The sequence below is a fragment of the Dermacentor andersoni genome, chromosome 3 (genome assembly GCF_023375885.2).
Source record: "Dermacentor andersoni chromosome 3, qqDerAnde1_hic_scaffold, whole genome shotgun sequence".
NCBI lineage: Eukaryota > Metazoa > Arthropoda > Arachnida > Ixodida > Ixodidae > Dermacentor > Dermacentor andersoni.
In genome coordinates this window covers 92556442-92628530 of record NC_092816.1, presented here as the reverse complement: position 1 = coordinate 92628530, position 72089 = coordinate 92556442, and positions in this window count along the sequence as shown.

Below are 72089 nucleotides of genomic sequence, written 5' to 3'. Positions count from 1 at the left end.
CCGCCACGATCAACAACAACATGCAAAGCGCTACCGTGGTCAACGAAACGACCGCAGAAGCCGGATGGGAGCGCGTTCTTTCCCTGAAGGAAAAGAAAAATCTCGCTCAGCAGCGCCGCTCCGCGCAAGAAAGCGCACTCCCATCAGGTCCGACTACCAACTCGTCCAAACCCATGCCGCATCGCGGGCACCCACGACTCAAGCGTCTTCCGCCGCTACCGAAGAGTGACCTGAAGGTGGTCATCAGGCCACACCAAGGGCTACCACTCAAGAATGTTACCAGTCAGGCACTGGCAAGAGCCGTCATGGAGGCGTGCGAGGACAGAACCACTGACAACAATTTTATTCTAAGAATCAAGTCAGGTTCGAACATTGCAGTGATATCCACCCCGAATCGCGATACGGCCAAGGTCATGCAAGCCATTAAATCCTTGAACATCAACGGACGACAACACCCGGTCAATGCGTACGTTACGGCAGGAGAAGACACGACGCGGGGAGTAATCCACGGGATAGAAGCACACACCCCTTCTGACGTGCTGCGATCGAACCTACGTATCCGATCGCAGGGACTGGAGTTGATCGACGCAAGAATGATGGGCGACTCACAAAGTGCCTTGCTCACCTTCTACGGCAGCCGAGTGCCAAGGTGTGTTTATTACTTCGGGGGAGAGAAACTCTGCACACCCTACCGAAATGCGGTTCAATTCTGCCGTACCTGTGGCACCGTGGGACACCGCACCGACGTATGTCCACAGCCCGACGTACAGGTGTGCCGCTCGTGCGGGGTGCGGGAGCCTGCCGATGGACACACGTGCACACCCAAATGCGCCATTTGTGGGAGTGATCATGCAACGGGTGACTGCCGATGTCCCAAAAGACTAAAGCCAGTCAGGCAGGTATCAAGACCACGGCCAAAGAAACCAACGAAGACCCAGCTACGGTGGTTCGCCACTGAAGACGAGGACTCCGAGCTGGAGTTTCTTCCGGCCATGGATCGTCGCAGCCGCTCCAGAACCCGCTCGCCGTCGCGGAGCCGATCTTGTTCCGGGCAGCCGGGCCAGAGGAGACGGTCGGCATCCCGACCCAAGGTGCCTCAGCAACAAGATCACACAAAAAAGAAGGAGGCCCCAAGAAGCAAGTCACCAGGAATCCTACTGGCATGCAGCACCCCACAAAATAATCAGGTGAGCTGGGCGCAAGTCGCATCTCCCACTGCCAATGCTAAGAATACACCTACACCAATCACACAAAACCCAGAGTACAAGAAAATAGTAGAAGAAAACAAAATACTTCGAAACAGTTTAGCCGAGCTACGAGCCGAGTTTGAAGCTTTTAAGCGCACGGCAAACAACAGCACATCACAACAACCCATACAAATTGCGGACCACACTTCCAAATCACCACCACAAACATCACTGCAACAAAGTACCGCCTCCAGCACTCATTCGTTAACGCTGCAACAGTTAGCACAAAACATGCAACTAATGTTCGCAGAGCTACACAAACTCAAACGAATGGTAGAGGATGTGCAAACAAACGCCGCAGCTGTCCCCCGAAAGAGGGTCAGTCAAAGTCCGGGAGCTCCTACCAGGACACCGAAAGCTATAGAGCACACTGATAGCGACAGTAATATCCATGGATAATATGGCAAACAACACAAAGAGCGGACACATTGAAATCTGGCAATGGAATTGCTGCACGCTACGCACTAAATTGGCTAATTTCACGCACTACATAGAATCGGCCCCAATCCATCCCGACGTTATCTGTATTCAGGAAATAGGGAAACAAAATCAAAAACTCAAAGGCTACGAGCTTTATGCTCACCCTGACTACCCTCAAGTAGCCACCTTTGCCAAAAAGGATGTCGCGATTAGCGTAAATTATCTTTTCCGGGGACCTATTCAGCACCAGATAACCACGATTTGGCCGCAGAAAAGGGGCAAACCTAAAACAATTATTGTCAACGTTTATAGTTCTCCCCAAGAAAAACAGGCGGATTTTGAAAACGTGGTGGCCACCGCGGTGCGACTCGCTCAAGGTAGGGACAAATTAGTATTGTTAGGCGACTTTAACGCTCAACACTCAAACTGGGGCTACAGTAGAGTCAATCCCAAGGGCATATTATTAGCAGACGTTGTAGAGCGCTACGGACTTTTCCAGCTAACTCAACCGGATCTCCCAACGCGAATCGGGAACAGCGTGTCCCAGGACACTTCCCCCGACCTCACGTTCACCAACAACAAAAGTGAGACGCGATGGACGAACCTAGGTGAAAACCTAGGAAGTGATCACTATATCTTAAGCATATCGGTTAATGCAGCCAGGATTCGAAGAGCTATTGGCAAGGCAAGGCTATCCGACTGGACCAAATTTCGTGAAAAACAGAAAACAATCGGCAGCATAACAGACGTAGGAGAATGGGCCGAGCAGATCCGAGTTATTCACTCTAGGGTCACCAAAACAATTGAAACGACAACGGAGGCTCCAGCCGTGGATCGTCACCTGTTGCATCTCTGGGAAGCCCGGAGAGGCCTCACAAAAAGGTGGAAAAGGCAGAAGCTTAATCGTAAACTCAGGATACGGATAGCTCAGCTAGCGCAGGAAGCTAACGAATACGCACAAAAGTTAAGCGACAGCAATTGGCGTCAGTTCAGCGACTCGCTTCGGGGCACGTTGACTACAAAGAAAACATGGCGCATTCTTCGAAGTATGATTGACCCGGGAGGAACAAAAACAGTCGCGAATCGCACACTTAAGCTGCTTGAAAACGAGTTTGAAGGTCGGGAAGCTGACATGATAGACAAAATTAAAGAGATATACGTAGGAACTGTACCGACCGGGCAATCCACCAAACCCGTTTACGAAGGTCAGGACCTACCGGAACTGGACGCCCCCATAACCTTTGAAGAGGTTTACGCAGCGGCACACTCCTTCAAGAAAAACACGACCCCAGGGGTAGATCAGGTCACGAACGCAATGATTCGCAATCTAAGTGACGACACGCTAAAGAGCTTGACCAAATTCTTTAACGACACGGTCTGGACAGAGGACGGCGTCCTTCCAAAAGAATGGAAGGAAGCAAAAATTATTCTTATTCCAAAACCAAGTGAGCCTCGTAACATCAACAACCTTCGACCCATCTCCCTAACGTCGTGCGCGGGGAAACTCTTTGAAAAGGTTGTGCAGGTCCGGCTCTCGAACCACATAGAGCTAAACAACATGTTCCCCTCCAACATGTTCGGTTTCCGACCCCACGTGTCAGCGCAGGACATTTTTCTACTACTAAAGCACGAGTTCCTGCACCGCAACAGAGGGTCGGAAGATAAATTTGTACTGGCATTGGACATCGAAAAGGCCTTCGACAGCATCTCCCACCACGCTATTCTGGAGGGACTGGAAGCGGTGAACTGCCGATCGCGAATTTATAACTACGTGCGCTCGTTCCTCAGCCACCGCACGGCCACAATCGGATTAGGCTCCACGAGGTCCGACACCTTCAACTGTCCCGACAGAGGTACCCCTCAGGGAGCTATACTCTCTCCACTGCTATTCAATGTAGGGATGAGAAAGCTAGCCCTGGAGCTAGATAAGCACCCGAAACTCGGTTGTGCGATATATGCCGACGATATCACGTTCTGGGCTCACCAGGGGTCCTACGGGGACAAGCAAGAAACCCTTCAAAAGGCCATAGACGCAGTCGTGGAATACGCGAGGGCGGCGGACATGGCATGCGCACCCGAAAAATCGGAATTCATTCGGGTGCGTGCGAAGTACGCAAGAAAGGACTGGGTGCCGCTCACTTTGACTCTCGACGGGGTGCCAATTCGTGAAGTGGAGACACTCAGAATATTGGGGATGTGGATACAGCAGAATGCTGGAACATCTCACACCCTACAAAAACTAAAGGCGGTCACAGGAAACGTGGCCAGAATGATAAGGAGAGTGGCAAGAAGCAGAGACGGCCTAACTGAGGGAGAGACCATCAGCCTGGTTCACGCATTCGTAATTAGCCGACTCACATACGCCCTTCCGTATCAGGCCTTGACACCAAGAGATTAAACAGGCAAACGCAATAATAAGAAAAGCCTTCAAAGCCGCCCTTGGTCTTCCCGAATGCACTAGCACAGAGAGATTCGAGGGACTGGGCCTGCACAATACTTTTGACGAGTACGCAGTCGCGACGTTATATGCCCAGAAAGAAAGACTTTGTTCTTCAACTCAGGGCAGGGAAGTATTGGCGAGGTTAGGCTTTCCCCTGAGACCCCAGTATTGCGGAGAGGAAACGGCACAGATAGACCGCAATGTTCGATCGCACATCGCGGTGGCCCCAATTACCAAAAACATGCACCCCAAGTACCATCCCGGACGACGCAGAGCAAGGGCAAAGACCCTTCACAAACGTTTCGGCATGGGACCGGGGGTGTATTATACGGATGCCAGTCGAGCCAGCTCAGACACTTTCAGCATAGTCTCTACATGCAACAACAACATAACAACGGCATCCTTCAAAACCTCCTCGGCATGCGTGGCAGAGGCTGCAGCCATCGCCTTGGCCATTCAGGACGCCGAGCGTCAAACCAATTCGGCTGTCATATTAACCGACTCACAAGCGGCCTGCCGCCTGTTTTTACAAGGAACGGCACCCAAATCAATAATCAAAATTTTAGGCACTCAACTAGAGGGGCACCACACTATCGTCTGGTGTCCGGCACACGAGCGACTGGCAGGAAACGCTAGGGCAGACCGTATTGCTCGAGGTTTGAACGTCCGAGCAACGGCATGGCCTAGCGACGTCCTTCCACCGAATTCTTGTGACATCCTCCTACAGCAAAGGCAGGAGCGGAGACGTTTTGGACATCCTCACTCCGATTTAAACAGCGAACAGGAGAGGGACTGGCGTCGTATTCAGACGAATACATACCCCAACCTGCACCACCTACACAGAATACACCCCACGAGGTTCACTGACGAGTGCCCGTGGTGCAAAGACACACCCACACTAAAACACATCACATGGGAGTGCCCCAGGAGGCCGCCGCACATAGACAGTCCCATATAACACCAACATCCACTAATGAGGAATAGGCAGTGGGAGGCATGGCTTGCGGACGAGGGTCGGGAGAGCCAGTTGGCTCTTCTGGACCAAGCCCAGCGAGCCGCTCGTGCCAGTGGGGCCCTGGAATAGGGGCTCCAACCATCGTGCCTTATTTTATTTAGATTGAATAAAGTTTTACTCTCTCTCTCTCTCTCTAACTTTAGGTTACAATTCACCAGGACGGGTGCAACTACATTAGTTCTAGCTTTTACTGCTTCCGCTTTAATATCGTCAGTTCCAGTAGAAGAATAATGTTTTAGTTGAGACACGTACTTCTATATCTCATATAGCGTCGTCTGCTCGAGATAGCTGCCGAACAATTAAGCAGATAGTGAGCAGGGTCTGGACCGGTAGAGGTAACATTGTTATTATCACATACAGTTAGAAAATAATTATTAAATTTATTTGACAAAGAGGCACCGCTATAAACCGTGCCGTCGATCTTAATCTTGTTTGGTATTGATGGATTAGTTTTCAAACGCAATTTATTGAAAACTTTCCATATTTGCTCCGGGGTATGTTTCTCAAAAAACATCTTGGTATAATATTCTTTCTTAGCTTTCTTCAAGTCAGAACTTAGTTTATTTCTCTTATTTTAAAAGTACCAAGTAAGTTTAAATTTCTACTTTGTAAAAACTTGGCGGAAAGTTTGTTTTTATGAACAATTCTATTGTAGACTTCTATATTTATCCAGGGCTTTCTCGACCTGTTGTGTTTCGTACGACGAGTCAGTGGGAAAGCAATTTCGTGTACCGCTATATCTTTTTTTAGGAATATATCGTAGCAAAGGCTGGGGTTTGTTTCTTTGTATATTTCAGACCAGCCCAACTGAAGGGCTAATTCGTAAAAATGGCTCAATGTTTTCTCATTATATTTTCTGTAACAAGAATGTTGTGTCGAAATGTTTAACTATTGTTTATGAATAGGCAGGATAACAAAAAAATGGAAGATGGTCACTGATATCAGAAGCTAGTACACCAGAAATAACATCAGAACATAGGAAATCCGTGAAACACAAGTCAATACTAGTTTCACGATATTCAGTTATTCTTGTCGGTGCCGTAATTGCATTCTCACAATTATATCTTGACAAAATATCAGATAGGTCTCTAGACGCCACACTACCTGATTTAATGTCAATGTTAAAATCACTGAGTAAAACAAGCGAGTTGTTAGTGTTAGCAATGCACTGAAGTGTATCCCCTATATACGACAAAAAGTTGCCGATCTTTCCGCAGGGAGGCCTATAAGTTATAACTACAATTAAAGCTTGGCGAAAAGTATTACAATGTATTAATGTTTGAGGTACACAAATAGTTATAAACTTCAGTAATTTGGCTTTCCGTCTTTCTTATTGTTTTTCTATTTATTTTCCCATCGTTAGTTTTTCTCTTTGCTAAACAAATGTCTTGGAGCCAGTCAGCCAGCAGTGCATTGCAGCGGTCCATGCTTTGCAGGTCAAGTCATTGGCATCCTTCTGCAAAAGATTTGTTTTGTGTCTCATACGCCATACGAGCAATTTGATTGCCGTATCTAATATGCAACGTCCATTTTTCAATCCCTGCATCTACTGGATTCTTTGGTAAACCGATCTATGATACCAGTGACTATGCTTTAGAAGAATTTGATCCTACCCGCTGCAGTAGCTCAATGGCGACGGCGTTGTGCTGCAGAGGACGAAGTCGCGGGTTCGACACCCGTTCATGGTGGCCGCACTGCGTTGGGGGAGGACTGCAAAAACCATTGTGTACTTATATCAATCCGCAAGCCCCCAAAACTCCCTCCGTCATATCCCATGGGGGGCTTCGGATGTCGAAATGTGTGCATTGTTCTTTTCACTTTGCTGAATGTCGAGAGCCTTTGCCTTACGGGGCACGATCTACTGCTTCTGGACTGCACTGCAGCCGGGATTGGTGCACATTTTTGCTAACGTACGCGAAGGCGAAAGATTCCGACCACCGAGAGGCTAGCAGCTTCACTGTAAAAGAAGAACTCAGCTCGCAACGATTTCATTTGTGTTGTGAGGGCGCTATGGGAAGGCCACGAATATTTCGGACTCCCGATAAGCTGTGTGAACATAAGTGGTGACAGATACCGCAGCGTCAATATGAACAACGGCGTCGCGCTCAGGCTAGACAGGACGGAGTGGTTCCTGCCCTAAGCAAGCCACGCAGAGTTTTTCACGTTGTGCATTGCTCGATAGTTCAAGGCTACGACACATTGGTCTATCGAATCAGGTGACATCCCCGTTACGCTGGCCAACAACCTTCACAGCGTCGATTTCAGCGCATTCTTTTTTTTATTGAATCCGGATAGATTTCGCTTTGGTGAAGTCCCGCAATTCATCTTTTCCAGGAAAGCGTTTCGTAATGGCGGGACAACCTTTTACGCTGCAGTGTCTTTTTCATAGAACTTAACCGAAGAACGCGCTGAAAGCGAATCAACTGAGACTACAATTGCGGTGTCCCTCATTGCAGAATGGTCGTTTTTAGACCTAACGTATTTCAGCTTGTAGGTCGCAGAGGTTCCAGCTAAAGGGTAGCACTGCAGTTTTTTAAGCAGTTAGCCATTCTTGCGGCTTCACAAATGGCTGCTGCGCCATTAAAATTCCAAATCATCATCAAGTGCACAAGCGAAATGCGCGAATAGGAGTGGTTGGAGTGAGGCCTATCTTGTTTGAGCACAGATTTCGGTTAGCATGCGTTCTCTCTTCAAGTGGAAAATAGTCGCGCTTTCTTTCTTCTTTGACCGACTGTGTTCAAATGCAAAAAAAAAAAAAAATTCTTTTTTTGCTTGAACAGAATTTAAGGCAATTTGCAAGTAATTTATCTTCCCTTATTAGAATGGCGGTGAATTGCGAGTGGTGGCAGACAGCGATAGAAATCAGCTGGCACCTATACTCCATTCCATACATAGCAGTCAACGCTGTGGAAGCCACGCAAGGAGGTCGGTCAAGAAAAGTTTTCACTCCGCGCGTTCCGTCTATGCTTCGCTGCGCGCCACAGCGTTCACTCGTGCAGGCGTGCACCTGAGGCCCTTCGCGATAGGTTGTAAATAAAAACCCGGAAAGAACGACAAAAATAAAGATGATCTAAAACAACGTATTAGCAGCCGTTTACCCCAGTGTGTTTGTTTCTCAGGATTAACATTTGTTTCATTCAATACTAAGCCTATTTTAAAAAGGCAGTTGCGCGCAATTGCCGTAAAACACTTTGAACTATATATCCAAGTGCGAACGAAGCCACAGCAAGAAGTATCTGTAGCCTCCACAGCGTTGACTGCTATGTATGCAACGGAGTATATACATCACAAAACAGAGAATATCAGCTGCAGTCTGTAAAGGCCTTTGTCGCTGAGCGGTCGCCGCTGGTTCAAGCAAAATCGGCTGATAGCGAAACAACCCGCAGCACCTCCGCTGTGTTCGGAAGTTGATTGCCTTTGTGCGCTGAGGCAGTGCCCCAGAGCCTTCACTCTCTCGATTCACGAGTGTGCGCCCGAAATGAACGGCTTTTTCTTTTCATAAACTATTGAGAAAAATGCCTCGCCTCGTCGTCGCAACACCTGGCGAGCTAAGTACCTTCTTATGCGCATGAACTGAGCGGTGATTAAGGCTGCATTCGCTAACGGTGGCGAAATTAAGGCACCGCGCGCTAGCGGGAGGGATTAAAGCACCTTATAGTTCCCTGTGTTACTCTAGCAGCACGTCTTGTGTGCTCAGAGGACGTTGGAATGGGCAATGCGTTACCTCCGCAGTTTGCGCAAGTGTCATCGCATCGCGCCTGCTTCGTGCCGGTACTGCAAGGTGGCCAGCGTCCCACCGTGAAGTTTCATATTTGACCAGACTATTTGCAACGACGAGATAGCGTAGCACCATTCTGGAAGGACATTCTCCTTTATTTAACTAAGCGCTCGCCACGCACCATGATGGGTTATGACATGGTGGCATAATTTATGTGCATTCTCTGTGACCCCTTAAGCGAAAGTAGCTGGCAATTTTAGTTGGAAATGGAAAGGTGGACGCGCGAGTGCGTTCGTTTTACAGACTAGGGCAGCGCTCGCGCTTCATTATGTCTTCACCGCTGCACTGTGTCTAACGGCATACAGATCGTCATGGCTGCGATGATACATGATACTTGTCATGGCTGCGATGACATATGTGTCGAATTTCTGAGGCCAGTTGTTCATTGGGTTCGCGGCGCATTGGGCTTTGTATGCACTGAAGGGCTGCCTTGGGGTCACTAAAGACTGTCCATTGTTGGAGTGGTTCCTGATTAATGAAATCTAGTGCAGCACGGAGCGCCGCAAGTTCAGCACCCGTCGATGTGGTCATACATGAAGTTTTTATTTGATTTCTTCAAATTTTGCCGGGATGGACGGCTGCAGGAGCTGAGCTGTTGAGTTTTACCGAACCATCTGTGTAGACACGTTGCCGGAATCTGTAATTTTTGCTAACAGTATACTGGAGGGCTTCGGAACCCACGAACTCGTGCTTATCAGGAGAACGCTGTAGGCACTGAATGACCTTGGCTGTTAAAGAACTTCGTAGTAGTAAAGTGGATGAAGTTGACAGCTTAAATGAAATAAACCTTGACACTTTTTTTGAGCAGTCAACTCAGGTGCGGTAAAACAATTTATTTTAGAATCTCCTTGGATTGGCATTATGACCTGTGCTAGCTTCGCACTCCCATGGAAGGCTATCGGTTTCCATAACGAAAGGGCAGAAATATTGCCGTCAGGAATAACTTGCTGATGATACCTGAAAATGCCACAGTTTCTGTGGACGACATATACGTGTCACTCTGCAGTGCTATATCTACAGCGCTAAATTATTGAAGCACCAGTAACAAAAATCTGCAACGAACGCATTTTACCCTTCAGTACATAGAAGTGCCGTATGTAATTGTCTCTGTAGGCGGTTTCTAAGCATGGACTACTCCCGAGTGGACACCTTGCTGTCTCAGTTAGGCTGCCGCTACAAATGCAGCTCAACCGAGCAAATGAAACAATGCCGTAGTTCCGAAGTTATCCTCGCGTCAATTTGTGAGCACTCTACAGAAACGGAGTGGTCAAATGCACGGTGCGCCGACAGTGTTTACATGCCGCTAAAGACAGTGTACCGATGCGCAGAAGTCGGCCTTACGTGCACAGCGCCTGACAGAACGGAAGTCCATTTGGGAGGCTCGTATACCCTTCTATCTGCGCCAGCACCGCTATGCGCCGACTGCAGTTGCTAGACAGAACGCTACCATAGCGTTATGAGCGAGTTCCATAACCAGAGAAAAAATATTCCAGTATCCTCATTTATTCACTACTGGAAGGACCAACAAGCTATTTTTGCAAAATAAGCTGATTCATCTTTGCAATGTATGCCCTATACAACGGCCTATATATATACAGACACCAACTGCTAGCCGACCTGATTATGTAGGGCTCTTCTCAACTTCGTGATATCTCTGGCGCGCTTAATCATTTCCAATTTGAAAACCGATCTAAGCAAATATTTTTTGCCATCAAGGATCTACGAGAAAGGGAATCGCACACACTTGGGCTTCTGTTATCCCCAGGGCATTACAGCCTCAACGATAGATATGGAAACTTCCGTGACGCGACTGCATGAATAACTACGATCATTTTGATATTACCAGGCGTGTTTGAGCATAGGCTCATGTTATTTTGAATTTTTATAATAGATACGAGGTCCGAATATTTTAATGCAAGATCTACCATACACGCTCCTTTCGTACGTCGAAATAAAAATACATTGCCTGACGGCTGTTTGAAAACAGGTGGCCTGTTTATTTTAGGCCATTGATTGGATGGCTCCTGATGGTGTTCTTCCTGAAGCGAAGGCTTGTACAGGCCCGTGCTGTGCCAATAGCGCAAAACGCAGGAAAAGAGTTTCTCAGCTTTATTAGGGTATGGAGGAATTGACATAGGGCAGGGCCAAGAACTTTAGTTGCCCGCCTAAGAAACACGCGCAATGCCCTTCTGGTTATTCTTCTTGCAAATTAACTCCAGAAGACTGCTGGTATAGGTACTTTACAAGGAGCGTACTCGAACGCGCCTAGCGAATACAGTAAATAGCAAGCAAGCAGGGAAAACACTATCTCATGTCTGAAGACGCAGAGCAGAGCGCTGTTCAGCTTGAACATGACTTATGACTCCTTGCCATATATACCATATGTGGCACCACGAGTGAAACATGAACTTTAGCATCGATCGCTCAACGCCGAGTGTCTTTCCTATTTTCGTGACATTCGGGAATAAAGAGTATAAAGATATGCATGATTTTCCTATGAGAGATTCAAGAACTAACACATGTACAATAAACTCGTTCATGAACTACTATTTATTTCGCCATTCCTTGTCTCTAACGCCGCAATAAATTCAAGATGAACTCTCGACTCCACGAGTTGTGCGTGTCCCTATGGCTTAAGGGCGGTCTTCCCTAAGAGCTACGTGTTAGCTGGGTGAAGTGTATGGACCCTTTGCCCTTTTATATCTTATTAGACGTAATTCTATCATTATATGTTCTTTCTGTCAATTCTATAAGCGCTAATTAAGAGAGCGTCTGCAGCCAACAGCGCATGGCGATAGGCAGGAGTCGAGGCATGGAACATACAGAGAAAAATGAAAAGCAAAAAAAAAAGCGAAGGAATTTTGTATTCCTGCCAGCGGAAACTTCATCTATAAGTCTGCCGGCGGAAGTGTCACGGCCGTTCCGTGTTTTAGAGACAAGTATCAGACAGAAAACGGAAGTACGGCAAAATGATGGAATGACGCCGCTCTAATGTTTAGACTTTGTTTCTGCAGGTTCTCCGGCGCACGCTTCCAGATTTTCATTTCTCTTTTGTCATAATTTATTAATTGCAACCTTACTTATTTGCTCATTCCTCGAAAAGAAGTGATTTGGGTCCATTTTTTGTTCTAAGGCCTCCAGTCATTTCGGGATTCGTTTACGACCCGTTTTCTTCCTTCCATATGCGCGCTTTCAGAACATGAAAAGTGCTGAAAAGCTCTCCGATGTGTCTTTTGAAAGGTACCCGAAAGGAAGGTTTTCTGCTGTTTGCTATGCGCGTTTCGTGCAGAGGGTGCCTAATTATCTAAGAAGCACTCCTTACTGAATGCACACAGAACTCGCACCGCTTGGGGCCTTGCATGGAGGCACTTAGGTACGCAAAAATAACGTTAAGCACTAGTGGGGCATTTTTTTACTCTTGTTGCACACTAAGAGTGTAGGCGTCATATATTTTCATCCGCTGGGGTGGCTTAGCGGATCTGGTGTTGCGCTGCTAAGCACGAGGCCGAGTGGTTCATTCCTGGCCGCGGCGGCCGCATTTCGATGGGTATTAAATGCAAATAACGCCCGTGTCCCATGAAATAGGGGCAAAATAAAGATCCCTGGTGGTCAAAATTAATCCGGAGTCCCCCACTACGGCGTGCGTGAGAAGCAGATCGTGATTTTGGCAGCTAAAACCACTGCATTCCATTTGATTCGTATATTTCACGTTCTTGTCATGGCTTACACGCTTCTATTCATTTTTATGCCCTTATATAAAGGGCTGCGGGTAATAGGTTAAGGAAGGAGCGAGGGTGAAAAGAGAGAAGAGAGGGTATTGATGAGCAACACAAGAGTGCATCTTGATGGCTGATGGTTTGGTCGGTACGCCCGATATGAAGGTGTCAGTGGCCGTTGCGTCGGGGTCATTGGAGAATTAGCGTAGCGAACGTCATAACCCGTTAGCGGCTTCAACGATGCTGTGCCACCCCACCCAGGTCTGGAGCGACGCTTGTCGCCGCACTGTTGAACGCGTGGCAAGGTCCCGTTGTCCGGTATAGGTTCAGATACATGTTGCAAAAGTCTCCGTCGTCATATTTACATCGGCCCGGTTATTATATTAGGATGCAAGAACGTGCAATTTTAGTTGCGCTTGGACGCTTCACAAGCGCAGTAAAATAGAGGCAACGATATTTGAATAGAATCTCAGGTTTCAACCGCAATCGGTGCTGCTATATACATTTCGCCGAGTCGTGTAGTCAGGTAGGCTGCCTACCGAATACTTCTCTAAATGTGGGTGCGAAAAGACAATGGTATGGTGGCAAGGCCGCCTCACATTTTTTTTTTTTTGCCTGAGTTATTAAGTCAGCGAAAGAAGTGACAGCGTTTAACTTCATATCCACACACTTAATTTTCCGTTAAAGTTGCAGCAGCCACTATTGCTTTTCCCGCCGTGATCGCGTGTAGGCTCACTGTGACGCTTAGGGCTTGACGTGGTTTATATCAAAATTGTCTTTCCATGTGCGAGCAAGTTTTCAGCATGTAAAGGAGTGAATAGAAAAGCTTGTCTACTTCTTTTCCCCCTATGAGCGCGATTTCAGATGACACAAAGAAAAATGAGACAATTTCTCCAGTCTTAGCTCTGTTGCTGTTTCACCGAAGCCTAAAATACGTCTAGAGGTCGACGTACACGCGCAAAGAGTTTAAAGGGATACGGACACAAAATCTGAACATTTTACGATAATACAGAAAATGAGTCCTCAGTGTGCGAGTACACCGAAAACAAGTAGTCACTTCGCTCGTTTTTCAGCAGATGGCTTTATTTTTGGCGTTTTTGTGAGTGCGCGCAATGCCGCCCGGCCCAAGCGAGTTGGAAGGCGTGACGTCACGACACCCCCGTCGGATAGCCAGCCGGCCGGCCGCGGTCATTCGCGGCGCGCCGCCGCCGCCATCGCGAGCATGGATTAGGGTTCTGGTGCCTCTACCAGCGATGAGTACACGTCTGTAGACGAGGACCGTTCCAACTTAGCAAGAAATATAACCGCTTACGGTTACGAGCCTTCCGCGTCAAGTGGCGAAGAAGAGCAGGCGGCCTTGAACACAAGCAGGCAGGTCAGGCAGTCCGGGCCAGCAACATGGTAATTTCTTTTTCTAGCAAACTTGAAGTGCAGCGGCAGCAGTTCGTAACGTTATGTTACGTAGGATGCAAAATACCTAGTTTCGTGACCCGCGTTGAGGCGGAAAGGCAGCTATTACGGCTGAATTGTAGGTAGCGTAGCTCGTCGCTTTGTGCTAACCTACACTGTCGGCTTTCGATCGCTGCACACTTCGTTTTTACGCGACGAGGCACGGCATGTGTAGAATTTTCCAGCCGTCTCATAGCCCTGTGTTGACGGCTACCATCACATTCACGCCATTAGAAGCTATTTACTGGTTGAACTCGTTGAGATGGGCGGCTGCGCTAGGGACCCGTTTACCAGATCACTTAGCTGCATCGATTTTGTGGCCATCGAGAAAGTAAAGTCTTTGGCTGTGACATTTACTAGGGAAATGCTGCGCGAACAACCAAGTCATGAAACCCGACGCATGTTCAAGCAGAGACCTATGAAAATCCGTAATTTCTTGCTTGAGGTTGAAAAGCAACGTGTGAAAAGGCAATGTAGATAAATGTGCTGCGCATTTTAGATTGCTACACATGTATGCTGTTGTCTGGCGTTCATTCACTGGCTGTGTTTTGTATATTTGATCAAATAAAAGAGTGCACGTATGCTGTCGTTCAATATTAGACGCAGCGAAAGTGTATGCAACATGACTATTTTGTTTTGTGACAAAAACATGCATCCGCATCGTAAACAATTTCTGTCACAAGCCGAGAATATCTGTTCTTGAACAGCCAATGAAAGGGTAATTTCCCTTCTTTCAACAGGCGCTCCTGCGGTCACCGCTGCGGCTACATGCATACAGAAAGAGAGAGGGTCTGTTGCCAGAACGACAAAAGGTGGCGAGCGCAGCTAACAGATACGAATGCATCACTAAGCACCCGCTCTTTGAATTGTATTGCCTCAACAGGAGCCTTTTGAGCGGCATACCAGGGCTTTTGAGCACAGCCGGGCGGGTCGCATAATCATCGTCGACGAAGTGGTCCGCGCAAATGAAGTCATTTTTTAGAAGTCTCCATGCTGGGTGTGGTGGCTGACAGGCACGTATGCAAAGTTTACGCACCTTCTCGTCTCTGGGAAACGTGCGCGACGGCCTGTCACGACCGATAATGCTGTTATAACAGCCGTGGGCGCAGTAATGTCTGGGAATTTTCTTCCGCCGCGACGAATGCGTCAGTACCGATCGACGACCGTGCGAACACGCGTGTAAGACGCACCACCTGCATGGAGCGCTGACAGGGATAATGTTTCAGACGGACCCCGGCGCGAACATAGCCGACGGCGATAAACAAACGCTGCAAGGGACCGACACTCCGGAAAGACTGCGCCGGCTGTGGCTGACCTTGGCCGCGCGCGCGGGCGCGCGGGGGTATCATGACGTCAAATTTCAGCTTCTCCCGGCGGCCGCTTGGAGGAAAGGCGCAACAGAAAATCGCAAAAGAAAGGTGTTTCTCCTTCTTTCTTTCTAAGCAGCTTGTTGTATTCGTCATTTTTAACAGTTCAACTTTTGTTCCGACGCAAAAAACCACCCACCAATTTTTGTGTCCGTATCCCTTTAAGAAACATCCTTCAAAGAAAAAAAAAGGAAAACCGAAGTATCAGCGCTAACAACGAAAACAAAGAGAGAGTTCGCTTCAGGAAAGCCTTCAAGAATATCACTAACAGAGGTACGATATTTCTTTTTATCAATGCTAAATGTTTTCTTTTTTTACTTTTTATCCCTGATGTATCTTTGTTTTTATCCCTGATGTCTCAGTAATTTCTCTCGTCGTATTCGAGTGCTGATTGCCGTGTTATAGTTTGTTAACGAAGCTTTCCCTCAAGTCTAAATATATTAAGGCAGTTTGTCGTGTGCGTATCATGGCCACGCACGCTTATATCGCCTTCCGTTTCTCTACCATGGTTGCGCTTTAAAACCACGACGCTGCAAGTTTGCTTCAGAGACTTTCCTTCCCACTTCTCCGCCCTTAAACTGGCTCTCTCAACTACTACACGCAGAGACAAAGCAACAGCGCGCGCATTAGATCCCATAGATGAGATGAATATTTACAATTATTATTAGCGTTATAATTATATTCGAGTGCTGATTGCCGTGCTACCGTTTGCTAACGAAGCTTTCCCTCAAGTCTAAATATTTTAAGGCAGTTTGTCGTGTGCGTATCATGGCCACGCACGCTTATATCGCCTTCCGTTTCTCTACCACGGGATGCGCTTTAAAACCACGGCGCTGTAATTTTGCTTCAGAGACTTTCCTTCCCTCCCTTCTTCTCCGCCCTTAAACTGGCTCTCTTAACTACTACACACAGAACAAAGCAACAGCGCGCGCATTAGATCCCATAGATGAGATGAATATTTACAATTAGTATTAGGGTTATAATTATATTCGAGTGCTGATTGCTGTGCTATCGTTTGTTACCGAAGCTTTCCCTCAAGTCTAAATATTTTAAGGCAGTTTGTCGTGTGCGTATCATGGCCACGCACGCTTATATCGCGTTCCGTTTCTCTACCACGGGTGCGCTTTAAAACCACGGCGCTGCAGTTTTTGCTTTTCTTTTCTTTCTTCTTCTCCGCCCTTAAACTGGGTCTCTTAACTATACTACACGCAGAGACAAAGCAACAGCGCGCGCATGCGATCCCATAGATGAGATGAATATATATATATATATATATATATATATATATATATATATATATATATATATATATATATATATATATATATATATATATATATATATATATATAGAAAACTATCAGTCATAGCTCTCGTAGTATAGCCCTCTGGGCCGTTTCCTTTTTTTTTTCGAAAGTAGTCCTATTAGGGTTATTATAATTACACGAAGGTATTTCGCCCTCATCAGCAGCAGTCCTTGGTATAGTTATTCTGGCGGCTAGCTTCCCACGCTATGCGTGCCGCCATCGCACCTGGTTAAGCTTTTCCTAGACGCTAGAGTTATGCTTTGTCCGCGCAACCTTGAGCGATCGGAAAGCGCGTTTCCCCCTCTTGGCCGGCGGAGAAGGGAGGCTTCGTTCCGGCCGCGAAGCTCTCCACATCTCTGTAAGGTGCCTTGTGGATGTCTCGTGCTGACGATGCCCTCTCGGTGAGCGCATATTTCCCCCCTCATCTTTTAAGAGGTTCAATACATACAAGCATTTGTCTCGAAACCAGATTTTTTTTCAAGGGAATTTTCCACGTCTCAGTAATTTCTCTCGTCGTATTCGAGTGCTGATTGCCGTGTTATAGTTTGTTAACGAAGCTTTCCCTCAAGTCTAAATATATTAAGGCAGTTTGTCGTGTGCGTATCATGGCCACGCACGCTTATATCGCCTTCCGTTTCTCTACCATGGTTGCGCTTTAAAACCACGACGCTGCAAGTTTGCTTCAGAGACTTTCCTTTCCTTCCCACTTCTCCGCCCTTAAACTGGCTCTCTCGACTACTACACGCAGAGACAAAGCAACAGCGTGCGCATTAGATCCCATAGATGAGATGAATATTTACAATTATTATTAGGGTTATAATTATATTCGAGTGCTGATTGCCGTGCTATCGTTTGCTAACGAAGCTTTCACTCAAGTCTAAATATTTTAAGGCAGTTTGTCGTGTGCGTATCATGGCTACGCACGCTTATATCGCATTCCGTTTCTCTACCACGGGTGCGCTTTAAACACACGGCGCTGCAGTTTTTGCTTTTCTCTTCTTTCTTCTTCTCCGCCCTTAAACTGGCTCTCTTAACTACTACACACAGAACAAAGCAACAGCGCGCGCATTAGATCCCATAGATGAGATGAATATTTACAATTAGTATTAGGGTTATAATTATATTCGAGTGCTGATTGCTGTGCTTTCGTTTGTTACTGAAGCTTTCCCTCAAGTCTAAATATTTTAAGGCAGTTTGTCGTGTGCGTATCATGGCCACGCACGCTTATATCGCATTCCGTTTCTCTACCACGGGTGCGCTTTAAAACCACGGCGCTGCAGTTTTTGCTTTTCTTTTCTTTCTTCTTCTCCGCCCTTAAACTGGCTCTCTTAACTATACTACACGCAGAGACAAAGCAACAGCGCGCGCATGCGATCCCATAGATGAGATGAATATATATATATAGAAAACTATCAGTCATAGCTCTCGTAGTATAGCCCTCTGGGCCGTTTCCTTTTTTTTTTCGAAAGTAGTCCTATTAGGGTTATTATAATTACACGAAGGTATTTCGCCCTCATCAGCAGCAGTCCTTGGTACAGTTATTCTGGCGGCTAGCTTCCCACGCTATGCGTGCCGCCATCGCACCTGGTTAAGCTTTTCCTAGACGCTAGAGTTATGCTTTGTCCGCGCAACCTTGAGCGATCGGAAAGCGCGTTTCCCCCTCTTGGCCGGCGGAGAAGGGAGGTTTCGTTCCGACCGCGAAGCTCTCCACATCTCTGTAAGGTGCCTTGTGGATGTCTCGTGCTGACGATGCCCTCTCGGTGAGCGCATATTTCCCCCCTCATCTTTTAAGAGGTTCAATACATACAAGCATTTGTCTCGCAAACCAGATTTTTTTTTCAAGGGAATTTTCCACGTCTCAGTAATTTTCTCGTCGTATTCGAGTGCTGATTGCCGTGTTATAGTTTGTTAACGAAGCTTTCCCTCAAGTCTAAATATTTTAAGGCAGTTTTCCTAGTCTCTAAAGCCGCTCGAGTTCGCTCTTCTCCTCGAGCGGCCATTTTTCCTAGAACGTATGCCTTCCAACTACTATCGACTATCGACTATCGCGGACAACATGAGTCTCTTTCCACGTAAGTGTGAGGCTCGGAGCAGGAGCTGCGGCGCTTGAAAGTAGCCTGGGGCCTGACGAACCAACCGACTGAGCTATCTTTCCGGGCAACATCGAAGGGTCACGAGTTCAAATCACCTGTTATGTTCCTTTTTTTCTTCCGCCCCTTTTTTTCTTTCTTTTCTTCTTTCTTTTAATGTCTTTTCCTTTATTTTATCACTGTACGGGAACCCTCCTAAAAAAAAAAAAAGATATATATCTTCAAATATGTATGGCCTCACACTCACATGTGCAGGTCATAAATACCAGGTTCTCCAGCCGAGTGCCATCCCTGCGGTATAACCGAGCTCAGATTGGTCCACCTTGACTGACCAAATAGGGCACCACTGTAGGTTAAATGAGGCGTACAACTCCTGCGGGACCCGCCGTGGTTGCTCAGTGGTTATAGTGTTAGACTGCTGAGCACGAGGTCGCGGGATCGGACCCCGACCACGGCGGCCGCATTTCGATGGGGGCGAAATGCGAAAACACCCGTGTACTTAGAATTAGGTGCACGTTAAAGAACCCCAGGTGGTCGAAATTTTCGGAGTCCTCCGCTACGGCGTGCATAATCAGAAAGTGGTTTTGTCACGTAAAACCCCATAAATTAATTTTTAATTTAACTCCTACGGGGACGGTAGAGTATCCGTCTCCAGTGCAAGAGGACCGTGATTCAAATCCCGGTGCCGCGCTATTCTCCACCGGAAAATACAAAAAAAAAACCGTGTGTTGAGAAAATTGCACAAACAGGCCTGGAGTGCGGCCTGATCCCGGTGACCAGAACCGGTAACGCACTCTCTCACCAGAGCAGGATTGGCCACCCTGGTGCAGTACTTGGCCACAACCTCCTATATGAATACAACAATCGAACCCCGGCCCTCAGTCCCCAGCAGCCGCGAAGCAACTGACCACGGCGGCGGTCAGATCTGTGACGCTGCAGAGGGTGCTAAGAATACCTGGCTCCGGACAGGCCGCCATTGGAATCTGAACCTGGCAACGTTTAACGTTAGAACGCTATCTAGTGAGGCGAGTCTAGCAGTGTTATTGGAGGAATTAGAGGGTAGTAAATGGGATATAATAGGGCTCAGTGAGGTTAGGAGGACAAAAGAAGCATATACAGTGCTAAAAAGCGGGCATGTACTGTGTTACCGGGGCTTAGCGGAGAGACGAGAACTAGAAGTCGGATTCCTGATTAATAAGGAAATAGCTGGTAACATACAGGAATTCTATAGCATTAACGAGAGGGTGGCATGTCTTGTTGTGAAACTTAATAAGAGGTACAAAATGAAGGTTGTACAGGTCTACGCTCCTACATCTAGTCATGATGACCAGGAAGTCGAAAGCTTTTATGAAGACGTAGAATCGGCGATGGGTAAAGTCAAAACAAAATACACTATACTGATGGGCGACTTCAATGCCAGGGTAGGCAAGAAGCAGGCTGGAGACAAGTCAGTGGGGGAATATGGCATAGGCTCTAGGAATAGCAGAGGAGAATTATTAGTAGAGTTTGCAGAACAGAATAATATGCGGATAATGAATACCTTTTTCCGCAAGCGGGTTAGCCGAAAGTGGACGTGGAGGAGCCCGAATGGTGAGACTAGAAATGAAATCGACTTCATACTCTGCGCGAACCCTGGCATCATTCAAGATGTAGACGTGCTCGGCAAGGTACGCTGCAGTGACCACAGGATGGTAAGAACTCGAATTAGCCTAGACTTGAGGAGGGAACGAAAGAAACTGGTACACAAGAAGCCAATCAATAAGTTAGCGGTAAGAGGGAAACTAGAGGAATTCCGGATCAAACTACAGAACAGGTATTCGGCTTTAACTCAGGAAGAGGACCTTAGTGTTGAAGCAATGAACGACAATCTCATGGGCATCATTAAGGAGTGCGCAATAGAAGTCGGTGGTAACGCCGTTAGACAGGAAACCAGTAAGCTATCGCAGGAGACGAAAGATCTGATCAAGAAACGCCAATGTATGAAAGAATCTAATCCTACAGCTAGAATAGAACTGGCAGAACTTTCTAAGTTAATCAACAAGCGTAAGACAGCGGACATCAGGAACCATAATATGGATAGAATTGAACAGGCTCTCAGGAACGGAGGAAACCTAAAAACAGTGAAGAAGAAACTAGGAATAGGCAAGAATCAGATGTGTGCGTTAAGAGACAAAGCCGGCAATATCGTTACTAATATGGATGAGATAGTTCAAGTGGCTGAGGAGTTCTATAGAGATTTATACAGTACCAGTGGCACCCACGACGATAGTGGAAGGGAGAATAGCCTAGAGGAATTCGAAATCCCACAGGTAACGCCAGAAGAAGTAAGGAAAGCCTTAGGAGCTATGCAAAGGGGGAAGGCAGCTGGGGAGGATCAGGTAACAGCAGATTTGTTGAAGGATGGTGGTCAGATTGTTCTAGAGAAACTGGCCACCCTGTATACGCAATGCCTCATAACCTCGAGCGTACCGGAATCTTGGAAGAACGCTAACATAATCCTAATCCATAAGAAAGGGGACGCCAAAGACTTGAAAAATTATAGACCGATCAGCTTACTGTCCGTTGCCTACAAAGTATTTACTAAGGTAATCGCAAATAGAATCAGGAACACCTTAGACTTCTGTCAACCAAAGGACCAGGCAGGATTCCGTAAAGGCTACTCAACAATAGACCATATTCACACTATCAATCAAGTGATAGAGAAATGTGCAGAATGTAACCAACCCTTATATATAGCTTTCATTGAGCTATGGAAAGAAGAATGATGGGTGTAACGTTAAGGGATAAGAAAAGAGCAGATTGGGTGAGGCAACAAACGCGGGTAAACGACATCTTAGTTGAAATCAAGAAAAAGAAATGGGCATGGGCCGGACATGTAATGAGGAGGGAAGATAACCGATGGTCACTAAGAGCTACGGACTGGATTCCAAGAGAAGGGAAGCGTAGCAGGGGGCGGCAGAAAGTTAGGTGGGCAGATGACATTAAGACGTTTGCAGGGACAACATGGCCACAATTAGTACATGACCGGGGTAGTTGGAGAAGTATGGGAGAGGCCTTTGCCCTGCAGTGGGCGTAACTAGGCTGATGATGATGATGATGATCTTTGTTATCAGTCAAAAACCATAACATCCCAATGCCACAGCGCCCACTTAGTTTCATTCTTTGCCTCTAGTGTGTATTACGAGAGCACACATTGTAGATTGCGCTGAGAACTCCCAAACGTTCATTTCATCCTCATTCAAGCGTTACCAGGCAATCCACTACCACAAAGTGCGGGATACTAGTGCAGCTGTTGTCGGCCATATCCACCATGCACGAGCGCTTCCAACAATTAGGCTGTGCAACGAGAAGCACGGTGTTCCATGACATTGACGAGAGCGCTCTGCACGCACTTACAGTACGATGAAAGTGCGACAGCGTGCAACGACAGGCGAGGTTAATTAAAATTCCAAACTTGCGATGAGCTGCTTGGATCAATGTGGCGCTCACTGAAGGCCATGCCGGGTAACACAAACTTGGCTCACCACGTTTCGTTGCTAAAGGCGCTTTCCTGCTTAAAAACTTATTGTTTCGTTCTTTTTTCTATGCAGCAACAAATGTTTCTTTTAAGGCGAAAACCTTAAGTACCTCATGGGTGGAAAAATCTGTTGTCCGGCGTTATAGAAAAATTTCCGTGTCCAGCGTTATGGCAGCAAAATTGACGGTGTCACCCGCGGCCATTGCTGGAAGTTTAACCAACGCCCCTTGGTGGTAATTAAGGCAAAGTTAATTAAGGCACTCGAACCCACGACTTTTGGTAGAAGTCAAGCCCTCGACTTCTGGTAAGACCAAAATTCACTGGTTCCAATATTGATGGAGCCACCATTGATGGTCGAACCGAGGACCATTGGTGGGAGGCAGTCAAACTAAGGCACTCAAATTAAGGAACTCGAACCCCTAACCTTTGGTGGGAGTCGAACCGCCGACTCTTTGTCGGACCAAAATTTAATGGCATCTACAATGATGGAGCCATCATTAAAAGTCGAGCGCAGGATCACTGGTGGTTGTGGAACTCATGACCTTTGGTGTTAATTAGGGTAAAGTTCATTAACGTACTCGGAACCCACGACCTTTGGTGGCACCAAAACTGATGCTACCACTGGTCGAACTCACGACCATTGTTGGCACGAGCTTTGGTGTTAATTAAGGCACATTTAATTATGATATAGTTCCCAAAAGCACTCAAACTCATGATATCTGATGGGACAAAACAAGTAATAGGAAGTACAATGCGTTCAAATGAGATTGTTAAGTAATTGAACGAATGTCTCATGAGCGCGCGGGCTTTCACCGTCGTCTTTAGCGTATGCTAAAGTGACTGTAAACTTTTTTTTGCTTTATTTTCCTGATTTCGGGCTCTGCTTTAAATGCCTATTTCCAGACTAATTGGGTAAGACAGCAGCGTGAGTGGCCTACTGATTATAAGCTGGGAAACAAATCTACGCAACGAGATATATAAAAAGCGCGCAAAGCCGATGCGAACCGGTAATGAGTAGGAAGCACAGGAACCAGAAGGAAGCACATCGCTATAATTTACCTAGACATCAACGTAATGAGTCATTGTTATCGTTAACTGACGCCAAATAATCTTTTATTCATCCGCCTATTTGTAACTTTGTTGCGCTACCTTACGCAGCGTGCCAAATGGAGTTCGCGGATTCTAGTAGTTCTTATAACTCCAATTGTGTTCTCGTGCTGGCGCATGACAGGACCGCTTTTCCACAATCTCGAATGACGCACTGAACGGGTGGTTTACTTATAGGCGTGAGCAGACCGATCGTGCGCTCATTTTATTATGCAGCGCTTGAGAATCATTACAAGCCTTAATTAGGTCAAAAACGGCTGTAGCGGGTATTGGAATACCATCCGTGAAATGCAATGAAAGTGTGGGATGGGCGAAGAAAGGCAAGCAGTGCTTTGTAGTATCTCTAATTTTCTGAGGCACACCTTTAATTGGTGTTTCTCGGTATCCCGTATTATCTAGAGGCTACCCATAAAAAAAGGCATGTAAATGTCGCTAACGTCCTTCCCTTCTGAAAGTTCCTAGCTGATTCCAAAGCCGATGAGTTTTAGAGCAAATATAGAGAGTTATGTTTGCTCGATGGGATAAATCTTGTGAGAGAATACACCATAATTATGTTCCGCTTTCGCCGGTTGCTGTGCATGTAGGAGATGAGAACTTTTCGAGAATTGCGCGTAGCCAACTCTTGGGATGTTGGACGTAGTAGTCGAATTGCCTTTCCTTTATATACCACAATCGATGTGGCCGCGTTGACAGGTTGGTTTTCTTCTAGCAACTAAAACGAGAAATTACGTTTCTCGCAGCTCTCGCACAGTCCGTGAACGCGCATTTGGTACACACGCTGCTATTTGTGAAATTCAACGAATGGTGGACGCTATACACACTTTGCAATCAACCTCTTAGCAGAAGCGTAAAGTAAAACGCTTCTTTTCTGAATAGATTGGAATGACCATGGTCTCATTCGCCCCCTAGAGGTTTATTCGTGCTTTTAGTTTTTTGTGCCACTTGAAGTACAGCAGCCGGCTTCAATAATGGTGCCAGCCTCTCTCTTAATTTCATATTGAAAAAGAAAAGAAGCACGGGCATGGAGACATATTTTTCTCACTGTCAACAACACCAATTTTCATGATGTTTGTGTTATCGACAAGGAAAAGTTAAAGAATACGGATTGTAGAAAGTATATTGTTATTTAGGCCATCAATTCTTTTACAAGAATTTTCAATATTTTCTAATTAAACATGAAGAATGAAGTTTACCATAATGTAACTGAGTAATACAAACGACCTCACAATTATGTTTAATGTACCTATTGAATCCTTTAAGTCGGATAAGATTGATGTATTATACGTTGTTTTCCAGTATAGTACAGATTTCATAGTAGTGCTGTTGCGAAACACTCGTAGGGCTTAAGACGGAAGCCGTAAGCTTAGTGCATGACTTTTGTCCGCTTTGAAAAATATAACTACATCTTTCCATGGTACAAAATTATAGATTTGTAAACTTCGTGCCTGAACTTTTTGTTACATTAGAATTCTTAGAAAATTCTCACAATGACTACCACGCTATAAATAAAAATTCAGTTTTATTGGTAGAAACGTTTATGCTAACAAATGCAACAATAAATCAAAGTTTTTCTCATTTTTACATGCATCTTAGTAGGGGAATTGGAGGTCATGATACAAAGATAGTGGAAATGTAAGCAAAGGGTAAGGATTCAGAAGGGGCTGCCTCCAGTGGCCGTTCTTTTGTTTCTTTTAGGGGGCCGGGGCACTGAATGGCAGGACGTCATCCTATGCGAAAACTATAAAATACAAACGTATAAATAAATCTGTGTCTCTCTCTCAAACGTGCAGGCATGCGCAGATGACAAATGTGAACCCGCATGCATTCACCCACTCAGATACTCATTCACGCCACATAAGGCCACACAAACGCAAGCGCACCTGTCAACTCCCTTCAGGCACTTAGACATGGCCTCCTGGTTCAGTTGGTTTTAAAGGCTATAGCAGCAGCGCTATCCCAGCTGTGTGCGAGATGACATTGGAAAGGAGGCTCCCATCATCCTTCTCTCTGCGTAAACAGCCCATTGTCTAAAGACGATGGAGGGTAACAGCCTGCGCGGAATATATCCGACACAGCCTAACAGATATAGACTCATATTCCCACATCGAAGAAAGGCCACGCACAAAGACCTACTGTGCAAGTTGGTCGCAGCCACCTATGTTAAACGCGGTACTGATAATCATTCCGGTGAGAAATGCACAAGCGCTAGTTACTGCGATGCTCGGTGATAAGCGGCGCAATACGCAGTAGCATCGCCGCGCGACATTGCGAGTGACAGTAAAAATTCAAGCGAGAAATGGAATTAACAGAATTTATTTCGAGCAACTTGCGCTCAATATTATAGTTATGATGTTATGAGCTTAGCAAGCTAGCGAAACTGCCGTCAAGTGTCTGGCCATTAGAGTGCTCTACATACAATAACCTTGTTGATGGGCGGAGAGCCTAGCATCGTCATTCCTGCACTAAAGCATTCTTCCTTCCCTAGGAAGCCCATGAAGCAATAAACTGAAATTAAATCTCAAGTATAAGCTCAAAGCACTTTCTGCGAAATATACTTCGCACAAAACAACTCAGCATAGATTATAATGCCGCGTACCTGTGTACAATTTCACTATAAACACGGTACCCTTCCCATCAACGCTGCCGCAAAGACTGTGTCCACTGCCTTGAGCCTTTAGCTGTGCGTCCAATGCTGCGGAAACGCAAGGAGCATTTCAGCCGCTCTAAAAGCAATTGGCATACGAAAATGTTTCAGACGTTTACTAGCATTATTTACATCTCATGGAGAGGGACGGGGGAGGCTTTAGTATTGGGTCTAGAATAATTTACGACGACCCAGTGCGTAAACTCATAACAGAATTTTATGGTCTGCCACGAGAGAGCGGAAAGCCTCTGGGTAGAAATGCTTCGTTTCTCAGCTAGAGAAAAATCCCTGGTTTCTGTCATAATTAGAAGAAAACTTGTACAATAGTGCAGTTCTATGCTACTTACGCTCAAGATTGAGGTCCGCGCTGGTATCGGAAGTACTTTCGCTTTTCAACTAAACTCTGAACTGCTCAGAGAGATAAAGACCACACATGCCGACTACTAAACACAAGAGCTCGAGCTCTCGAAAGCCCGCGCGTACGGAGACGCTCAGCCATTTCCCCCGGGCATGCAACAAATGATATTCCGCGCTTCTTGCACCATTTGCTGCTGGCTCACGTGATATCGTGTTTTCTGTCGTCCTAATTTCTTTCCTTTACGTTCGCGGCCAGCTTCAAACCTTAGCCACAATGTCTTCTTTTATTATCTTTTTTTTGTCATGTATTACAGCCGCTAAGAAGACTGCACAATTCATTTTCTCCCCATTATTTTCTTCGGGATCCTCGAAGTTATACGTGTCTCAAGGCTCATATTACGCTACTGATCGCATTTGGGGCTCATACGTAGTTTTCTTTCTTTTTTTTCTTCCTTTCTTACAGTTTTGTAGCAAGAAATAAACCCGCTCAGAGCCATCTTCGGTTCATTAATTTGGAGCAGGATGAAAGCGTTCGGGTGGAGCGGCCAGATTGTCCTCCGAGGACGGAAGAAAGTAATCGCCACTGCTTCGACGGCGGCAGCGCTGGGAATTGAGACACTTGTCACAGCGACGTCGTATCTGTTTCCCCGCGGGTTTTACACAATTACGAAGTGCAGGTTGTTATACGGGGATTTATAGACTGCAGTGCCATCTTTTCCTCAGTCTGCTTCATTTATTTTAGGGTCTCGATACTCTACGGTCTTACAGATTCAAAAGATTTGTGCCTATCTCCATTAAAAAAGAATGGAAGTGCCTGGCAAGAAAGAAGCAATGGAATAATGGAAGAGACAAGCAATTTAGAGCAGTGCAGAACTAGGTCAGCTCTTGCACACCTTAATGTGGAAGGAATTGCATGTTTTGAGGCATGTTACATCGATCATCTTAATACAGACACGTGACGTCATTACAGCAGCATCTATTGCTGCTGGCACCATGACTCAACAGACACATGCAATTCCATAGCGCTAAAAAGCAACTCTGTTCTAAAATGGTTCCTGCAAGAGAATTTTATTACAAGGTAACCCTGTGCATTAAAATGCTGGCTAATACCCGAAAATTGTGGAAAGCTATCCTACCCCCTGGGTCATCCTCGGACGCCTTAATAATTAACGATGTTGCAGTTTCCGATTCACAGACAATAGCTTCTTCTTTTAACACTTACTTCCACTCTGTCTTTACGACTGATAGCTCTGTAATCCCTGTTTTTAATTCCGAACTATACCCTGCAATCGACGATATATCACTGTCTCCTGAGGTTGTACTTAGCTTAATCCTAAACCTAGACACCAAGACGTCATGTGGCCCTGGTGGTATCCCGACTGTTTTTCTCGTTCGATACTCGCTTTGGTGCAGCCGATATCTAATTATTATCTTTACGAAATCTCTCTCAACCACCTCCCTTCCTCACCTCGTGGAAACTTGCGCCAATTCTGCCAATATTTAAGTCGGGTAACGTTCAATGGTTATCTAAGTATAGGCCAATCTCCTTAACAGCTCACTTATGTAAATTACTCGAACACATTATTTTTAAACATAATATTGAATTTCTTGAAACTAACGAAATTTTATGCACTTTCTAGCGTGGTTTTAGACGCGGCCTTAGTACTATAACGGAACTGACAGAATTCGTTCATGACATCAGCATCGCTTTAGACATAGGTGACCAGATTGATGCTATCTTTATAGACTTTGCAAAGGCCTTCCACACTGTCTCACACGATAACCTTACGCACGAGCTGTTCACTATACAAAAAAATCCATGTTTCGTTGGCTGGATAGCGGACTTTGTTTCCCAGCGTTCTCAATATGCATGTTTCAACTCTACTAAATCACCCTCGATGCCTTTTTTCATCAGGGGTTCCCCAAGGCTCAGTACTGGGTCCTCTTCTATTTCTGCTTTATATTAATTATCTGCCCGTACACACCTCAGTTAAAATACGCCGTTTTGCAGATGATTGCGTTTTATATCATACCATTAAATCTCCTACTGATCACGTTGTCCATAACAATTATTCTGCTGACTTCTGTACTGGTCCAAAGGATGGCAAATGAATATAAACTTTTCCAAAACTGTTTCGATGTCCATCACACGGCGTCATCCTCTTCCTTCTTTGCCTATGCCTTTAACAATGTTACTTTAAATAGTGTCTTCGAAATCAAATACTTAGGTATCCTACTAACATACGATATGTCGTGGTCGAAAGGCATTGATGTCGCTTGTAACAAGGCCCTTCAAAGACTAGGTTACTTACATCGTACGCTGCGTCTTGCTGCTCAAGAAACTAAGGGCCCTATAACGTAAAACTATTCCAATGTATTTCTATTCCAATCTCGTGACGTCAAATTTGCGTAACCGCCAACGCAAACACCGGGCGGTCACCCGCAGGGTTGTCAGAACAGACCAATCAAACGCTTTCCTCGTTCATAGGAGGTCATTTTTGTTTGCTTGAAAAACGAATAAGATTGCCTACACTGAGCGGCTTGTCGTATCTAATTGGCTGACAAGGGGCGACGAGAATGCTTAAGGGGAGAGGGATTCGATGGGGCGGAGCCACTGCACTGAAAGTCGATAACCGGACGAAGAGGGTGGTGCCGGCGTCTACGATTGGTCGGCTTTCCCTTACTTAGCTTGCGGTGGCTGGTCGAAAATCGCGGCGGCATGCAACGGAAGCTCAAGAATGACGCTAAAACGGACCCTCAGCAAAGAAGAGTTAGCAGAATGCGGGGGTAAACGTGCCGAAAGTGCTCGAAAACGTTACACGGCCACGCAAAAAGCTTTATTATACGCAAATACACCCATGCTCTCCGGCAGGTGCGAGTAGCCAGCGTCTGAGCGATCGGCGGCAGCCATCTTCTATTCCTTTCGGAACGGGGCAGCCTGCGGCTATTCCGAAGAAAATTCAGTTTTGTTCGGCATATTAATGCATCTTTATCGCGTACACGTCACTTTGACGCGGTGAGTTCTTGCGGTTTTGTGACGTCGCGTGACAGGCAGGTGAAGTGGGTGCAGCCCGAAAACTTTTTACCAATAGCCGAGGGCTAATGGCGAAAGGGGGTCGAATCAGAAATAACTGTTTTTCTTTTTTCTGTCAAATCATGCATAATCAGTGTGTACACATCATATCAGATGGGGAGGTATCGCGGTTTTCGTAACGTCGCGTGACAGACAGGTGAAGTGGGGGTGGTCGAAAAAAGTTTTTGACCAATCGTGGAGGGCTGATAGCAGAATTGGAATAGAAAAGTTTGGAATAGTTTTACGTTATAGCGCCCTAAACTTCTTACATATAAAACCCTAATTCGCCCCATCCTTGAATATGGCTGCGTTGCATGGAATTGATGCACACACTGTGACGTCAAAAAAAAAAAAAAACCTAGAATCAGTGCAAACAAAAAGCAGTGCGTTTTGTTTGCAGGAGATATGAGAAGGACTTTTCGCCGTCTAGCTCTCTTCCCCTACTTGATCTCACTCCTCTTGCAGAGGGTCGCAAACTTGAATGACTAAAATTCTTTCACACGTTAATCAATTCTCCTCGCCTCTACTCTCTAGATAAATATATTAATTCTCCCAAACCCTCATGTACGAGGAGTCACGATGTTCTAAATATCATAACCTTTTTTACCCGCGCTGATTCCTTTAAACGCAGTTTTTTTCCATCAACAATTGAAGTCTGGAATTCATTACCGGGCAACATCCGTTCACTACCACTGAAACAATTCACGCAAGCTTGTTTATAAATGTTTTTATGCTTATTGTTCATCTCACTCGTGCAATAGCCTCATTAAGGCTGCAGTATGTATAAATATATAAATAAATAAATAAATAAATAAATAAATAAATAAATTTCTTTACTTTACTGTTTATATTATCTGACGTTCTGACTTTTCATCTCACACGGCTCTTAATCTTCTTTCTATGCACCTATGATTTAACCAAACCTTGAATCAACATGGGAACCACGTGGCATTTTCTGTTCGAGTCTGTATCGGTCCTATGTTTCTGGTGCGCTGCTGTCAAAGGGCTTCCCATGTATGTTCTCCTGTATTTGTGTTCTCCGCGCAAGACGGCAAATTCCGTGTTTGCAGCTTCATTCGTGGTGTGCCATCGCACGGGACGTGTTGCAGAAGCTGCCCATTCAAACGCTTATTTAAACCGATCACAAATATACTTCTGGAATTTGCTCGCAGGTTTGATGCAAACCTAGATGGTAAATCTTGTATGCGGTGTGGTTTATTTGGAAACAGTGATGATGAGTGTGGTTCGTTTTTTTTTTTTTCTTGTAACATTTTACATTTCTGACAGCGTCTGGTCGTATTGTTAGAGCGAAATTCTGCAGTTTGCTTATTTCCTGGTGCTCAAGTCTGGTCCTCGTAATTATCTTATTGTTTCTCTTGTCACCTGTCTGAGAAATTCTGCCTAATCACACTCTTTTATTAAATGATAAAAGCTTCTTATTTGTCTCAGTTAGGAAATGTACTCTAGGCGAAAGCCTACAAAAATGTAGCTTGAAGATATTTGCAAACAAGAAAAGTGCGAACATACGCCACAAGTGAGTAGGCAATGACAAAATGACACTTAAACCGTGATGAAAACAGTGCAATAATATATTGCAGCATGTTATCCCATACCTCCACCAAAATCGCATGCGGATTACGTGAAGGCGAAGGGGATGCAAAAGTATGTTCTCACTATATGCATAGCGATATGAAAAGGAAGCGTCGAAAAGCAGCTTTTGTAACGCTTTCCTAACTTTCATCTTCACGCTGCATGGCGCTGCTGCACAATCATCGCGTTTATGCGCAAGCGCCGCCTCAAGATATGTATAAAATTATTACATGTAAATGACAAATTGGCACCATTCTCTGTCGCCAAAGTCTCCTTACGTTATCATTTTCAATACCAAAAGATCCTCAACCACTAAGAGAAAGGAACAATACAGGAACGGACCTTCCACGAACGACCCATAACTGCATTCATGTATCTAGCACGTACAAACACCTTCATCACGTGAGCTCTGATGGCGAGTTTAGGCACGCGGCTGAGCCCATAATGCGTTTCCACCGAGAAGGGTCTAGCTTCGAGCAATGAGCCCTGCTTACTGGTGGTACATCAACCCACCGCAGTGTAGTGTACTTGGGATTATTATTTGAGATGAAGACGAGTGCATGACGGCAATGGCTTGACAAAGACTGTTTCACGACGCCTTTATGACAGCGATAGTGTGACGACAATGGAATGACAAGTGTGGGATGACGAAGCAAGGCGACGTCGATGGAATGACCACGACGGCATCACGACTGTTGTGCCGCAACGAAGACATCACGACTGTATGACGATGTCTGTGTGACGACAACACCGTGGCGAGGTTTAGATTTATTCTTCGTCATTTCATCGTCCCTGAGTCGGCGTCAGATGTACAGTCTTCGTCACGCCTCCGTGCTCGTGGGCGAACTTGGTGAGCGAGTGCCGCAGCAAGGTGGGACGATATCGGAGTATGTGTCACCATCCGGAGAAACGCTGAGAATTAACTGTACAGGCGTTACATAAACTTCACTTCAGGAGTATGGAGTAGGAGTATGGTTCGACCGCTATTCGCATTACCATCGACAGTCATCGTAATGTGTGTTGTGTCGCATTTTTTACTGACTTGTTTTTGTTCCGTCGTGGTTGTCGTTATCGTTGTCGTTCTTGATGTTTGAGACTTTACAATGTACAAGATGTCTCAATGAAAATAGGCCCCGGAGCAGGCTGCAAGCATCTGCCTCAAGGACCACACCTGCCGGTTCTTCGAGAGAGATATGTAGAAATAATATAAATTACATCCCTGCCTTCCTATATTACTCTTTCTGAACGCTAGAAAAATATATATACGGATCCAGCATTTTGAAATCTTGAAGCGAAGGTTTAGTGGAATGGTTAACTATATGTGCTGTGACTAACGACGATGCGTACAATTTTGTGTACTTTCACCTTATCCAACGCGTAATCTCATGGACTATTTATGTTTATTTACCTCGAAAGTGACAACCTTATTGTCATCAAATTTTCATTTATTTTTCTTACAAATCTCGGAAGCTATGCAAAATACTCAATAAGGATGATGCAAAATATGAGACTCATACACAGCGATGCTACAGGAACAAAGGCGACGCATCAATTATAACCAGAATTGTGGCGCAGCAAAATACGAGTGATGGCAGCAGTAACATACACAGGCGCACTCTTTTTTCGTCTTTCGTGTTATGCGATGCAACGATTCTGGTAATTAGTCCCCCACCAACTAGCTCAGCAATGTGTTTTAGTGAGCGATGCACGATGCATGCTTCTCGATGATCACTGGTGATGACAGGTGTATGCCCAGAAACGTACGACGCGCATCAAGCAACATTTAGGGATTCCTATGTTGCCATCATACAATATGACAACAAGGAAAGCACAGGGTAAATTGCAAGTTCTTGTTTAATTAGAAAAATGCTAAAAAAATCATTTACTCCCTGTTTTTCTTAGTGTCGGCGCCTGTTGGCTTCATATGACTGTGACTAACAAAAGTCGGCACCTCAGTTGATGTGCTTCTCGTTTCTGTAGCGATTGGGTACCTCTGATGCCACAGTGGCATACGGCAAGGAGGATTGATTGGACGAGATTGGGTAAAGTGGCAGTGGGACGCACCAAATGCCTAACTCGCAGATAATAAAAAAATCATACGAATACAAATCGCCCTGCTATTACCAAGTCGGTGCGCTTTAGTGATACCGGGAGCTGACATTATGTGTTCTGATTTCATGTAGCAAGGTATGTTTCGTTGTGCTGAACACAGTTGCGCATGTTTGGTCAGCATACAAGAATTTTATCATACCGTTCGTTAGCACTTTCGTTCGCAGCATAGACAACTTTTGTATGTGTGTCCACAAATATATCCCCCTTGATAGCGGCTGGCCTATCAGCAGGCAGTATCCAGGCAGTCGCACCAAAACTGCAGTGTAGGCAAAGAAAGCTTCGCCTTAAAGAGAACAAAAATATTCCTAGGTCTCGGCGCTCACTGCACAAACATTGAGATCGAATACAGGAGGATAAAGTGCAACGTCACCAACGAGTGCTCAGGTCAGTTGCTCTTAATTTTACCGAATAGATACCCTGACTAACACATAAGAGTTTGGCAGTATTTGGCTCTGGTCACTTGTGAAAACAAATAAATAAAACCCGACAAAGTCGACTACATTGATACACTATAAGGACTTTCTGTAGACAATAGGGCGTGTTTGCCGAAGAAAGGAAGCAAAGACGATAGCTGGACCTTGCAGCCATCGCCTGTGATTTTTTTCTTCCTAATCAAAGTCTCTCATTTCAGCTTTACTCACCTTTCTTCTTTTTCTTACTGGTTGTTTCTTACATTGGTTTGGAAGGGCGAAATCCGGCTGTTTGAGAGGTGGAAGAGCCCTGCGTGGATAGAAAAGTTATCGTGGAGTTTTTTTGAAAGCTTTGCCCCTAGTAGAAGCAATACGTAGACAAACACTACAACGGCGCCATGTGAACGCGAAGAAATCGTGGGAAAGGTCACGAGCCGCTCAGGGCTCTCTACGTAATCAAATAGCGCTTCTTTGACGAAAGGCAATCAAGCGAAACCACCATTGTGCGCTCTTGGTTCCGCTTGGCACCTTCGGCTTGTTGTCTTATTTTTTTTTTTTTCATTCTCTTTTCCAACAAGAACTTCTGTTTTTAGTAGAGCGAAGGTTTCTTGCCGAGTTCCAGTCACTTCTTCGTGCGTATCTGGCCTCTAACGCCGAACGGCACAGACGCATGCTTCGACAAGCGGCCGAGATCCCTCTATCTCGGGGGCAAGCCAGCGCGTTTCGATTCGCAGTTGCACTAGAGAAAACCTACGCATTAGAAACATGATGTGTGCAGCACGGCACTATGGATCATCACATAAAATTTAAGCATATGTATGCGTAGGATATATTGCACGTAAATATGTGTAAAACATATCCGGCCTGTCCATAATTCACTGCAAATAAGATCCCTTCTTCGTATAACGTGCTGCTCTTTAATACTAATATTTATAGATCAAGAACCACACTTAATATGCACAAACATGGTTCATCGGTCAAGCGCATAACGAATGCTTCGCTTTTCGTTGGTGTCAGCTGCAGTTGAGCCTGCTTGCTTTCTTTTTTTGATACCGTGGCAATCTTTTATTTATTTATCTATTTATTTATTTACTTCACCCTCCCCGTACATCTATGCATTACAGAGAGAAAGGGAAATATGACATCAAACAAAGATGATACGCATGTTATAATTCAAGAAAGCAATATGGGAATATAACAATAATTATCACGGTAAATACACGCAGGTACACACAAATGCAGAAAAACACACAAGCTTTAAAATACAGTTGTACGCGCCAATATACACATGATACATTGCATCATATTAAGACCAACTGAATAATGAAGAGTTAATGAGGCGCTTTAAGAATGCACCATTAGCAGACCCAACAAGTAATTATCTACATTCAGGTGCCCCATAATATTAGTTCTTGTTGCTGTACGATATGATATGAAATATTTAGTTTTCTTCATTAGGCAAGCTTCATTCACTCAGACATAGCCCTTCCGATAAACAATTCAACAAGTATTCACAGGTGAGAAGCTCAGTCCCCTTGCCCTCGGCTTTCCGGAGCTCAGAGGGGAACACTGCTTCGATGGGGTATCCTTTTAGAGCAGCCAATGTCTTGTAATTGTCATTGTTTTATTTAGTTCACTTGATTACATGCTACGCCTAGAGCGAGACCGGCCCCCCATCTATAAATCTTCTACAAAACTTTCTTATTAATATGAGTTGATTTGGGGATTCAATATTTCACAGCAACGACTCCAATTACAAGAAATTCCCTCACCTAAGTCCCAAGGTTCAATTTGATCACTTTGGCAATAACGCGACCAGGCGAGCTAGTCGTTAAAGATTTGTTAGCACCTTTTACCCGCTTCGGTGGGTTATGAGCCAGCTTTCACTTAACACACACCTTATAGTCGGTAGCAAGTACCGTATGCTGTGTCCACTTGTTCTGTTTCTGGCCTTCAGTGCTCCTCTGCTGTCGTAACCCCTATTGTCTTCTTTAAGGGCGCCTAAATCCAAGCACACAAGTGACTTAACTAGCGTTGCGAATGTCAGATATGCAAAATTCTAGAAGTAGGCCTCTATACATTATTGGGTTGACCTGCACAAGGTGGCGGACCTCCCGCTCAAGACATCATTGACCCGAGGGTAGGCGTGCAAAGAGCGAGTATGCAGCATGGAAGGGATGGTGGCGATGAGAGTGGTACCTGCTCCTGGAATCATGATTTGTACAGAGACGTCAGCTATTATGAATAAGCCCCGTGGGATGTGCGGGGAAGCGCACTTGCCGAATCTCGCATGACCCCCATACTACCGTACGGCGGCACAGCGTCCACAAATAATGCCAGCTAATTCTGGCTCAGCAGCAGAATGCCACAACTTCGTTTCTAGTACATGAAAAAGCTACATCGTGATCGAACGTAATTTATCAACGACTACAAACCTCGCCATTTGTAACCCTTTCGAGGACTTGTTTTGGAATATATGCACAATTTATCCAAGCGCATTTTAGTTCACACACTCATCGACCATAGGCCGATCAATTTCCGTATCCCCGCGCCTTTTTCGCTAAGTTTGTTATCAGTTCGTTCCAGGGTTGTTTCATGGCAGCGAGATGAACTCTGCGTTGTTCTGAAAACACATTTATGACGCTTCCAATCGTTTGCATACGTATTTTACTGCACCACAAAACAGAATAAGAAAGCTCGCCTTCGTGCATAGTGTTCGCCGCCAGCGTTTTCAGGTAAACAATACGTTTACATAAGCTTCAGTTGCCGGGAAGATTCAGACGCTATCACGGAGATTTGAGCGCTGTCGCGTTCGTGTATTCAGCTTAAGTATGCTCCCGAATTCTTGCATAGGTGATAGTAATTGAAGCGCTGTCGCATTTAAAAAGAGTAACGCTGAATGAGTTCACACTGGTGGCGTTCTTGTTCGAAATTTGTAACTTCAGCACGAAGCATCATGCTTCAAAGTATTTTCTAGTATTCGGTGAGATTCTGTCCGCGAAAGGCTTTAGGAACTTGCTGGTTTATTTCTTGTTTCCTTTGAAAGGCAAAGTAGCCCTTCTTATTCGGCCAACAACTACTAGGTGTTGTATTTTTAAGCATCGTGCCTTTTATTTGAGGAACCTGACAAATCTAAGGGCATGCCGTCCTCGAAGATAGGCTGAGTGATTTGGCGGATATTAGCAGGCAAAAATTAACTGAGGAATAATTTTGTTACATGAATAAAACATACCAACTACCTTTTTTATTAGGAGTTTGACAGCACATGTTGAAATTGCCAAATTGATACCAAAGTGCAGCGGTGTCACATCTCTTCTGAATAAATCCTCCTACTTACACCACTTCGAAGATATTGGTTCTAAAATTCATAAAAAATGCCTTAGTGTTAAAATTGAGAAAAACTAGGAACTTAGTCTGCACAACATGTCGTCATACTCAAAGAATGTAAGCGACGCTACAACGACAGTATTGGGGCCTGCCTCGTGAGAAGTTCACTGTGTATGTTCCGGCATTGTCTAAAGACCTCAGGAATAAGGGACGCAAGGGAAAATTGCCGTATATTCCGACCGATGTTTGAATTAGTTGTTCTCAGAAAGATGATGCTCTTGGAAGCCCAGGGCTGTCAAGTGCTGCCAAACTTTCATTCAAAACTGTGAATCCAAAGAATCTGCAGCAATGTCTACAGCCAGCAACTATTTTTGGACGTTGATTAAATTCGGCTTTAATATTTGTGATGTTCAAGAATTTACTCGTTTAGCGGCTACCTTATCGTATTGCGTTAGAAGTAGTTCCGCCTACACCCAAGCTTGGTTCTTCAGAACTGGACAATTATTCGCCCGTTCTGTGCCTTATGTGTTGAGAATAGTGAAGTCGAACACTTCAAGTGGTAAAAGAAGTTTGAAAAGCTGTGCTGACAAAAATGAAGACTAAGAAAGGCAGGAAAGGACATCACTGCCTGCCTCCCTTATTCCGTTGTTCTTTTTTCTCAATTCAGATGTTCAAACTAGTCTTAGCTATGAATCAACTAACTCATTTAAGTACTATTCTGATTTCAACTCGTTATTCCCTCAGTTCGACGTCAAATTACTTGGGGGCCCGGGCAGCAACAACAACGAAGACCGACAGGGTGATGTTCCAGGTTAGTAGAGACTTGGCCCCTCGGCGTGGCGCAGGAGCGGTTGATAAGAAAAAAATCCAATACGGCGCTACAACTGTAGTCTGCGAAGCAAGGGGATACGATCATTCTTTTGTGCACAATACGAGCCACAGAACCTTTTACAGGGAAGCTGTATATCGCTTAGCTGCCGTGTATTTTTCGTGTGCGTCTAAAAAAATTATCGTCATCAATGGCTCATACCCCTGTAAGCACTCACACACCCTAAGCAAGCAAAAAATGCAATGGCTTATAGCCCCGCAAGGCAAAGGCTACAAGCACTCAGCAAAGTGAAGGGAACATTGCTTACATTCTTTCTTATCACGCATACAACATAGAGAGCAGTATGTCGAAAACTGTCTTCATCAATGGCTTACACCCCCAGAAGCATGAAAAATCCTGGGCAAGCGAAAAATCCAATGGCTCATAGCCCCATAATGTTTATGACTACAAGATATACGCATATTTATGCGCTTGAATGGCAAGAGGACAATTTCAGGGACTGTGGGGATGGATGTATGTGCCATACAAACGAAAGACGGAATTGTGAAACCCACTGTGCATATATCTCCAGGCACTTCCAAGCGTAATATCGACAAGTTCATGACCGCGCGCTTTACATGGGTTAGCCGTGATGACACTAACCCAGTGATCTTCGTTAAGGACTTCAATATGGACATTTCGAAACCAGACAAGAAATGGTTCCCTCATTCGGTGCTAGAAATGTTTGGTTTGAAGTGCCACACTTACCCAAGTGACTCCGCTACTCATCAACTGTCGTGTATAGATTTAACTTGCATTAATATTCTGTCTAAGGTTGTAACCAACCAACCAGTTTATATCAAAGTAATCACAATGCTATCGTCACCGCCATTACTAAATGATGAAAATACCAACGTTTACCCTTGTCGAACCCTGTGTGATGTGCTACTGCTGAGCTGGTCATCCACCTTCACGTAGTGGAATGGCTCCTCAAGTTATATGATTCTGTTATATCGAAAGCGAATCGCGAGCAGGAAGCAGTAGCAAAGGCCTGACTTTCGAAGTTTGCTTCAGCTGCTGCAATTGCCAGCCTTCCTTGTTTTTTTTTACAGTGAAGCTGTCTATGGGTAGGATCCCTGGGTTTTCTCCATGGCGTAACGTAAACAGAAAACTCAACATTAATGACTCATACCCCCCAATGCAATGGCTGATACCCCCGTTAGTGAGAGGGTGCATGCACTCAGCAAAGTGAACAGTGCATACATTCTTTGGAATCGCGCATACAACGTACAGAGCAGCATACTTTCAATAAAGAACGAGCTCAAAACACGCATCCGAACCACATAATTTGTGATAATGCTCTCGTGCGCCTGCGTGCAATGCGAAGCACTTAGCGCTTCCCGCAAACGTTACCCGGTAAAGATTGCTGTGGCGCAAGCTGCCATCGTGACGGCAACTTAACTGTAGCATACCAAGCAGGGATTGGCGTAACTACACTTCCGTACATTAAAGAATCCGCCTAGGAACTCACTTGTGTTGGGACAGTGCTATGGGAAGGCTTCGTATAATGATGGCTACGGACGAACAGTGTACGTACTAGGCGCAGCGAATTTCTCTTCTCTATGGTCCACTCTTTCAGGGTGCAGAATATAGCAGCACAAGCCAAGTCGCAGGCCGCTGAAACTTCTTGGCCTAATAATTAGTTAAGGTGCATGCGAATGTTGCTACGATGGATAATTTCCCCCTACATCCAAATCGGTAATTGTTCAAGTTGTCGTTTACAGCTTCGCTGTCCAGACATTTCCTTCACACCATGGATCAGGGACCATTTTTTTTTCTAATACACCAGAAAGCCTACGCTGAAGGTGGGTGGAAGAGGAGTGTATGTGCAATCAAATGTCCACGAGTTTCCAACATCGCCTCTGTCTCGTTGTTTAGCGGAGAATCGCTTTCTGAGGTCAGTGTGTACTCGGGGAACGCTAAAACTATTCGTTGTCTCACCGCAGCTGTCCGGTTCGAAAAGTATTAAACTAAAGTGGCTCTTAATGAAAAGCTCTTTCCTGAACCGCTACCAAGTACTCGTCCTTTGGCACAATCAGATTAGTATACAATACAGCTCTACCCTTCGAAGGACATTCTAAGAGGCAAAAAAAAAAAAAAAAACGTTTACACGCCGAAATACGCAAGAAACTACTTCCAAGTGGAGCAGTCACTCGTTCACGTTAGTCGAATGGTTCAGAAGCGAAGACTAGAAAAAGAAAATACTGAGTAATACTTGTTGAGGGGCTAGTTGGTGCACATTTCCAGAAGAGGGTTGTACCGCCGAAAAAGACAACACAGCAAGCGAGACGGGACCGTCCCGTCTCGCTTGCTATGTGTTGTGTTTTTCGGCGCTACAACCCTCTTCGCGAAAGACGGAAATACTATTTAAAAAAGTCATGAGACATTCCACTCTGTGAAGGTGGATGAGCAGTGAAGCTGTTGAGCACACGACACACACGGGATATAGATTTTTTAACAAAGGTACGCACATACTTATTGTCCTAATCCGTGGTCATCATGACGATAGGTATGGACACACATTCTCGCATTACCTTTGTTATTAAATGCATCCTTCAAGTAAAACAGTGAATGACTTATACACCCTTAACCAATGGTTATTACCATCGTTATTCAAAAATCCTCGCGAAAAACCCTCACACGCTTTCACTCATAGCAACCTCACGGCGATGGCGACGGCAGAAATGAGGCTGGAGTGTCTATATATATTTGCTATCGCAATACGAAGAATTGCAGTGGGTTACTAATGGCAAGCCGTAAGGGCCACATCAATCAGTGGCGTCTGGCCGACCGGCTGCAACAAAGGTGAAAACTATGCGACAACGAGAGAAAATGAAGGGGTGGCAGTATTGTTGGCACAGTCATGCCTGAGCACTAAACCTGGATGAGGACAAATACGTGTTACTCATGCCAATGAAATATGATTGAAGTGATGACAGACATCGCCTAATTAGGGGAAGAGAGAGAGAAGTTACAAGGGAAAGGCGGGGGGGGGGGGGGGGTTAACCATGGCTGAGCCAAGTAAGCAAGCCTGCACTGTGGAAGGGGAAAGGTGATAGAAAGAGGATAAGGAATAAAAAAGCAAACTTAGCAACTATCGCTCTATGTACAATGACGAAGTCTAAAAACCGGGGGACGTTGATAAAACCATGAAAAACACAATTCGCTTTTTCTCACAGGGTTCTCAGTTTGAAGTTTAATTTAGCCATTAGAAAGAGTAAGCGATGCGCTCGCAACGCATTGCAGAGCTAATTTTAAACAGGAAGAAATAATCTGGGACCAGCCATTTTGACTCGTAATTCTATATGCTCAGGAGGATTATGAGCCAGCAGTCCATAATTACGGCACCTGCTGGTGAAGCAACTGTTGGAAAAAGCTTTTGCACAAAACGCTATCAAGAGTTATGTGCAAAACCACATTTATTGAAAAAGACGAACAAACGCAGGTATTCTTCCGGATACCACGTCTTTGTCCCCGTCTGTTTCTCATCTATCTCGCAGCAGAGAGCGAAGATGCCTAAGCGAGTTGGGCAAACTATGGGCTGAGTACGCCATCAGTCGAAAATAAATATGCTAATAAATTCTGGAAAATCGAAGCTTCAGTGCAGAAAACTTCTTTGTTGGCAGAAAATAACCTTCTCCGTGAAAAACCAATATTTCTTCATGTCTAGACATTTTTCTTCACGAACGCCGAGTCGCTGGTGTGCGCAGGCCTTGTGGCGTTGGCATTCCTGAACTTTTTTTCGGTAATATTTGCGGCCCCACTCGGCATTTTAGCTCGGTCTTCATAGGATGTAATCAGGGCAGCGCTATCCTGGGGCGTTGGGATTATAAAGAAAGAGAGCACGTGCCATGGAGAGTTCCGCTGAAGACTGTCTTTAATCTTAAGAAGTTCGCTCGCCCATATAAAACAAAGCAACAATGTCTTAAACTCATGTTACAGTGCAAGACTTACTTGAAATAACGAAGGATTAATCACGTGGACGGTTAGAGGAACATCGGAGCTACCTAGTGAAAACAGCTAGGAGCACAACGACGTGAACATCACAGGGAACATCGCGGCGTGCACGGTCAAATAAGGTGTTCTCTCAAAACAAGCGACTGCTTGGTGAGAGGCACTTGAGACTGGCTAGTCTGCTGGACCAGCGAGACAGCGGATGACCAATTGCGTGCAAAGGGCCGCGCACTACAGAAGACAACCTGTAAATACGTGGCTTTTAATAGGTTGTGGAGAACATAACCTTCATTTTATTTTCGCTACAGGCCTCGCACGGTGGCATTACATAAGGAGTGTATTACAGAAATATGTAAAAAAAAAGAGACATCACGTCGTTTTTGGCATGAACGATGTGCTGAAAAGATCAAGTAGGCGGTTTTTTATATTTTTTAAAATGCGATGTCCACTTTAACATCTGGGGCCGAATTCACAAAGCTTTTAATTCGTAAGTGCTGTTATCCACTGGCTTATCACCTTCGCTAACTATATGTCCCACATCATTGTTGACTGGCACGAACGCTTTTAGCGTAAGAAAGTTTTGTAAATACGAGCCCTGATGTATGTTTTGATTACGAGAAAGCGTTTGATTCAGTCGAAACCTCAGCAGTCATGGAGGCATTACGGAATCAGGCTGTAGACGAGCCGCATGTAAATATACTGAAAGATATCTATAGCGGCTCCACAGCCACTGTAGTCCTCCAAAAAGAAAGCAACAAAATCCCAATAAAGAAAGGCATCTGGCCGGGAGATATGATCTCTCCAATGCTATTCACAGCGTGTTTACAGGAGGTATTCAGAGACATGGATTGGGAAAGTTTGGGGCTAAAAGTTAATGAAGAATACCTTAGTAACTTGCGATTCGCTGATGATATTGCCTTGCTTAGTAACTCAGGGGACCAATTGCAATGCATGCTCACTGTCTTGGAGAGGCAAAGCAGAAGGGTGGGTCTAAACGTTAATCTGCAGAAAACTAAAGTACTGTTTAACAGCCTCGGAAGAGAACAGCAGTTTACGATAGGTGGTGAGGCACCGGAAGTGGTAAGGGAATACATCTACTTAGGATAGGTAGTGACCGCAGATCCCGATCATGAGATTGAAATAATCAGAATAAGAATGGGCTGGGGTGCGTTTGGCAGGCATTCTCAGATGATGAACAGCAGGTTGCCATTATCCCTCAACAGAAAAGTGTATGACAGCTGTGTCTTACCAGTACTCACGTACGGGGCAGAAACCTGGAGGCTTATGAAAAGGATTCTACTTAAGTTAAGGACGACGCAACGAGCTATGGAAAGAGTAATGATGCGTGTAACGTTAAGGGATAAGAAAAGAGCAGATTGGGTGAGGGAACAAACGCGAGTTAATGACATCTTAGTTGAAACCAAGAAAAATAAATGGGCATGGGCAGGACATGTAATGTGGAGGAAAGATAACCGATGGACATTATGGGTTACGGACTGCATTTCAAGGGAAGGGAGGCGTAGCAGGGGACGGCAGAAAGTTAGGTGGGCGGATGAGATTAAGAAGTTTGCAGGGACAACATGGTCACAATTAGTACATGACCGGGGTAGTTAGAGAAGTATGGGAGAGGCCTTTGCCCTGCCAGGCTGATGATGATGATGATGATGACAATGATGATGATGATGAGTATGATGATGATGATGATGATGATGATGATGTCTCTTTTGTGTATGCGAATTTTTGCGGATGAAGATAAATCGGAGTCGAAGCCCAGGGAAGTAAGCCTGTGTCTTGAAGATACGCATACCGTGCTAATTCTACCCTTCCAACTTTTCCCCTGAACCATAGAGATGGAAATCTTCCTGTGGCGCCAACCACAGCTAAAGCTGAATCAGCGAAAGACATTGTGACGCCGCGATGTGTCTATGTACGTAGCTTTGCAGGCTGCGAGTCAGCGATTGTGCCGTAACCTTTTTTTCTACAATTTCCCTATATTTTAGCGCCCTGTTGAAGCAACTAATAATTAGATGTGAACCTCAGTGGTGGCACCTGCGAAATAACAATTGCTCAGAAACACTTGGTTGCTTCGGTCGCTGAATGTACCGTCCTTAAGTACGCCGTAACAGATTCGTTCGCATTCAGTCGCAAACGAGTCGCATTCATTCCAATGTCACGCACACGTGTGCCGACTAGTGTGCCGACTAGTGTGCCGACTAGTGCATTTATCAAAGTAGTGTGTATGTATCTTAGTGCCCTTTTACTCTGCAAATGTTATTACTACTTGAGTGTCGCCAGTGCATATCACGTTCAAGGAAAGCGTGATCTGCAGATCCAGCACACAACGAATGGGGGCGAAGGGTGTGTAGGGGCAAAGGAGGGAGGGGGCTACGACAACGCAATGCCCTGTTGAAACTGGAGGAGTCAAAGCACGCAAGAAAGGGTTTGAAACTTTCTAGGCCTCTCCCATGCTTTTGCGCTCTTGCTTTGATTACCCTGCGAAAAGAAGTAACCGGTGCCTATAACGGCGCCATCTCCTTTCAGTTCATAATAATACAAAGAACAGTAAAGATAATTCTGCGCGCTTAATAGATGAATGCTTGAGCCGGGGAAAACGCTCATTCTCCTTGTCGAATCAATCTTGGAGAGCTCAAGCTTCTGCAAGTTTGTTGCGGTAAAAGAAAAAAATATGTCATAAGAAGCGAAAAAGTATTGGTAAATGGGCCGCTGAACTGAAAAAAATTTCAATGGGCAATTTTTCTCTTGTAGTGTAATTTCGTTCCTTTTTCAGTCTGCATATTTACCTTCTCCCCGGCAGGCTGGTTTTTCTTCTCCAGATATTTCAACTTGTCTTGTCCCGATACTTTGCCGCTGTGTTATATTATGCCTGCGAAGCGCTGTTCCACGTTCAGGGAAACCGTGACCCGCCGATCTGGCCCACGACGAAGGGGCGGAGGGTGGGTGTGTGTGGTGGGGGGGATGCGGCGACGTGATCTCCTGTTGAAAATGGAGCAGCGTAAGCACGCAACAAAAAAGGTTTGCAAAATTCCAAGGCCTTCAGCAGGTCCTACGCTGGCCTGACGGTGCTGCATTGTAGCCGTAAATAATGTCGCCCTATTTTTCCATCTATACGTTTCATCGTGGGGCTTTGGGTGCCAGAAGCACGATCTGCTTAATGAGCCGCTCCACAGTCGCGGACTTCGGAGGAATTTAGACCACTTGTGGTACTTTAAGGTGCGCCAAAATTTAAGTGCCTGGCCGTCCTTGCATGTCGCCCCCAACGAAATGTGACAGTGGCATTTGGAATCAAACTCATGACCTCGAGATCCGCCGTGCGGCGCCATCGTCACATGGCTGCCGCGGCCAGTGAGTTACCAAACAGGAAGACAGATTGTAGAGCATAATATAAATAAGCCGCAATGTTATGAAAAAACGCTGAAGCAATGCCTCCTTTTTGAAATAAAAAAAACTTTTCTGTCGCTCGAGCATGTCTTCTAAGCTGCATCATCACGATGGCAGGTTGTTTGATCCAAAGAGAAAGCACTCTCTTTTTTTTTTGTGCATCCTATCCATTCGCCATCCTTATGTGACTCCTCACGCTAAAGGGCTCCCCGACAGTCATAGCTGAAAGCGCCTGCGCAGTCAATATTATCTTAGGAGGGCCAAAGTATGAATAGTAGGAAGAAAGGGAGATTTCGACGGATTTAGATAGGTAATCAGCAAAGACGCTTAAATAATGGTATTTGCACATCCAACTAGAGCACTATTTCGATGTCGTTCTGTGATAAAAGAAATGGTTAGGAATATGCTAAGGTGAGTGTAGCAGAGCAAAAGTGTAAGAAGGAGCAAGAGTGTAATTGACACAGTTAAATAGGTTCAAGAAGGAAGCTCTGCGATAAGAATGTTTTGAGGCTTTAGCAAGTATGGCCCAAAGGGCATCCAACGAAGGTAACCTAAAGCATACGAAAGATTTCGGAGGTATCGGGCATTCTACGGGCTTCTTGCGAAATACAGGATTTGGCTGGTGCTCTTTCTTGTCTAGGTTGCTAACCCATCACATCTTTCGACGAGGGCTAAAAATAGTTGCGGGCTAGTTGTTGGCGGGCTAGCGCCTTGTCCTGTCATCTTTCTTGTCTCTGTCGTTTTGCGCTAAACAAAGTATTCATGGCTAAAAATAGTTTATGAACAACGTAAGCAGACGCTCTCTAATGACGTAAGCTATAAGCAACATGATGACTAAGCGAAAGGAAATACTTAATTTATTTCTGCAAATCTTGTCATGTGCATAAAATGCATACTTTAGGAGTAGAAAACAGAGATCACATCATGGACGTCTATTCGTGTGGTTCTAGCGCCTTCGCCGAAGGTTTGAAGTTTCTCCAAGGGAAATCTCTATTTACATTATACTTTGTAGAAAAGCAACTGGGCGCCTGACATTGCAGCACTGAACAGAACGGCTTGAGGAAGTGTTGTCTGTGCGTTTTGTGTGTGAACCTTGCATCTTTTCGCCGTTTAGTCGCAGTTCTCCTTTCTCCAGCTCATCCACTTTACGCATCTTGCATGCTATAGCGAAAAGTTAAGTGAAGCGCAGAGGTGTCCTGGCGGCGTTCCAACAGAGTGCCTCGGGCGTGAGGCGACCTCTTAACGAAATTTCACCCCTCCACGCTTCCTCCTCCTCGCTTCAAGATCGAGTTTTCGCGAGAACGCTTTTGTTATCAACGCTACCGGCAAACACAGTCCCGACAATCTAGACGCGCTCTGCCGTCGTTCGTGTACCTCGTAGCTGCCTGTATATGTTTTTTCCATGGGAGGGGGGGGGGGAGGGGGGAGAAGAGGGAAAGAGGCCGTGGCTATGGTGGTGGCGATGAAGCGCTTTTGCTTGTCGTTCTGCTTTTTTTTTTCTGTTGATCAGATGACTCGTAATATTTATTGTACGGTATTGCCAGTAGACATTTCCAGGTAATGGTATGTGCTCCAAACTGGAACTTTGGCCAAGGATTGGTTAGCCTGAGCACCAGAAATGAATGCTTATATACGACGAAGAACAAAGAAAACGCAAATTTAGTACACGCACGTTTTTGCCAGAAGAAAGATAATTCAAATACATAGCCGGATGGAAGTTATGGAACAGATAAAAACAAAGAAAGAAATGTTTACAAAGGCAAACAAACCCGGTAAAGATTAGTTTATTGTTTTTGATTTTTGGGAGAGTGAGAGAAAGAGCGAGAACAACTGTTTTTAGTGTGGTTGTTTTGGTCCGTTTCCCGCTTTCCAACCGAGCCTTGAATCTCCGACCAACCCAGTGCTCCTCACCATTCAATTTCAAAGAAAACAAGAAAGAAGTACTATGTTGAATTCACCCAGTCATCAGTATGTGGCGTACTCGCGTCAGCCACATTATGGTAAATTTGCAATTAGTTCACAGAAGTTAAGCGCTATTGGCCGCCGTTAGCTATAAATATGCGCCTGCTGAAAACAGCGGAGGCCTCCCCGAAGTTTACTGCGAAATGCTCTGATACACTAGGAAATGGGCAAATCGTGTTCGTTCGCTCGTGCGTTTACAACTTTGTTCGTCATGCTTTCGTTCAGGCATGGAAGGATGTAAGGTTAAAAGAGACGGCTTAGCTGAACACACGTCATCATCCTCAGCAGCAGCAGCGGCAGCAGCCTGTTTTATGTCCGCTGCAGGACGAAGGCCTCTTCCTGTGATCTCCAAGTACCCCTGTCCTGCGCCAATGAATTGCAACTAGCGCCCGCGAATTTCCTAATTTCATCGCTCTACCTAGTCTTCTGTCGTCTTCGATTGCTAAACACACGCTCAGGACACAAAAGGCAATACATTCCAAGTTGAACATTCGATGTTTTTTTAAAATAGTAATTGGAATGTGGACCGCTCCGCAAATGGCGATATCAATTGCATGCTAAGTAACTTCGTCCCTGCAAGCTATGTTTTCTTCTGAAATTCTTTTCTGGAATTTCCGAAATCAAACATATTCATCTGTGTTTGAAATGAAGACCTCCATTCTCGACAACGGCTTTAAGAGATGCATTGAACGAGGAGCTTTAGTTTCACGAGAGACAAAGGAATGTGTCTAGCGCTACGCCCGAAAGAGCAAGCCGAAGCAGGGAAAGTAATACAAAATGGGTGACCACTTCACCCCGTCATAGGCACGACATTCAAGGAAGGTGCAGCATAAAAAGTGTTATGGCGGCAATTCGGGGAACCGAGATGAACGCCGCAAGAAAGAGAGTCGCGCTTTTGGATATCTTGAAGTGCCTATCATAACAACCAAAAAAATAAAAACGATAAGTACACATTTGTTAAAAAAAAGGGCAAAACTATCCCCACCAGCAGAAGAATTCTAAAGAGCCGCCAGCGTTTCCACCGTAAGTGCATTGTGAGAGCCTCCTTTCTTTATTTTATTGTTCTTCTGAAACGCGACAGCTATGCTTCTTTTTATTTCCCGCATGGATGCTCACTTCCCATCTCTGGAAAACGGAGTCCATTAAAAGATAAAAAGGAGATATGGGATGTGAAATGGTACAAAAAGTTTCGCGGGAAAGGAGCAGTAGTGAAGACGATGCGAGTCTGAGGTCAGCCGCAGAAACAATTGTCCGAGAGTCAAGAACAAAGGACGTAATGATCGCGGACTGTCCTTCCTCCACGGTCGTGAAAAAGAGCGCAGGCATCAATCAGACCACATAGTTTGGGACGGCAGTGCGCAGAGCAGACTTAAAGAAACGGTCGACGGTAAACCGAGCGCCTCAGCGGCAGCTCACGCCATAGCCGGCGAACTCAAATGCAGGTTTCTGCTAACAACGCGCGCAAAGAATTCAGAAAAATGTCGTCCCTACACCTTCCACTTGATATGAATTTTACTTGCGAGGTTCCTCAAGAGAGAGAGAGAGAGAGAAAGGGAAGACAGAAAGGCAGGGAGGTTAACTAGACTGAGTCCAGTTTGCTACCCTACACGTGGGGAGGGGAATGGGGAGTGAAAGAGGGAGAGAGAGAACTTAGGTATAGGATGTCTACAGTCTGGCACTCAAGTCTGTTTCCCTCAGGTAGCGAAAAAGCGCTCGAACTGCTTTCTGGGCCAATGAACTATGATGCCAGGCCCCCAAGATCTTCGCTTCCGTAAATGGCCTATCATCCAGTCTATTTAAGGCACACTGGAGAGTCTCGCGTTGATTATCGAAGCGAGAACAGTGGCACAGAAGGTGACTGATGGTCTCTTCACACTTGCACTTCGCGCACATTGGTGAATCCGCCATTCCAATACGATAGCTGTAGGAGTTGGTGAATGCTATTCCTACCCACAGCCGACACAGCAGTGTTGCGTCACGTCGTGGAAGGTTCGCTGGTAATGTAAGTTTCAGTGATGGGTCGAGGCTGTGTAAACGACACTTAGAGTTCTGAGGTGTATGCCAGCAACCTAACGTGATTGTACGAGCGAGACTGCGAAGCTCTCTTGCAGCGTCGACTCTGGATGAAGGTATAAGGAGTGTCGGTGAGCCAGCCTGGGCACGTCGGGCAGCGTCATCGGCGAGGTGATTACCAACGATGCCACAATGTCCCGGCAGCCACTGAAATATGATATTATGTCCTCTTTCAGAAGCGCAATGGCAGCTTTCGTGGATTTGTGACACCAGCTGTTCATAATTGCCACGTCGTAAACTTCTCAAGCTCTGGAGGGCTGCTTTCGAGTCACAAAATATTGCCCATTTGTTGGGCGGTTCTTTTTCAATGTATTCGACAGCAGCCCGAAGAGCGGCCAGTTCAGAGCCTGTAGATGTCGTTACGTGTGATGTCTTAAACTTGATGACGACCGATTGAGATGGTAGAACAACGGCGCCCGTAGAATTTTCCGAGACGGAACCATCCGTGTAAACATGAATGCGGTTAGAGTATGAACAATGCAGAAGTTCCAATGTGATCTGCTTGAGAGCCGCGGTGGTCAGGCTAGCTTTCTTCACTATTCCTGGAACAGCAAGGTACACAGGAGGCTTCTTCAAGCACCACATAGGGGATGGCGTTCTTGTTGCGGGTGAGTGCCTCAAAGACAAAGAGTGCCGGTTAGCCGCAATTGATCTGGAGAACGCTGCCCTGGGTCTTTTCTCAGGCAATCGAGCGAGATGGTGGTCAGGGACTCTGGATATATGGCGAACATGCACCTGGAGCGCGTCGATATCTATATAGGTCCTTATTGGGTGGTCTCTCGCGGTGGCAATTGTTGCCACGGTTGAAGCATTTCGAGGTAGCCCCAGACATGTTCGAAGGGCTTGGCCTTGAATGCTCTGTAGGACATGGATGTTAGTTTTGTTAGCATTGGACAGCACTGGTGTGCTGTATCGCAAGTATCCTAGGAAGAGCGTCCTGTATAGTTGAAGCATAGATGCCACGGATGTGCCCCACGTTTTACCGGCGAGAAACCTTAGTATATGGGAGATAGAAGTAAGCCTCTTCTTCAAATATGTGATGTGGGGGCTCCATGAAAGGTCTCTGTCTATAATAACGCCTAGGAATCGGTGAGTTTTTGCGTAGGAAATTGGTTGGTGGTCAATAGAAATGGGGGTACCAGGTCATGGGCTTGTGGGTAAAGGCGACTAAGGCGCACTTCTCGGTCGAAATGCTGAGGCCTTGCGCACGCAGGTACGACGATGTTAGGGTCACGGCTTTTTGGAGCCGTGCACGCACCTGGAGACGTGTAACTGCCGAGGCCCATATGCATATGTCGTCAGCATATATGGAAAGGTTTACTGTATGTGGTAGAACGTCGGCAAGGCCAAGGATTGCAAGGTTGAACAAAGTGGGGCTAAGAACCCCACCCTGAGGGACGCCACGGTAAGTGTAATGGTCAGCAGTTCGGCCATCTGCACTGTGCACAAAGAAGGATCTTTTGAATAGATAGCTCCGAATCCACCGAAACATGCGTCCACCTATTCCATTATTTTCCAGGGCATCAAGGATGGCTTCATGCGTTACATTATCATAGGCGCTTTTCACGTCGAGGAATAGTGCAACCGATATACGCTTGTGGTGTTTTTCCTGTTGTACAGTTGAGACTACGTCGATGACGTTGTCAATAGAGGAACGGCCTCTTCTAAAACCAGCCATGGCATCGGGGTATACGTTGTGGCGCTCAAGATACCATTCTAGGCGGGTGAGAATCATTCTTTCCATGACCTTCCCAACACAGCTGGACAGCGCAATGGGTCGGTAGGACGCCAGGTCAAGTGGCGACTTTCCAGGCTTCAGGAGTGGTATCAAGCGGCTGGACTTCCACCGCTCAGGAACGACGCCATCATTCCATGACTGGTTATAACATTCCAGCAGTCTGCTTCGGCCATCTTCACCTAGGTGGCATAAAGCAGCGTAGGTGATGCCATCTGGTCCTGGCGACGATGAGCGCCTGCATGAAGCCAGAGCAGCGTCCAATTCCTCAAATGAGAAGGACACATTCAATTCTGGGAAGCGTGTCGCAGGAACTTCACCCAGAATTTCACTATTGATGGTGACCACACTGCCCGCAATCTTCACACAGAAATCTTCGGCTATATCGACCTGTGAGCGGCCTTGATGGAGGGCTAGGGCTGAGAATGGGTGTCGTTGCTGTGGAGACGAGCCAAGGCCGCGCACCGTCCTCCATATGATAGACAGAGGCTTGCGGGGGTCAAGTGATTCGCAGAACGTCTTCCACCGTTGTTCCTCCAACCTGTCCATACGACGTTGGATTTTCTTCTGTATACGTCGAGCGACTCTAAGGTCATGAATTGACTTCGTGCGCCTGTATCGCCTCTCGGCTCTTCTGCGAATCGTTCGAAGTCGCTCAAGTTCCATGTCAAAATCCGTACGTTTTTTCGCAGATGTAAATGTGTACTTAGACGATTCCAGTACACTTGTAATAAGGTTTTCAATGGTGCCGGTAAAACCTTCTTTGCATGCCTCTTCCACCTTTGTCTTATACGTTGACCACCTTATATATGCTTGTCGGGAAGTACAAGAGGAGAAGCTTCCAAATCCATTGATAATTAAGTAGGTGGGAATATGGTCACTACCATGAGTCTCGATTTCAGAGAACCATCGAACATTTTGACCAAGTTGCCGTGACACCAAGGTCAAGTCTAAGCAACTGCTATAGTACGCACCACGCAAGTACGTCGGACTGCCATCGTTCATAATGCTAAGTTCATGGTCGGAAGCAAATTCTACAAGTTTCCGGCCCCTGGAATCTATTCTGGAGCTTCCCCAAGCCAAGTGATGAGCATTAAAATCTCCTGTGATAATCCAGGGTCCAGTAGTTGCCGTCAGGATGTCTCGCAATCGGTCGCCGTCGAACCGACTATATGGGGATATGTAGGCGCCGATAAGGGTGAAGGCCACTTTATTCTTTGTAATGCGGAGACACACGTATTGGTTTCCATCATGAGGCTGCACTGAGTGGGGGATGTAAGTCAGTTCTGTACGGATGTAAACAATTACTTTGCTGGGTTGCCCGCACGTTGACGCCATAAAGGCTTCGTATCCAGAGAGTCTTAGCGCTTTCGACACGCGCGGTTCACATATTACCAATACAGGAAATCGGTTCGTGAAAACGTATTGGCGGAAACATGAAATCCGTGATTTAAGTCCTCTGGCATTCCACTGGAAAATTGTCGCGCTACGCACTTCATCACGGAGTGAAGGCAGTGGAAGAGCCATTGTGCTTATGCAAGATTTGCAAGCACTGGGCTCAGGGCATCCAACACTTGAACTGCGCTTCGAGCTGTTGGCGTATTCGAATTGCCCACAAGCGTGCGAATCGCATTTATCAAAGACTTGAGCATTGTTACAATTCGGCGGTCATGATCTGTCAGCTCATCTGGGTGAGGGGTGGAGCATTGTGGTGCCTTTCCTTGTTGGGGTTTTTCCACAGGGCTTATCCTTGGCAGTGGTGGCCATTCCTCATTCACGGCAGTCTTTTCATATGCTCCGTTATCTATACACGGTTTGGAAACATTCTGCACTGAGGTTGGAGCAGATTCAACAGCAAGAGGCTGTGCGGCACGCGTATTTTTTGTGCGGAGAGCAGAATTCCTTGATGAGCGTCTGCGACGAGAACGACGTCGCCTGACGTCAGCAGCTGCTTCACGATGGGTCGAACGGTCCCTCACCATTTTCTTCAAGATGGAGAGTTCTCGCCTAACTCTAGGACAATCCTTTGATGAGGCATCGTGGGGCCCTTGACAGTTCGGACACTTATAAGTTTTTGCCTGGCAGTTGCCTGCAGAGTGTTGTGCTGCACAGCGGGAACATATAGCGGACTTTCCACAGACGGCGCTCACGTGGCCGAATTTCTGACACTTTCTGCACTGAAGCGGCTTTGGAACAAATGGCCGGACAGCATGTCGAAAATGACCTACCTTCACATGCGATGGAAGGCAGTCACCTTTAAAGACAATTTTCACGCATCTGGAAGTTCCGAGACGGGCCACCTGTAGTATGTGGGTCCCATGATTGGCAGGCTTTATCAAAAGTGGTAAATCCTCGCCTGAAATGGCCGCATCAATGTCATATATGACGCCTGTAGTAGTCTCTTTTCCCATCGGGATGATGGTACGGACGTTCATGCCACCGAGAACAGTGACAGCTCGCAGAGAATCTAACGCCGACGCTTGGGCGACGTCTACCGCGACAATATTCTTCCGAGGGTTGACTCGTACGTCCTCAATGCCATTTGGCAACAGTCTCTCGAGTTCAACCGATGCAATTTGCCTGTTGAGGAACCTCATGTTGTCGGAGGGTAGCACAGGTAAGAAAAGGATGGTGTACTTTGGCGAACTTTGCGGAGTCCTCATAGTAGATGTGTCCACAGAGGCCCCAAGCATCCGCCGCTTTGCTTTCTTACTCAGGACAGTCACGTAGTCGTCGTCGGAGCTGTCGTCGCTCTCGGTCGAGTCTATCAGGGTAGCCTCGCTGTCGCTCGAGAGGCTGTTCCGCTTCCTTGAGGCTGCCGACGCGGGCGCCGCTACATCAGGTCGGAGTGCGGGTGGCTCCACTTCCATTCCCGTCGGGCAGGGAACAGTGTTCCCCGGAAGAAAGCGAGAATTACCACAAAATACTGGTGACGGAGAACAAACACTCAGCAATAGGATCACTTCGTCGTCGTCCTCTCAGGTTCCTCAAGATAACTCGTTGCGTTGCTTAGGTATCAATGTTCGACAAGTGTGAGATCATTTCTTGCTGGGGACGCCAACCGCAAAGCTTCAATCCCGTTCTTAATTATTACGCCTCTTGTCACGCCCATATAATAACGAGAGCAATCGCTTCGTCCGCCATTTTGGCCAGGGTTAACAAAGCCTTGTTCACACATGGCGGGAACAGCCATGTGTGAACAGATGGACAGGATTCTTACAACAGGATCCCCGAAGTTTCTTATTTTATCAGTTTGCAAGAGGTTGTTTTAAATAGTAAAAACAAGGATAGCGTGACCGTGCGCAAAAATACCAGAAGCGCAAAATAAGAAGAAACGAGCAGCAGTTATCTGATATATGCACAATATCTCGCATAGGTTGAAAAAATAGTAATGTCGCGATGCGGTGTTAAGGTAGTCTTACCAGCCCCATGCAAGGTTGGGCGCTTTTAAATGACCCACAAACGCCTTAGCGGGACATCAAAGAAAAGAAGAGCTGGACGTGGGCAGTTAATCGTGAAAACAAATTTGTGGATAACTGCGTAGGCGGCATATATATCCATTCACATGCGGCCGCAGTTATGTAGGCCAATCAATACGCTGTATCAACAAAAGACTGGGGAAACACAAAAACGACTAAACGAAAGCTACAACATCCAACCTAATGGTGCAATGCGGTGGCTGCGGCCGTAAGCCTCGATTTGAAGAGGTGAATGTGTTGATTGCCATCATGATCGGGGAACGCGGGAAATTTCCGAGGCTTACTATAACAAGAAATGCGAGGACACGTGCGTAAGTCAACGATCAACGCAATAAGGAGCACGTGCTTTGGAGCCTGCGCCAACCATAATTATGTTTGTCATTTATTCTATCAAAAATTCTTCCCATGAATTGAACTTTTGCAAACGTTTACTATTTGGCTTGGCGTACCGATGTGACTAGTGCCTCTGATATGGTGCTCGATGACCCTTCACCTCCTTTGTATATTTGTATATTCTTGATAAATAAATGGACTTGGTAAAAAAAATTTAATTATGTGGTTTTGCGTGCCAAAACCACTTTCTGATTATGAGGCACGTCGTAGTGGGGGACTCCGAAAATCTCGACCATCTGGGGTTCTTTAACGTGCACCTAAATCTAAGTACCCCCAACGGGTGTTTTCGCATTTCGCCACCATCGAAATGCGGCCGCCGTGGCCGGGATTCAATCCCGCGACCTTGTGCTCAGGAGACCAACACCATAGCCACTGAGCAACGACGGCGGGTAAACCACTTCGTAGTCAGCGCTCCTGTTCGTCCGTTTTTTGCTGACCCTTCCTTGTTTTTCGTTTCTTTCCAAACTTCCATGTTTCGTGCTGCAAAAATCACGCCATGACCGGTTCTAAATGCGTAAGCGAGAATGTTCTTTAGACTGATGTAGTACTCTAAGACTCGCCAGCTATGAATCTACGGAAAGTTACTCTAGTGAGAACGTTCCATCGAGACTCGAGATTCCGCAATAAACTCAGGCGCTATTTCCTATCATCGGCCAGACTTTGTAGAATAATTTTGGTTTGTGATAGTCTAAAACACTGAAGGACCTACTTAAGGCATGATCACACATCCCCTGAAGCCATAGTAATGTCCACTGGCTTCATGAGAGAGAAAGTGAGAGAGAGAGAGTTTATTTGAGCAAACGAAAAGAGGTCGGCCTGGGCTAGCACGCTTCAGACTGCTGCCCTTGACAGGCGAAGGGGTGAAGGAGATGTTAAGGTGCGATGAGGGGTAATTACGACTGTTTCTGCTCACTTTCGTGGAGGACGCTCTTGTCACGTGGCTGAAAACCACACCAGATGCATAAGACTAAGAAAGAAATCATGAAAAATTTCCGCTTGCTAAATAGAGCACGCTCGATCGCTGCTAATGTTCAGCGCATCCTTTTCTTCATACGACGACTCATTGCCATGATGTACTTGTCAGTGTTCATTATATCATGGAGTGATCTCTTAAGATCCCAGCTCGTCAGGCACGTCGTCCTATCAGAAGCATTTAAGTGGACGACCGACCTCGGCTAGGTTATTGTAGGATCTTTCTTTCGCTCTAGGGGATAGTGAATTCACTAAAACGGTATGACGTCACGAAAAACTATAAAAGCAACTAGAGATACTGTGTGCGGGTTGTAGCGATAATGATGATCATGAATATGACAACGATGATTTTCATGGTAATGAGCTTGACTAATAAACATGGCACATACCCACAGTGGGGGATGTGCGAACAGTGTGGTCATTCAAGGATAAGCGTATATAATGATTCCAGGAATTAAACGAAGAAGTCGAATAACGCAAAGCAGGCGTGCGGTCGGAGATCGTTATTCGAAATGCGCGTTCACTTTGCGTTCAGTTTCGCCTCACGCGAATGGCCTAGGCTGCGCCGACGTCGTCAGCCGCGGCCGTCGGCGCGGCCTACACCAATCGCGTGAGGCTAAACTTAACGCTCGTTTCGAAGAACGATCTTCGATTGCGCCCCTGGTCAGAGAAAAATAATGACTGACCTGAGAAGCCAGACCACTTGAATGACCGCAGATGAACAGTTACATCCAGGCACTTCCTTCTATTTTTTCTAAATAATAATGAAGCGAGAAAATGCCTTGGTGCTTCAGAAATCGCACTACACATCGGTCTAACCATCGGACCGTATTGGTCTCATATTGCGCCTACAATATACCAGTTTGCTGCTCTTCTAGAGTTACAATTATTTCGTTACATCCGTGCCACTTCAGATCATTCCCTCTTTAGGCTTCATAGAGACCACTGGGGATATTGGGCTCACGAGGTGGGCTTTCGCTACTGCGACACGCAACAGGCTGTGAGTCGGCCAATGTCTACAGCTTTGTGCACTAGGTATTCTGTCTCACTCTGCGCTGAACATTCCACGGTGCCCGAGCATTTTTTTACATCCAGAGCAACCATTTTTATTATTTTACGATTTCCTATTCGCGTTAACGCGAATTCGACGTCACCGATCTCTTGGCAAAGATCGTAAAGCACGTGTTTTAAAAACCCGAGGGATCCGCGGTGATGGAGAGGCGTCATAGCCTATAGGGTGTTGGGAATGATGGAAGACATAAATTTACACACACACGTAAACAATATAACAAGGAAAAACATACCCGCATATACAGAGTAAGAAAAACAAAAGATAATTTGGCCCCGATATTTTGCAGTAAAACAACGTCAAACAGCGACTGTAAATAAATGCTTCTTGCGAACATCGTCTCCATCGTCGCCTCGTCTTCCTTTCATGTATGAATTCTTTTCTTTTCTTTTTTTCATGGAGAGGTTGAACTAAATCGTTAAAAACGAGGTCGGAAGCAAGTGCAAACACATGAAGCAGGAAATAAACAATGACGCATTTCCAATTTGTTACCTCACCACCCTCCGGGGGCTCTGAATGCCGGCAGAGAGACAGAAAAAGTACCTAGACTTTGCTGTGTCAGCATCTGCGCAAGCAGGCGTTCAATGGCAATAAATCTCCTTGGTTTGGGTATATAGGGAAGAGCAAGAAAGTGCAGAATATTGAAAAGATCGAGCATGTGAAAAAATAAACGTAACGAAATCCTGAAGTTTCAACGTGGCTGGTGTAGGTTTGTGGCATAGCGAGTGCACCAGTCGTCGTCGTCAACGTTAGCGCGAGACGCAGAAACTAGGAGAGCTGCGTTTTTGGGGCTTTACCAGAGACATGAAGATAGGGAACGGAAAGCTTCAAGTTTTCCTTTTGTTTGATATGGATATTCGAGCTTACGTTTCCTCCATATATGCTGTGGTGAGTGTGGTATAATTTAGGTATTTCTGTAAACATCCTCCGGCTAAGAAAATCAATTTTCGGTGCAGTAGTGTGCTGTATATATGCATCGTATTCATGTGGAGTGTAGAAAACTGCCGTTTCCGAGCATTCCGAGTGTGTCTTTTTGAATGTGAGCGGTATGTACTCTTTTCAGGAATCTTACACGTTAAGTAGGATGCAGCGGTGAAAAGCTCGGTGAGCGTGGAGAAGTCGATTTTTCTTGGACTGTTTAAATTGCGTTTAGGCCCCAGAAAAGATTATTAGTCTATTGCGATATCAATGTTATGCACACTTAGGGCCATCACCGTCGCTGTGACGTTGCGCATACATTCTGAGTGCGATAGTAAGAGCGCCCCACACGGCGTATGCCGCGGATGCAAGCGCGAACGTGCGATGTCGAGCCCAGAAGGCTGATGGCTTGACGCCTGCTGCAATTCTGCGCGCCCATTGTTAGCGCAATCGTCGTCGAGAGCGCGCTATAGTGGAGAAAAGCGTGCGCCTCCTCCTCTAGTGCTCGCGGTCATCGAGTGAGAGTTGCTCATGTTTCTCGTGTTTAGTTAGTAAGTGAATGTCCACAGTAATTTATGTGGCTGCTAGAACTGTTGCTATTCGTGTAACTGTGTAATACATTGCTTGCCCTGTGAGTGCTTCAATTTTCGGGTGAACTGAGCCAGCCCAGTGAAAGTAGGTAACAAGATGAGGAGGGTGGTGCCGGCGTCTGCGATTGATCCGCGTCCGCTTACTTGGGTGCGGTGGCTGATCGAAAATTGCTGCGGCGTGCAACGCAAGGTTAAAAATGCCGCTAAAACGGATACTCGGCAAGGTATAATTGACAGTGTAATGTCGTATACGTGCTGAAAGGTCCAGATAACGTTATACGGCCACGCAAAATATGTTATTATACGCAAAGAAATTCATACTCCCCGGCAGCTCCGAGTAGCCAGTGCCATAGCGGTCGCCCGGCAGCCATCTTTTATTCCTTTCTGAACGGGGCAGTGCCCGGCTATTCACAAAAATTTTCAATTTTGGGGGGCATATTAATGCGCTTTTAACGCGTACACGTTACTCTGACGCAGTGAAATTTCGCGATTTGGTGACGTCGCTTGACAGACGGGCAAAGTGGGTGCAGCCCGAAATAGTTCGACCAATAGAAATTGGTCAAACAACGTCTTTTTCGATAATGGCGAGAAATAAGTCAAATCAGATGTCATTTTTCTTCCGTTCGGTCTAATCATGCATAATCAGCGCCTGCATATCATATTAGATGGGGCGTTTTCGCGGTTTTTGTGATTTCGCATGACAGACAGGCGCATGGGTGGTGGCTCCGAAATCTTTTGACCAATCGTGGAGAGGTGATTGCAGAATTGGAATCGAAAAGTGTGGAATAGCTTCACGTTATAGCGCCCCAAATCTCGGCGGAAGCAGCCGTATTTCGATCGGGGCGAAATGGAAAAACACCCATGTGCCGTGCGTTGGTGGCACGTCTAAGATTCTCTCGTGGTCAAAATTAATGCGGAGTCCCCCGCTATGGTGTGCCTCATAATCAAATCGTGGTGTTGGCACGTAAAACCCCAGAATCCATCCACCAATTACTTTCTAGGATGCAGAAGCAATCATCTCACCTGTAAAATATATTCGGGAGCGGAAAAGAGCAATGGAAAAAATTAAGCACGCATTTCAAGTTTCCTCCTGCTTTCTAGCGTTATCTGCTAAACGGAGATAATAAATGCCACTTGCATAAGCAGAAAACATAAGCTAAAGTTTTACCATATCTTTCTGTAAATGATTGAAGCTGCCTAGTTATTCCATGTAGTTTCACCTCTACTATCTCACACATACGTGTTCTGTCGCAATCGCAAAGTATAGTGTCTATTGGACCCTACTCAACTTCATTTAGCCACAGCATTCAGCCGGAATACATCCAGGTATTCAGATAAAGGAGGCCCAGTTTATTGAAAAGAGAAGTGAATAAACAGATCGGAAGAAAGGTCTAAATGCATCATATTCTTCATAGATGGGCATATTGCTTGCCTTTGACCTTTATAAAATGGGGTTCTGCCACGAGTTTGTTCTCTGGAAGGCAGACAGGCGGAAACGACGAACTTATAACTTCAAGAACTTCATTAGACGAACTTGTGGCGCAGGAAAGGAATTAATTAACGCAGCACCTGAGATAATCGATCAACGTGGCATTGCTATATGGTGGCTTTGAACAGTAACGCCTGCCATTCGGCGATAGAAAGGCGCCTTTTTTAATATTGGCGATGCAGCCCAAACCTAAAGCACACTAAATCAACAGTTTTCGCAACAATTTCGGAAATTACCACAAGTATAGTGATGGATGTCTACTCTATTACGGTATTACTAGAGTAGTGTGTACTGGAAGGTGCCGTGCAAAGCTTGGCAAGAAGAGATTCCTCCGGTGTTAACAAGCAGGAGGCGGCAAGAGGGAAGGGCAGCACTTCGGCATCAGTGGGAACATAATCACACTTATGTCAGAGTGAACGGGAAATATATCTGAGGTACAAATCAGCCTGTCGGGCGTGATTGAGTGAGTGAGTGAATAAACTATTATTTGCTCCAGCAAAACGCGATAAAACGCGCACCCAGCTAATCCCACGACGGGACTGACAGATCTTTTGGTGCCAATACATGGCGGCAAATTCAAGACCCAGGGACGGTTCCCTCTGAGTAACCTACATAAATAGATAAGCCTCGGCTTATGCTGGTTGTGTGCGTCGAAACTGATTGCGGAGTGGAAAAACGTCCTGAATTCCGGCCTTTAGGCACCACGTACAGTATATCCAAGCCATTCATAGTTTCTTTCAAGACGAGCTGCATTTTGATTCCCAAGTCGGAAGGGGAGCCCCGGTTTAACTACAGTGTCATAAGCAAAATAAATATCCTGCTTTCCTTCCAAAATGGTGCTGGGTAGTAATGATTATTGAACGATAACTTCAATTCAAAGGGCCATATTCAAAACCAGTGACCGTTTCTTCGAGCGCCTCGACTTTGGCGCCAATTGTCTACAGCATTATAGATGGCACAGCTTTCTCACGCACTGCCCGCAACTCGAATAATTATGGATGTGTCAGTGATTCTAATGCTGACAGTACGCCTCCACACGTTTTGTTCGACAGCATTCTTGGCATCATATTTGGCTTCCGTTGTGAAATGTGAGCATATCCAGCTTTTCTTTTTGTTTTTTTTCACCCAAGAAGCAAAGGTCGCGGTTCTTGCCGTCATGTGAGACATGAGATGGATGTTCTCGAAGTAACAGTCAATCACAAATAAAAAATTGGCAGTGTCTTAGCTCGGCTATGCCAGGATATACGTAGCGAAAGCTAAGGCATAGCATGGTTAGCCTTGGTTATTCTTGATTGCAAGTCCAGGTTAGTCTGGTTGTCTAGGTATGTTGGAGCGTTTAGCCAGTCGTTCGGCGCGCTGTTCGTCTGTTTCCTGGTTGATTCGTTTCCTCTTCATCTCGTTCCGATGTCGATTCCAGGCCTCCTCCTGCTTATCAGAATTGTCGCCGTCCATACTGCCGCCTCAACTGTAGTTGCGGCGCACGCGAGCTCTCCTTTTCAATCCTCCGACATGTTATCAGGCATGCGACGCAGCTGGCGAAGCGAGCGGAGGCGAGCGCAACGACGAGGAACATGCTGTGACGTCATACCAAACGGCGGAGGCGGATAGGCGTGGCGCTGCGCCGCGGCGGGACACCTGTGGCTCGGTGCTACTAGTGGCGTATGCGCAGTAGTGACTAGGGAAAGAGAGAGAGAGAGAGAAATATCAGCGGCGAGGCACGCGTTGTGACGTCATGTGCCTCCTCAGAGCACCGCCACGGCGATATCGCAAGTTCGCGGCCAGTAAAGCTTTCGCTTTAAAATCCGAATGGTTTCTCATACACGATTCTCTGCTTTCGTTACCCAGGTGCGAAATTGGAGAGAAGCATTGGAGACAAGGATGCACTACAACGTGCAAATTGCGCAATCACAGGATGGTAAACGAACGCCAACCGTAGCGTCAGCTCGCCAAGCCTGATGTACAAATACTATAAACTAGCGGAAGTTTTGTTGCCTACTAGCGCTTTTAGGCTCAACATTTCCCTCCACTGTTCCTATCCGCGATTACTATATTTTCGGTTTTTACGTCATGTCACTTGGGAAATCGTTTAAACACTATAGAGAAAAGCATTCGTATCATTCATGAACGAAAGCGTGAAAAACTAAGCCGCGAGGAAACACGATCCTCCAGTCATTTGAAACAGGCCAGTACATCTTACGTGCCTATGCATACACCATTCGCTTGCCGGCGCGCGAAAGCTCGCCTACACGCGCATTGCGTTTGCTGCGGCTGGCCAGTAACCTACAAGACGGGCGGCAGTGTTCGTCCACTTGACTCACTAGTTTCGTCTTTCGATTTATTAATTCATTCATTCACTAACAAAACTTTATTAGTGTCCTGAAGCCCGGTCTTTTCAGACCGAGGCGGGCCGCGTCCACGTCGGCACCGCCAGGCCGAGCCTTATGGCGTCATCGTGGACCCTCTGGACAGCCCGTAGCTGATCTTTATATGAAGAGCTTGTTAACAACTTGTGCCAGTAAAGCCATTTTTCTTCGGGGTCGGCGAGAGTCGCGGGACAGCCCCCCAGCATGTGTCTGATGTCAATGATGCCATCGCACACGTTACATTCTTTCCTAATTTCTCTTTCGGGGTGAATTTTATTTATGAAATACGGAGTGGGGTACGTCCCGGTTTGCAGTAAACGTAGCGTGACTGCCTGAGCCCTGTTCAATTTTACGTGTGGCAGAGGGAATTGCCTACGGCCCAAGTAGTAATATTTAGTGATGTCGTTGTAAGTTAATAAGTGATCTTTATGCTCCCCGGAATGGTAGTGGGCGTCGGTTCGGCTCTGACCGGCACGGCAAGCAAGTCCTCGTGCCAGGTCGTTCGTCACCTCGTTGAGGTTGGGCCGAGTCTCGTCCACTTGTCCCATATGTGCAGGAAACCATCGGATTTCAGTTTTGATAGTTTCGACCTTGTCGATAATTTTAGCCGCAGTCCCAGCTACATAACCTTTGTCAAAGCTCTTAATTGCTGCTTTGGAATCGCTATAGATGAAAGACCATTTACGGTTCCTGATGGCTAGTGCAATTGCGGCTTGCTCCGCCACCGTGGAATCCTTAGTGAAGATGGTGACGGCGTCCCGTACCTCGCCCCGGCTGTCGACCACCACAGCGGTGTAGGCCTCTTTGCCTTTCACCCAAGCAGCGTCTACAAGGGCCGCCTGTTGTCCTAGCTGTTCAATTTCTTTCAACAAAGCTTTCGCTCTCGCTTTTCTCCTGCTAACATTGTGTTCCGGGTGCATATTTCTCGGAAGAGGGGTGGTTCTGATCGCGTCTCTAAGTTTCGCGCTCAATTCTACCTCGGATTCCTTCGGGTTCATCGATCTATTTGGGTCTGTCCCTATCGCTTTGAGTATAAGCCTGCCCGCTCGCGTTTTCGTCAGTCTTTCCTGCTGCGCCATCCGTTGCGCTTCCGCCATCTCTTCTATCGTATTGTGCACGCCTAGGTTCAAGAGCTTCACGTTCGAGGTGCTGATGGGTATACCTAGGGTAGCCTTCACTAACTTTCTGATCATAGTGTTTAGCTTGTTCAGCTTGGCCTGCGACCATTTAAATAGACCTGCCACGTAGGTGAAGTGACAGAGAGCGAAGGCATGCACTAGCCTTAGAGCGCTGTCCTCACCCAGGCCTCTGTGTCTGTTGCTGATTCTCCTTAGTAACCTGATGACTTGGTCCGTTTTGTTTGAAATGTGTTGAATGGCATTCTGGTTGGTACCTCCCGCTGCTATGTGGAAGCCTAAAACGTTAATTTTTTCCACCTGCTTGATCGCGGATCCGTCGTGACAGCGTAACATAATCTTGGGTTCCTCCCCGGGGACGTAGCCCCTGGGTCTTCGACCCCTGCGCCGATGTTTTAGGACCAAAAGCTCCGACTTTGCCGCCGAACAGTTGAGTCCCATCTCGCCTAGTGTGCTTTCCACGGCGTGTATGCTCTCCTGCAGTCTGGTCTCCATTTGGCCTACGTTACCGTTGGCGCTCCATATGGTTATGTCATCGGCGTATATGGTAAAGTGTACACCTTCTATACTCTCCAGTTTTCTCGCGACTCTGGTCATTGCTAGATTAAATAGCATGGGCGAATGTACGGCCCCTTGCGGGGTGCCCCTGTTTCCCAGGTTCATCACCTTCGATTTTAGTTCTCCTAGCGTGAGGCTCGCTTGCCTACCACCCAGAAACGCCTTGACTACACTGTATAGCCTCTCGCCCAACCCCAGCTCGGACAGGACCTCGAGGATGGCCTTGTGCTCTATTCGATCAAAAGATTTTACGACGTCTAGTCCCAGAATCGCTCTCGCGTGCACCGGGCTAACGTGTATGAGCTGGTGTTTGATCGGGAGCATGGCGTCCTGAGTCGATAGTCCGGGGCGGAAACCGATCACGTTATAGGGGAGTATGTCATTTTGCTCGACGTATCTAGTGAGTCTGTTAAGAATAACATGTTCCATAGCTTTACCTATGCACGATGTAAGCGAGATTGGACGTAGGTTATCCAGGTGGAGTGGTTTGCCCGGTTTTGGTATGAGGATGGTGTTAGCTATCTTCCATTCCTCCGGATAGTCTCCCTTTCTCCACAACTCGGTGAAATGATCCGTCAGGAAAGTGATCGACTCATCGTCTAGATTCAATAAGAGTTTATTGGTAATACCGTCGGGTCCGGCTGCCGATCTACTAGAAAGACCATGGAGGGCGGCCCGTACCTCACCCTCGCTGAAATCGCGGTCCATTTCCTCGCACGGTCCTCCCATGTACTCCACGCGTTCGTCGCCATCGCCCGGTTGTTTGAGCGGGAGATATTTGTCCGCGAGCTGTCTCATGACTACCTCCTGAGTCGTGTACTGGCTGACTTGATGTACCAGTTTTGTAATTGCCGTTCTCTTGTTTGACTTAGTGTCGCTCTCGTTCAATAGATGTTTGAGGATGTTCCAACTGCCTCCATGTTTAATTCTGCCGTCTGCCAAGTGGCAAACTTCGTCCCACTGCTGTTTCACGAGCGTTCTCGAATGCTCCTCGATCTGTCTGTTTAGCAACGCTATCTTTTTCCTGAGCTTTCGGTTCAGTCTTTGCGTTTTCCATCTTTGCAGAATGGATTGTTTGGCCTCGATCAGATGCGCGAGCCTACTGTCTATGCTCTCTATGTTTTCTTCGGTCTTAATTTCTTTAGTGGCCTCCCTGAGGTCCTCTTCGAGCTGGTTGACCCAGGTCTGGAAGGACTGTCTGCCCGCTTCTATCGATTCTGATTCTAGTCGCTTCGCTCTAACTTTCTTAAAAAGGTCCCAGTCCGTGCACCGAAAGGTTCTAGTCTCTTGTTTCGGCATACCTATACCTATGTGTATGATATAGTGGTCGCTGCCTAGATCGGTGCCCGAGTTTTCCCAACTAGCTTGTTTCGAGTTGTTGACAAAAGTTAGGTCGGGCGTAGAGTCCCTGCACGTGGACGTGCCACAGCGGGTCGGGAAAGCCGGATTGGTGATCAGGCACCGTCCCAGGTCCGTGGCAAGGTTCCATAGCCCCTCACCTTTCTTTGTATTCCAAGCGTATCCCCACGCTTGGTAGGGGGCATTAAAGTCCCCTCCGATGATGAGCGGGGAGCTCTTTGCGACTGCGAGTGCCTTGTTGAAAAGTGCCCTAAAGCTTTGTTTCTTGTAGGTGGGACTGCTATAAATGTTTAGGCAGAAGATACTCTGCGCCCTGCCCTTGTACCTTTTGAGTACGACTTCTACTAGGATATACTCGATATTACTCGATTTATTGCATGAATTATTTTACAAAATTTTTTTTAAATAATTGTTTCGTGTTTCCGTGAGGCACGCATGGTGCCGATATATGTCTGCAGAAGCTACCTGAGCTTGCGCCACGCTTTGGCGGGTACGATCTGTTCTGCACCTTCTGCTCATGCGCGAGGCACGTGGGATAGGAGCCTCCGAGCTAAAGCTTCGTCTCCGGGGCTCCTCTACAAATACACGGGAAAGGAGAAATCGCCTTTTTTTTCGTCAACGATGGCACCAAACTTGGTTAGGTTTCTTGAGTTTAAACGAGAACGTTATAATCTAGTGACTGTTGCAAAATAGATTTTTACTTAGGCCCTTGATATTTTTTTATAAATATTGTCAAAAATAGCAAATTTTCAGACAACGAAACTATGACGTTTACACCTCAGTAACCCAGCAATGAAGAAAGGTACCCCAATTCTGTAAATTACATTATAACAGATTTAAAGTGGACAACTTTGTTCTATTATACATGGTTCTCAAGTGGACCACTAATATGTGAGTAGCACTTTTGCAAGACATTCGTAAACATTGTAACACATTCACCTAAGTCATAGAACAATATATTAAATTTGTCCGCTTTAGATGTTCTGGTTGATTCAATTTACAGAACGGCGATATCTGTTTTTGAGGCAGATTGACAAGTTTTCAAACTTCGGGTTCCCCATTTTTTAAGCACACAATTATTTTAAAAAATCTTGTAAAATATTTCAGGCAATAAAGCGAAATTCCGTTTCCAAGAGTCACTAGAACTTAACATTTATCTTAAATTCCGCAAATTTCATTACAATTGGCCCAGGGGTAATCTCAGAAAAGCATTTAGGCGATTTACATGTATTTGAATAGGCGGTCTCGGAGTTTGAGTCGAGCTAAAGCTTCCTCATAAGGCTTCAGCACTCGTATTCACAAAGCTTTTCGTTTCATTCGTAAGTGTTCTTTGTCATTGGCTAGCTGCCCTCGCCAATAACAGATCCATCCTCAGGATTGGCTGAAGTTTGTTCGCATGGACCAACCTAGCGTAAGAGAGCTTTTTGAAAACGAGACCATGTTTACTCATGAAAACTGAAGCCGTATCAAATGGAAAACGACATCTGTCGGATATTCCGAACGATTCACTTACTAACGCTGATATTGATCTTGACATATTAGTTGATCTATGAATATTTTTCATTCGGTAAACACCTTTTTAAACCGTCAGAATGTTAGAACCTCCTGTGTGTTTGTGTTTCGGCAACTTGCGGTAAAGAAACTTGCTATCTCTTGAGCAAAGCTTTGTACTCCTGACTAAATTTGCCCATGCACAAAAGACTGCCTGCAGGCGGGGTAACGTTTTATCTTCTATGCACATAATGTGTTACACAGCAGTACTTACACCCCGGAATTTTGGCTATAAGTCACCTGAACTCAAGCATGCTACATAATCAATGCCACTAACATATAAATATCTCGGAGTGAAAATAACCGGTAACTCATCATGGTAGGAATACATAACCTTTATTTCCAACAACGCTAATGGCGCACTGGAATGCCTCCGCAGAAACTTTAACAAAGCCCCTTCGCATCGTAAACTATTTCTATACGCAACAATAATTCATCTAAAGGTAGAATATGCTGCAGTAATATGGTATCCTCAGAAAAACGCGTTAATTAATGTGCCATAAACCGCGCAATACCAATCGGACTTATTCTCGCAGTATGCAGTCGTACGTCGAGTGTCACTTTATTGCAATCTTCCACTTCGCCCTCTAGATCTGATAGTACGAAGAAACATTTCTCGCCTTTCTGTTCTTCAAAATATCTTTTCTCTTCAATCAAACCCCAAGATGTGCGTTCATTTCAGAACTATGGCATTTGTAATCTTACGTGGACCACCCCAATAATGGGGCCCTTCATTTCTGTAACACTTACCTTATAATTGCTCTTGCGAAAGACGATAAGGAATTGGAATCACCTTCCACCCTCCGGCGCTGCCACTAAGGGTAACAATTAAGTTATTCAAGACTGCCATCGCGAACGTCTTTTCTAATTAAATGCATTTGACTATTTTTGTCTGTTACTGTTGCAATGACTATGTAATGCACACACCTCTGTAGCTCATCCTGGATCCTGAGGGTATTGTAATAAATAAATAAATAAATAAATAAATAAATAAATAAATAAATAAATAAATAAATAAATAAATAAATAAATGAATAAATAAATAAATAAATACATGAATATATAAATAAAGTGTCGTTTATCGCACCTGCGTACGTTTACATCTCGTCCCGTAGCACTAGCGCCCTCTTAGCGGCATGCCAGTTAGTATTTGCACTTTACCTAAAAAGAATTTACTACACACTCCATACATAAAAACACAAAAAGGGTGAAAGGAAAGAAAAAGAAGGAGGCTGGACGTACAGTGTCACTGACTATATGCACAAAGGCAAAACGTACGTACTACTTATATCTTCGAAGCATGGTCGGATGGAAGTATCGCTGGCGACATAATGAAGCTGGAGGCGACCACGCTGAAGCCGAAAGGATCTCGCCGCGCCTAATACCTTCTTCGTCTCTCGAGTGTCCAACACAAGCTTCGACGTCTCGCTCACTCTTGTTATTAGTGCGCCCTCTCTTTCCGACGAACTTCTGCGGGTCCTATCTGGCGCTCAAATTGACGGTGCGTTGTTTCTCTTCATGCTAGGGTCTTAGCAAGTCTAACACTAATGGCGGGACACCTACAACGGCCATAGCTTGTGTAGGTGCTCTTTGTTCTTTGCAGGCTTGATTCGTTGGTTGCCAAATCTGATCGAGGAAAGGAGGCATAAATACGAGAACCCTCCATGTTTCCATGCTTACCTTTCTGCACCAAGCAGTCTGTGTCTTCCCTTTGAAGGTGCTTTCTGCACGCTTAGTCCTTTTTTTTTTGCGCAGCGCGACATATTAGATCAACACGCCAGGCCAGACTTCATTAGTAGTGCGTGTAGCATTGCACGCAGGCCGGACTCAATATAACGGAAAGAAAATTGCGCTGTTCGCCGACGCGTCTATGGCTCACCGTGTTTCTGGTGGCGGTATAATAATCGCGTCTCTCTGAAGGTATGGTCCCTCTCGCAAGCAACGAGCCCACAAGGAAGCGCGCGAGTCGCTGAATCCTGACAGCCTTGACTTGCATCTGCGCAACGCCTGGCGTTAGAAACCTTATAAGGGAGAGCGTGACAGTCAGGCTTTTTTTTTTAATGTTTTCGGACAGAGGAGATGCAATAGGAGACTGAAGAGGTGAATTAATGGCAGCTGTCACCAAGCGCTCTAAAGACATTCATCCAGGTCCAACTCATCTGGTGGAGTTTGGCACACTCCAACGGCGTGTGCTAAATTCTAAGCAAGGTGTGCCTTAAAAGTAAATACTATCGGCAGAAAGCAAGCTTATTTGAACTTTCTAATACAAACACCGAAAATTATTCAGAATACGGTGCTCGGACGTCGATACACCGTCGTGAACGTTTCTGTAAAAACTGGTACGCCTCCTGATAGGCGGCAACTGGAGCATCATTTAAAGCTTGTTGGACGGCAGCTTCGCTTTTGTGTACAGGCTCAAAGTTAAAAGCCGCGTTATTCGGCGGAACAAAAAGAAATCGGCTGGGGCCAGGTCGTGGCTGTAAGACGACTGCGTCAGCGTCGCCACGCAGTGCTTGGACAAAAACTTTCATTTTCAAGCGAGGTGTGAATCGGCGCATAGTCGTGATGGACAATTCTTGTAGCGGCGATCTCACCGCTGGCGTGGAAAACTCCCTTTCTCAAACGAACGAGTAATCCTGGGTAAAATGTAGCGTCGACAGTTTGCGCAGATGGTACAAATTTCATTGCTCGATGGTACGCTTCCTTTAAACATCCGACCATATATATATATATATATATATATATATATATATATATATATATATATATCTACATATATATATATATATATATATATATATATATATATATATATATATATATTTTTTTTTTTTTTTTTTTTTCATTTAACGCCTCGCCAACGCCTGCCGTGACACGAGTACGTACTATCGTGAGCAATATGAAAGGGAACACAGGAACACGTGGCAAACAGCCTCGAAACAGACTCGGAGCGATACGCGGATGGCGCTGTGAAAAACCAAGAGGGAAAGGAGGGCGCTCTTCCACTAACTGTTGGCACTCCCACCACGCTGGCATGTCTACAAAGGAACAGCTTACGAAATTGATCGTCCGACAGCCGTTAAGACGGTAATCGTCGCCTGTGACTTACACCGAGTCATTTTCTTTTCTTTCATTCTTCTTTTCTTTTTTCTTGGCGCAACAACTTGATAGTACTCTTAGACCAAGTTTGCCCTGTATTTCAAACCGATTCATTATTTGAATCGACGCACCCGGTTGTCAGTGGCACCTCGAACAGCGGCGGTGCTCGAACCAATGACGACAGAGGAATAGAATTAAAAAAAAATTTTAAAAAGATAACGTTGATAAACTGTCTCTCGTGCGACTTTGTTGCACGAAGTTCGTTTAGAAAACGTCACGTAGCACACTGCAGTGGCCCAGGCAGAGCAGTCAACTCAGATTTTGTAGCCTCAATATGCCTCGAGTGCCTCTTAAACAGCGGGAAGATATAATAAAAATGTCTAAAAGAGGTTATACGCAGCGCAATATTGCTCTCGTGACAGATCGCCAATTGAAAACGGCCAACCGGATTCTCCAGGCTTACCGAGACGAAGGACGCATAAACGATGCGCCGCACCGCAGACGACCCCGATCAACAATGAAGGACCAAAACCTTTGCATCGTGGCTGCCGTCAGCGACAAGCCATTTCAAAGGGCAAAGGACTTTCGAGGTGCTCTTGGCTTGGACAACTTGAGCGACATTACGGTACGACGAAGGTTTAGAGAAGCAGTACTGCGAAGTCGCATCACCGCACGGAAACCTCTTCTCACCGCAGCGAACAAAGCAGCTCACCTGAGGTTCGCTACTGAATACCGCAGCTGGAGCGAGGGCGAGTGGAAGTATGTAGTTTTCTCTGATGAGTCCACGTTCTGGAGCCGCTGGGACCAACGAAAGAGAGTGTAGCGGACCGCAAACACACGCTTTAGTCCGCAGAATATCCAGGAGGTGGCCGGCAGCAGGCGCGTGTCTGTGAACGTCTGAGGGGTGATTTCCCACGAAGGCCTAGGCCCACTGGTGAGAATTGATGCGAGGTTCACCAGTGCTGCGTATTGCACTCTGCTCGAGCACCAGATGATCCCCTATGTGTTTAACGGGCCGCACCCGGATGGTTGTTAATTTTTTCATCAGGACTTGTCTCCCGTTCACACATCGAAGGACGTGGCGCGCCTTTTGGAAGAGCGAGGGGTAATGCAACTTCAAGGGTGCACGAAGGGTGCCCACATGAACATTATAGAGCACGTTTGGGGCCGTATGAAAGCGAACCTTTCGAAGAGGTCACTAGAATTGGCGAACTCCGACCAACTATGGGAAGCAATAGAACATGAGTGGAAGCACCTTCAGCGTGATACCGCAATCATCGAGGCTCTCTACGCGTCTCTGCCCCAAAGAATGGAGGCCGTCGTTCAAGTCGACTGTGGCATGACGCGTTATTAGGCCAGCAACGAACAAAACAAAAGACGAGCATAAACTGCGATGACGCTATTGCTTTATTTCATTCGCTTCAATATCTTTTTAATATTCGGCAAGCGCCAATAAACTTATACTGAACTCACCCTTAAAGACCATTTTTCCCGATTTACAAGATTTGCCACAAATCAATATCGAAGTCAGGAACAGTGCTACCTTTTGTAACGATTCGACGCAAAAAGTTACCAGTGACGCAATATCGAACAGTGTTATCACTGTCTGCTGGTTCCGCACTTTGAAGACACACGGGAGGAATGCGAACAGTTGTTAGAACAGCGTCCCCCTTTCTACTTTGTTTCCGACGGCGGCCGCTGCGTATCACCCATATAGCTGGGTCTGAGGGTGTTTTCTACGCGTTCCTGTGTTCCCTTTCATATTGCTCATAACAATACCTTACACTCCCCTCTACCCATTTTGCTGGCCGGTGCCGTCATGCAGCTGCTCTGCTCGCCGGAAAAAAAAATTTATTACTTCCCGTACACATTGGGTACAACAAACGGCAACTCGTACACTGGCAGTTGCATCGGTCCTATTCAGCGTGCGTCCTCACGGAAGGTTCATGTTTACCCCCCCACAAAGATCGCGAGCTTAATCTCGCAATTGATATGTTCACAAAACACTACGCCCGCAAGCTATGCGGAAATGCAGGCGCCAAACCAAGCTTATGCATAGTTTGAGACGTGTACGCAACGACGTCTCGAGTGAAGAATAGCGATGGGCACTCACGGCAGGCCCGTGCGCAACGAAGCCCGACACATATCATGCTACAT